The 72089-nt window shown below is 36.0% G+C and overlaps 1 protein-coding gene and 1 long non-coding RNA gene across 2 annotated transcripts; both read left to right on the forward strand.

Annotated features, from left to right (window-relative positions):
• The first annotated feature begins 12098 nt into the window (after positions 1 to 12098).
• Positions 12099 to 51857, forward strand: LOC121976141. The gene is made up of 9 exons (XM_042528154.1): positions 12099 to 12316; positions 12407 to 12469; positions 12560 to 12615; positions 27454 to 27547; positions 27714 to 27774; positions 36192 to 36273; positions 47443 to 47498; positions 51224 to 51287; positions 51451 to 51857. The coding sequence occupies exons 1-9, from the start codon at positions 12167 to 12169 to the stop codon at positions 51509 to 51511; spliced, it is 687 nt and encodes a 228-aa protein (XP_042384088.1). The 5' UTR covers positions 12099 to 12166; the 3' UTR covers positions 51512 to 51857.
• Positions 51858 to 58393: 6536 nt separating this feature from the next.
• LOC121977873 lies at positions 58394 to 59802 on the forward strand. Its single transcript, XR_006111075.1, has 4 exons — positions 58394 to 58822; positions 58937 to 59006; positions 59084 to 59148; positions 59675 to 59802. It is a non-coding gene; the product is annotated as an uncharacterized LOC121977873 (long non-coding RNA).
• The last annotated feature ends 12287 nt before the right edge of the window (positions 59803 to 72089 follow it).

Here is a 72089-nt window from a genome sequence, read left to right on the forward strand (position 1 = left end):
GTGGTGTTACACAGAAGATCATGTTATCAGTTCCTTATAAACTATAAATAGAAGCTCACAACCAAGATGGATTAGGACAAACCATTAGAATGATTGTAGTGTAATTTGTTGGATCGAGACGCGCTAGAGGGGGGTGAATAGCGCTCGTGGCTAAATCGTTCGTATCGGAAAACTATCGGAGTTAAATATGCAGCGGAATAAAAGAAATAGTCACACAGAGACAGGTCGATTTTACTTCGTTCGGAGCCCGCGATCCTTGATCGCTTCCGGTGGGCAACAACTATAAGCTCGATAATGATTACAATTTGAAGTACAATAAATGACAACAATTAATTATACCGACGACAATATCGTAATCTGAAAATTCGGAGCTCCGGGTCGTCGGTGTCTCGTAGCAGCACTTCGGAATCGTCTCGTGAGCAGCTTGTAGCAGAAAGATCGCTTGTAAGTTGTTGATTCAAGAAGCTGCTCAAGTCCCCTAAGGGCATCCAAGGCGCCTGAAAGCCATCCAAGGCGCCCACCGCTCCGATTCCATCGTGCGATAAGCGCGACCATTCTGCGCTATCACGAAGGCGCCCATCACCACTCAGGCGCCAACAGTCCAAGGCGCCCATCACCACTCAAGGCGCCTTGAACACCGTTTATAAGCCGGTTTCGAGCGCCTCCAAGCTCCATGGAAGCGCCTCCAAGCTCATCCAAGTTGTAACTTGCTCCTTTGTTCCCGCAAAATGTGTTAGTCCCAAAACACATACCCGCAAAACAAAGTTAGCACAATACATAAAATAAAGTATAGAGCCTCCTGACTGTCTGAGTCTAACCGGGTTTCCAACCGAAAACCCTAGGTCGACCTGACGCCATCCTCTACGGGAACGCCCTCACCTACTCCCTCGGGAGAGATTACGATGCCGTCCGATCCTCCGCATCGATGGACTTTCCGCCTAGGGTTACCACCCCAGGACCTAGGGTTACCGCCCCTAGGGTTTTCTCCACCTAGGGTACCCCCTCAGGACCTAAGGTTGCCGCCCTTAGGGTTTTCCTCCACCTAGGGTTACCCCCTAGGACCTAAGGTTGCCGCCCAAGATTTTCCTCCACCTAGGGTTACCGCCCCCTAGGACCTAAGGTTACCCCCCCTTAGGATTTTCCTTCACCTAGGGTTACCACCCCCTAGGACCTAAGGTTGCCGCCCCTTAGGATTTTCTTCCACCTAGGGTTACCGCCCCCTAGGACCTAAGGTTGCCGCCCCTTAGGATTTTCTTCCACCTAGGGTTACCGCCCCCTAGGACCTAAGGTTACCCCCCCTTAGGATTTTCCTTCACCTAGGGTTACCACCCCCTAGGACCTAAGGTTACCCCCCCTTAGGATTTTCCCCTGCCTAACCGCAGTTAGGACTTTCCTGAAACCTTATTTAACCATGTTAGATAACAAGGAATCTTAACTTTGAATCCCTTTGCCATTATCAAAACTGAGGTTCGATCGTCGGATGCTTACTGCACCAACATAATTTGGTACTAATTTATCTTGACTATAAAATTACACTAGTATACTATGTGTGCATAGAGTAGGACAATTTGAGGTTATTCCTTTTATACTGACTGCATAAAAGAACAGAACCTCTGGTATTATAGATGTACGTACTCTTAATCTCGATATAATAACAAGCACATGCACTTAGTATTTATTTCTTTAATTTATCAAAGGGTGAGATTTATTCGATAAAACAATAGACCCGATAAGTTGGGAAATAATATTATTTATATGGTGACTTATTGATTATAGAAGGAAATTGTGTCCTATTTATTAGGATGATGATGTCCCGTTGAGGAGCTCATAAGGATTATCATGTAAACCTTACAGGTGGACTTAGTTCCGACATGACAATGAAGTTGAGTGGTACTACTCTTAGAGCTAGATGTTAATTAAGTGAGTTGTCAGCAATTCATTAATTAATGGACATTCGATATTTTAAACACAGGGAGATTAACACACTCATGATAAGAAGAAGCCCATAATATAATATGAGATTGGTGCGGTAGTTCAATAATAACTCTTTAGTGGTATGAGTTATTATTGATGAAATTGAGTTGGGTGTTCGGGTCGAACACAGGAAGCTCAAGCTCATCAGGAGGCCAAAACCAATTCCTCCTCTAGGTCTCTATTGTAGCCTCTATTTATAAAGTCTCGCATCCACCCAAGACATCCTTATGGCCGGTCACATTCTTGCTTGGTGCCCAAGTAAGGGGCCGACCAAGATGGGTTTAAAAGTGAGTTTTTAATTTTTAATTTTTTTTTATAGTCATCTACAATGTTTTAAAAGAGAAATTTTAAATTTTAAATTTTTTCCTTTTTTGAAGCCATCCACATGGTTTTAAAAGAGAGTTTTAAATTTAAAAAATCTTTCTTTTTATAGTCATCTATAATGGTTTAAAAGAGAGATTTTATTTTTGTTAAAACTTTCCTTTTTGTAACCATGATTTAAACGAGAGGCTTTAATTTTAAAAACCTTTCCTTTTTGTTACCATCTACAATGTTTAAAAGAGGGATTTTTAATTTTAAAACTTTCCTTTTGTAGCCATCCACAATAGGAAATTTAAAAGGGAGATTTTAATTGTTTTTAAAATCTTTCCTTTTTAGCCATTACCAAGGATTATAAAAGAGGATAGATGGTGCCTTAGAGGTAATAATCATCTACACAATTTCTATTCCTCTTCTATTCTCCTTGTGGTCGGCCCCCTCATATTCTTATTCTCCCCTTGCTTTCTCACATAAGGTCGGTGACATCAAGAGGCTTCAACCATCTTGTGGTCGGCGGGTTGCAAGGAAGAAAGAAGAACAAGAGGTGGTGTTCCTAGCTTTGATCCCTTGGTGGTCGAAAGTCTTGGAAGAAAGAAGGACTTGGGTGGTTTTTGCGTCTTGGTAGATCGTCGCCCACACGACATTCAAGAGGAGGAGAGGAATACAACAGAAGATCAAGAGGTCTTTAAGCTACAAAGAAAGGTATAACTAGTTAATTGTTTACACTGTGTACTAGTTTATTTTTCCTTTGTATGGATCCTGAAGTACCAACACAAGAAGCTAGCAATCTTGTGCTTTGATTGAGGTCTCTGTAGTTTAACCTAGGGTTTACTGTAAGGAGTTTAAATATTCAATTTCTTTGAAATACTTTGACTAGGAAGTGGTGGATGATCTCATACCCAAGAAGGTCGAGTGCCTCGCCAATGACCTGGAAGTCAATCCTTGAAATAGATATTTAATCAACTTCTGTAATATGGTTTAACTTCTGATGAACACATGAGTTGAATTTGGATTAATAATGTTAAGTTTCGTTTGCAATCAAAGTTTAACTTCTGAAAAGCACATGGGTTGCTAGGAAAAGTTCTGTGCTTGTACAAATTTTTATACAAGGGAAACAGAACGGAATTCCGAGTAGTGCCAACAGGTTGTGTACATGGTTCTACCTTTGTATCCTCGGAAACAAACGTTCATAATAACCTTAAAGTATAACTAGAGGAGGATGAATATGTTTTAAGGAAACTACCTCACATAGACCTTGACAACTCTTACTTCTATCTCGGGCCTCAGTCTTAGACGAACACCACAGTCTCAGCTGGACATCTTAGTATCGACTAAACATCTCTATCTTGGTTGGACGTCTCGATCTCGATTGGACATCTCGGCCGGACATCTCGGCCAAGTCTTCCAAGCAACCTACTTTTTCTAAGCAACTTCTCCTTCATGCTTATCAGCTTGAGACTATCCGCTCAAGTCATCTCAATAGGTCTAAGGTTGTATTTTTGAGTATATATTTCAATTCAATAATTATCTCTATAATCTCTAGCTAGGAATCTTCATTGTGGAAGATTGTCCTACAGTTGAGGCAAATTTGACAATACCCTCGATCTCGTCCTCACCCTTGTCCTTGCCCTTTATTTCTTCCACCTTGATTTCATTAATTGTATTGATGATGTATAGCTTTAGCAGTTATGCTAGTCATATGTGCTAAAAGAGCAAGTGAATTTGACATCCTTTCATATTGTAATTATAAGAGTATTATATAAGAGGATAGCATGCCAGGAAGAGAATCGAGTGACACTTGATCTATATGAGTTATCACTCTAGTAATAAAGTTGTCATATTGAGGTCCCAAATGTGCAAGAATATACATTCATAAATTGGATCTAAAACTAGGTGTCAAATCGTAGCTAAATTATTGCCAATGGTCTTGATTGATGCACATATTCATTACTAGATTTGTCTCCTCATTACACCGATTTTAGTTGCATGCGAAGTTGAAAGATTCATGCTTGAGAGTGTGATGCAAAGATTTGAGCAAGAGTTTTCCATATTTGGTGAGAGCATCAAGCCTTAGAATCATATAAAGTATAGGCTCATAGAGTTTCAAAATCAGCCATGTCATAATCAATTGATTTTTCTTGCTCCAAGCAACATAATTTGCATCATCTTCTCATGTCTTAAGTGAGGTACCATCAACAACTTCAAGTAGATCATGAGCATGAAGTAAGGAAAGAAACTACATCTTCTAAGCAAATACTTATCGTTGTTAAGTTTAATGGCTATATATAAGATATGACATTTATAGGTAAGGAAGAGAGTTGTGTTGTTGGGCCTACTTCTTTCTGTGGTGAATGATGGATATGAAAATTCTAACATTATATATAAATAAAGAAGGATTAAAATGAAGAGTTAGAGGGTACCTAAGCTAGTAGATCACGTGAAACAAAGCAGGAGGTTAGCCGTCGTCGCTTGAATTACTCGGCATTGGGAAGAAAAATCAACAAGATTTTTATTGAGTAGTGTCGAGAATGATGACGAGAAGAAAATCTGTACTACAAAGGTTTAAAGTGTTGGGATTTGGTGGTGGTGCAATCTGAGCGCAGGTAGAATGATGGTATAATACCAAAGTTAAGGTTAGAGTTAGACTTTATCTCTTTAAGATGAACTTGTCCTGTACACGGTACTCATGGAATACGACAATTGTCTCTCAAGATACAACGACTTTATCTTGAGATAGCAGTACTGCAAATCGCAAGACCTCCGAACCGAAGAAGCTTCTAGAACTCTCCAAATGCAAGTAAGAAATATAATGCTTGCTTTGAATTAGAATGAATTGAGTGAGTAAAATGATAAGGAGAGGGGTCTTATTTATACTAAGTGAAAGATTATAAGAACTTCTTGGTTCAATTAGATCTCAACCATCCAACATGAATTGGATGGTTAAGATTGCATCCCTTTTTAAAAGATACAATGTCTCTTTATTTGGATGTCAATCAATGGTTGAGATTAATCCATCCAAAGGGAACTTATGCCTTATCAAATCAACGATCTAGATTTGTCAATCTTGATCCAAAGATCTAGATTTAATTTTCCATTCATATTATGTTTTCAACAATCCCCCACATGAATGAAAATTAATGCATGCATGTTATCATCTAAGAAGAGTTCAATTGAAAGATTATTGCATCAAGAAAGGTAACTCATGATTTTGAACCTTCCGTAGTAGAGTATCATTAGATTTACTAGGTTACTTAGTAAACATGATGTCTTGAACTACTCAGTCATTCATGTAAATCAAGATAATGGTACATACACAATAACTTTTCTCACTTCTTTATAGTTCTCATGTTTTGACTATTTTGGCCATAGACTACATCTTGGATTCACAAGTATTTTATTGAAGCGACCTATCTTGATACTTATATAGGTGACCTCCTATAAAGAGTATCCTACCATACTCTACCTTTTCAAGTATATGAGTCATTAAAAGTTTATAACTTAACCTCACTATATATCGTAGGTAACACTTTTCCATCCTAGAAATGAGAGGGGAACTAGTCTAAGTGCTCACGCAAACTTCTATAATTTTGTTGTCCCATTGAACCAAGATCTTGTGATCTCCAATCAACAAGGTTAGGTTACCACAATGTTCTTGTTTATAGATATTTAATCTCATTCCTTTTGATGTACAATATATTTGATCTCTAGTCAAAACTTTATAAATGGATCCGCCAAGTTATCTTTTGATTTGATATAATCGACAGAGATAACTCCGTTAGAGATCAACTGTCTAATAGCATTGTGTCGCCGATGAATATGTCATGACTTATCATTATACAAGTTATTTTGTGCCCTTATAATTGTCGATTGATTATCAAAATATATCATCACAGTACACACTGATTTTTCCTAACATGGGATATCTTCTAAGAGGTTACAAAGTCATTGAGCTTCTTTTGCGGCTTTACCTAAGGTTATAAACTTAGATTTCATAGTTGATAAGCTATGTAGGTTTGTTTCATGGATTTCTATGATATTGCTCCACCACCAATGGTAAATACATATCTACTGGTGGATTTAGAGTCTTTTATATCATATCCAATTTACATCACAATAGTCTTCTAGTATCATTGGATATCTCGTATAATATAATCCATACTCTAAGGTATATCTTAAATATTTAAGAATCCTTATTAATGCCTTCCAATGGTTATCATTTGGATTACTTATAATTTACTTAATTTATTGACCACATAGGCAATATCCGAATGTGTGTAGCTAGTGATATACATCAAACTACCAATTATCCTTGAATATTCCAATTGGGATACAAGTTTACCATGGTTCTTAGCCATGTGCAATCTTAAGTCCATCGGTGTTTTTACAAGGAAAAGATCATATATATTAAATTTCCTTAGTACTGTCTCAATAAAATGAGACCATGAAAGGATAATTTCATCTAATGTCTTATCAACCTTAATCCCGAGTATAATGTCTGTTATACCCATATCTTTCATATCAAAGGTTTTGGTCAACATCTTCTTAGTAGTCATGATTATATCATGATTACTATCCATGATGAGAATATCATCTACATATAGACAAGTAATGACAAATGAGTCATGTGTGCCTTTGATATATATATGCATTTAGCGTACTCATTTATTTTAAATCCATTTGACATCATAGTTTTGTCAAATTTCTCGTGTCACTATTTCGATGCTTATTTTAACCCATATAGTGATTTCGCAAGTCTACACACCTTATTTTCTTATCTTGGAGCCATAAACCCTTTAGGTTGTTCTATATATATTTCTTCTTCTAATTCACCATTTAGAAATACTATTTTCACATCCATTTGATGTATCTCAAAGTTATATATTGTAGCAATAGCAATGAGTACTCTAATGGATGTGATCCTTGTTATTGGTGAATAAGTATCAAAGAAGTTAAGGCCTTCATTTTATTTTAATCTCTTTGCCACTAGTCTTGCCTTATACTTTTTAATAGTTCCTTCAGCCTTATATATTTTTTTTGTGATCCATTTATATCTTAAAGGCTTGATTCCATGTGGAATATTTACCAATTCTTAAGTTTGATTTTGCATGATGAAATTTATTTCACTATTAATGACTTCTTTCTAAAAAGGAGCCTTGGAACTTGATAAAGTTTCACTTATTGTCCTTGGTTCATTTTTCAACATATAAGTCATGAAATTAGGACCAAATAAATTTGTATTCTGGCCCTCTTACTGCATCTTGGTTCTTCATTATTTCCAAGATTATCCTTACTCGTTTCATAAGTTCTTTTATTTGAACTTTCTTCTTTCCTATCTTTGCAAGGAAAGATATCTTCAAAAAATACAGCATTTCTTTATTCAATTGTTGTTCCAACATGTATATCAAGAACTATTTATTTGTGTACTAAAAATTGATATGCACTGCTATTATTGGCATGTCCAATAAAAATACAATCGATTGTCTTTGGTATTATTTTGGTTTGCTTTGGCTTAGGCACTTCCACCTTAGCCAAACACCCCCACACTTTCAGATATTTATAAGAAGACTTATGACACTTCCACAACTTATAAGGAGTTTTATTTTTCCTTTTGTGAGAGATTTTATTGAGAATACAATTTACCAATAAAATAACTCCCCCCCCCCCCCTCCATACATACACACATAATAATTCTTAGGTAAGCCCGAACTTATCAACATAACATTCATCATTTCCTTAAGAGTTTGGTTCTTACACTCAGCAATCCCATTTGATTGAGAAGAGTAAGGAGTTGTTGTTTGATGAATAATACTAAATTTTGTACAAAATTTATAAAATGGACCGTCATATTCTCCTTGATCACTTTGAATTTTTTTAATTCGTTGACCAATTTGATTCTCAACTTCATTCTTATAATTTTGAATGCTTCTAAGGCTCATCTTTGCCTTTCAATAGATACACATAACAGTATCTAGTGTAATCATCAATAAAAGAAACAAAGTACTTTTTACCTCCTCTAGTTTGCACGACTTTTAAGTCATATATGTCACTGTAAATTAATTCTAGAGGGGTCGTGCTTCTTTCAATTGAATGGAAAGACAAATTTATTAAATATTGGTAATAAATTTAAATTCACCAATCATCGCAAAGTGTTATAATTTACATGTCCAAGTCTAACATGCCATAAATTAGAACATTCGACCAAATAAGCAAAATTTATTGCCATTGAATTCATGGTGTACAATCATTTACATTCATTTTGAATACACCATTCTTCATAAACCCTCTGCCTATGAATTAACCATTTTTTAATACATATTTATTTGACTCAAACACTAGCCTGAATCCAGCTTTGACAAGAGTCAACCCTGACATTGAATTCTTCTGAATGTTGGGAACATGAAACACATTAATTAGGGTCACTTCTTTGTTTGATGCCATCTTTAGTACCATCTTGCTAAGACCAATAATGTTGAAAGTTGTAGAATTGCTCATGATTAGTTTTCTCCCATTAATAGGGGTATAAGTTAAAAAATGAGCCTTGTCAAAGCAAATGTGCCATGTGACACCAATATCGACCCACCACTGCTTTAGATTATCCACCAAGTTGGCTTCAAATACAATGACAGTCATGTCTAATTTTGACATATCTATTGGCATTGACTTATCTTCTGCATGCGCACTTCAGTGACTTTCTTTGGACATTGACAGTCTTTGGCCTTATGATTTGGTTTGCTATGGTTGTGACATATTCTTTGGAACTTCTTGGACCTTCCTTGGTTCTGTCTTTAGACAGGATACTTTCTTTTCTTGCTAGTGTTTGGTTCCAGTATATTTGCTTTTGAAAATATATACATTTTTATTGATTTTGATTGCTTGCGATTGTCTTCTCAATCCGTAGTCTTACAATTAGATCCTCAAGTCTCATCTCTTTTTGTTTATGTTTTAGATAAATTTTAAATTCCCTCCATGAAGGTGGAAGTCTCTCGATTATCCTGGTAACTTGAAATGACTCATTCATTGTCATGCCCTCAACATGCAAATTATGTAGGATCAACTGCAACTCTTGGATTTGAGTTATCATAGTTTTGGAATCAATCATTTTGAAGTCTAAGAATTTGCCGATGATGAATTTCTTTAGTCCAACATCACCTATTTTGTACTTCCTTTCGAGAGATTCTCATAACTCCTTTGTAATTGACATTGGATTATACACATTGTATAACGTGTTGTTTAAGCCATTGAGACCATAATTTTGACATTAGAAGCCATTATACCCCCAAGCATTATATGCCACCCTCTTTTCTTTATCAGTCTCACATTGAGATATAAAGGGAGTATATTCACGTAAGAACCTCGCAAGGTTCAACGTGATTAGGTAAAACAATATTTTTTACTGTCACCTCTTGAAATCGGTACTTGTAAACTTCTCTAGTTTTTCACCAAGCGCCGATGGAACAGGAGTCGTCGATGATGAATCCATCAAAATTTTATGAAAAGTTCATCTTAATATTATTGGGATTTGGTGGTAGTACAATTCGAGCGCAGACAAAATAACGGTATGACACCGTTTTGGCAAAGTCGAGGTTAGAGTTAGACTCTATCTCTTTAAGACGAATTTGCCCCGTACATGGTGCTCACAAAACACGACAATCGTCTTCCAAAATATAACGACTTTATCTTGCGATAGCTGCACTGCAAATCGCAAGACCTTCAAACTGAAGAAGCTTCTGAAACTCTTCAAATGTAAGTATGAAATACAATGCTCACTTTGAATTACAATGAATTGAGTGAGTGAAATGAGAAGGAGAGGGGTCTTATTTATACTAGTGAAAGAGTATAAGAACCTTTTGGTTCAATTAGATCTCAATCATCCAACTTGTGGATGGTTAAAATTGCATTCCTTTATAAGAGATACAATGTCTCTTTATTTGAATGTCAATCAATGGTTGAGATTGATTTATCCAAAGGATATTTATACCTTCTTAAATCGGCGATCCAAATTTATCAATCTTGATTTAAAGATCTAGATTTAATTTTTCATTTATATTATGTTTCCAATGTAAAGACCCCCTACTGTCATGCCTTGTCAGAGGTGTAGCATGACTACAATGGCGGAGCAACGATATGATTGAGCTCCTAGTTGTTAGTTTAAGCCATTGCCAAGGTTCTTGTCGAGGATGACATGACCTACGAGAGTACGACTGATGTCCACGTGAGAAAGGGAGCTCTGATTTTGTTGAGCGACAAAATTTGAAAAAGGGATTAGAGAGAGTTGATCGGAGACTATTAGGAAGATAAAGAAAGGAGAGGCTGTGTTGAAGAGAAATAAGTTGTTGGTCCTAATACCATGAAATGAAATTGAATAACAACAATCAGACAAGATGAAGAGTTTCAAGGCAATGAAAACTTTATTGATGCGGTTTGCCCATAGATAGGAATAGTTTACATGTATTACAATATCCAATCAATAATGACAGATTCTATGTAGGATAAAGCCACTAAGATGAAGAAATGGTGACAAAAGGTAAATACGTTTGCCCTCAGAGTCCTCGCTAATTCGTCTCAGGGCTAACACGGAAGAGGTAAATCACGGACGACTACTAGCCTATGGAATAGTGACTAGCAGCGCCCCCGCTAACCCGTTCCAGGACCAACACGGAAGAGGTAAATCACGGGGACTACTAGCATTTGGAATAGTGACTAGAACATAAAGGAGACATTTACCTCGGCTTTGCCGAGATTCGAACCCCAGATCTCATGATGACAACACCTCATGTACTAGCCACTAGACTGTCCCAAGAAGATTCATTAAGATGAAGAAATGAATAGACATGAAGAGATAACATGTAGAGTTCAAGGAAGGCAACGTGATATTAGTAAACTCCTATCCCAAGAATTTAAGTCTTTTGTGGAAAGTGTTCAAGGGCTTGGTAAGAAGGTATGAAACTCCCTTCTTGGTCACCGAATGCATGGGTAAGGTATCTTATCAAGTTCAACTTCTGGCAAAGCTCAAGATTGATAATGCATTTTCAAGCCTTATCACGAAGACAAGGATGACCAAAAAGAAACAAGTCGAATCATGCATCAAAAACTATTGTCAATTCCTTTGATAAAGATACAGAGTGCATTGTTATAAATACACTCAAAGGAGAGAATCCAAATTACACCAAATGCCTTGGTAAAATAGAAGAATCTACCTGACACTAAGACTAAGATAAGTTGAGAACGAGAGGATGCATTATGACAATTCATTGAGAACATCATGTGCTACAAGGAGAAGAACACATCTAGGATGCCACAAGCCTAAGTTGGGTAAAATGTCAATCCACATAATTTCAAGTTCCAGAGAGATTTTTAGGTCTAACTCTCTAAGATATTATCGTCACATAAATATGAATAACCCTTTAAATTCTATCATCATTTAGATAATATAAGAACCTTATAATTTTATATAAATCATTAGGTTAAATTAATCTCAGTTGAGAATGCCTATAAATGTGTTCTTACGAATGATTTATAATAAGTTATTTTTACTTGTTAAATTTTTAAAGTTTTTTTTAGTTGACACATGTATTTAAGTTGTGTTGATAGTTAGAATAAATCAGGAAGCGTTAATATTTTTAAATTAATAAATCACTTAGGAAAGAAAATTCAATCGATACTATTTTTTTTTTAGTTATGTAATTATCATACGAGTGAATGATGTTAGAAGCCAACCCCTGCCCTTTTTAGGCATTTTTACTTACAATAAATTAACATTATTTGTGAAAATTTTTGGGGTAAAATGATAAATAAAAATTTCGTCTAATTGTACACTTAGGGCGTTGCCGGCCCTGATCTCCATCAGTGTGCCCGAGGATTTTCGTTCTCGTCAATGGTTATGGCGCGAACTTCCGCCTACCATGGATCCGCCTTCTGCTTCTTGTTCTGCTGCTTTCTTGGGCTATGCTGTCTTCCTTCGATCACGCGAGCATACAAGCCGGGGGACATCGTCCCCATGAGTAAGGCAGGGCAATACCATGCGGTGAGCACTAACTACGCCTCAAAACCCTAACTTGGTTTATCTTGGATTTGAACAATTTTATTCTTTTTTACTATTTTGCGAAAATTACAGTCGCGAACGAGTTGGTATGATGTGATCGGCCGCCACTGTCCCATTTTTGCAGTAAACAGGGAGGTAGGACTTATGATTTTGTCCAGTCCTCTTCCTTACGGCTTTCATCTTGATGTTTGTTCAAATCAAAATTTCTCTTGTCTGATTGTCTAGGTGTTGATTCCGATACCCAAACCTACTGGTTTCACCGGTGCTGATCCATATAAGATGTAAGTGCTTAGTTCCTTCTTTATTCTGCAATTATGTTTCTGTTTATAGTGAAAATGAGGATAGTAGGATGTCATAACTGTTGGACCAAGGAAGATTAAATTTTTGTCACAAAAATGCTGTCAACGATCATTTAATCTAAGAGTTGGTTTGCTTGAAAATAATTTATTTGTGGAAAATATTTTCAAGAAGAAATCTTTGAAAGGAAAATAAATTATTTTCACTTGTTTGGATGGGGTATTAAAATAAGTTAGAAAATATTTTTATGTGTTTGACGTGCTAAGAGGAAAATTTTTTCCTGGAATCTTAGAGAACATTTTCTTGTGTTTGGTGCATGTATAAGAAAATAATTTTCTTACACCTTTTTTAAAATGTAGCTTGGAAGTATGATTTTAATTTTTTACCAGCACCAGCACGCAAAACCTTCTTGAGATGTGATGTTTCTCTAGCATAATTTATTAAATGATTCCTTCCAACTTGTTCCCAAATCAAGTGATTGCTTATAATATATTAAGTGGTCGACCTTACTACCTTCATGCCTACTTATGAGGAGCCAAGCCTACATGGGAAGCAAACAAACTTTCACAAAGGGCATTTTCTTCTTTGCTCAGGCCTCTCCCTTTCCTAAGGAAGCGACTACATCCCTCGCGAGCGATGAAGGTGAGCAACGAAGGCAATTGACAAAGAGTTCCTTCTTCCCTTTGTGAGTGGCAACTTCTTTCTTTCCTTTTTCCTTCCTCTGCGATTTCTTCATCCATGAGCAACGAAGGTGAGTGACGAAGGCAACAAACGAAGAGTTCCTTCTTCCCTCCATGAGTGACTCCTTTCGTCCCTCCATGAGTGACAACTTCACAATTGACTTTGACAAATCTGGCTGGGGTTTCAGAGGGTAAATGGTTTCAGTCTCTTCTTTGCTTTCCTCCTCTTCCCAATCTTGTTCGTTTTCTCCTCTTCGGCTCTTCCTTCTCCTCCTCGATGTCTCTGACACCGTGTTGACACACTTTGATAATACCATCCCATTTTTGCCAAGGTTTGAAACAGAATTTCAAATCTTGTTTGAAAGAGAATTGTTTCAATTTAATACATTTACCTTAACAACATATCATTATAAATTGTAATAAATATCAATATACATAATGTCCAATAAATTCTGCATTGCAAGACAAGATACCATTTATATTACAATCATAAGATTGCTTACAATTCCAAATAAGGAGACAATAAATTAATAAGCATCCATATTCAGGAATGAAGCAATCAAGCAATGAAAAGCATCCAGATTCAGTTTTTTTTCCTATAAAAATAGTATAATAGTGCTACAATATGAGGCAACCCATCTTGAATCAGAGAACAAAAGGCTTCAAGTATGCAGAATGAAACTATCCAATGAAAGTTAACTAACCCACATACACAAATAGATAACATCATCAACAGCTGGGAAACATTTTGAAAATAGCTGAGATAAATAATGGCTTATGCTGGCTCGTGCATGGCTGAAAACCTTCAAAACATCTCCGCAGACTCATAAATTGACAACCCTAATAAATTAAATTACATAATCTGATGGTTCTAATCTCAATATAGTTATAATGGGGCTTGACTTGGTTTTAGTTTTAAATTCCAGCAATCAAAGCGCCATCAGTACCATCTTCATTAACGTGCATTAGAAACTCCACTTGTTCCCTCATCTTATCAACAATCTGGGCAATTGTATACCTCCTTCCTTTCATCCATTTGAGTGACATATAGCTTCGACTTATTCAAGTAACAATTAATGGGCATTGTAGAGGTTCACCTTTAAAAATAATATCGTTCTTTTGAAGCCAATCACACCAAAGCCTTGCTTGGCACAGGGTCATCATCCATCATTGTTCACTGCAATTCCCTCTTCTATTAGCTGAATTAGTCAAGTTCCAACAACAACCACATGCCAATGATTATGAGAATGTGAATCAGCAATGCCCATACCTCCAAAATCAGTGGGCCTTTACAAATGTCCCAACCCACAAGATGAGCTGCTTTGGTTGACTCTGACTGAGTTTGGAACATCCAAATTCATTAGTTAGTAGTGGTAGTAGTTGAAAACTAATAAACATGCCAAATCACTTCTTGCAACAGATCACTACTCCAGTAGTTATGTTTAAGAGCAATGTTTATGAAAATATGCAAGTATTTTAATAATGGTCAAAAAGAAAACAAATCACTACTAGCAAAATCACAACTGTAAAACACATTCTGCTGCAAGTAGTCATCCGGTTGAGACCTAAATCATCCATGTCAATGCCAATTAGTTTGTTTTGTATAATTGCATGAATTATCAGTACTGCTCTCTGGGTTAAAGTAAAAGATGATTAGGATATTGTGAGAATAGAAATATGCCTTGCTCAATTGATAAGGAGAGGAATCAAGATCACTTATTCCATGTCAAGGATAAATTAGTAAACAAATAAGAAAATAAGATGATGAATTTTCATGTCCATGCTCAATTATGTAAATAGCAGTATTTTAAAATTCAGATCAGAAGATCACTTTCAGAGCGTTTACCAATTAGCTAGATTTTGAATTGTCTTTTCAAGACTAATTTTAAAAACACTGATTGAGGAAAGAAACAACAAAATCATTAAAAGGACAGCCCGGTGCACGAAGCTCTTGCCAATGTGGGGTTGTGGGTAAGGGTCGCACTATATTGAGTCTATTGTATGTAGCCTTACATTGCATCACAAGAGGTGGTTTTCGCGACTCAAATCCGAGGTCACACGGTAGCAACTTTACCGTTGCGCCAAGGCTCCCTTCAAACAACAAACAACAAACAACAAACAACAAACAACAAAGTCACTGTTTCATTATAATCATGGGAAGTAAATTGTCTCATCTAATTTTTCAAAAGAAGAAAGCACAAACAACATTATCTAAAAGAAACTTGATCAAATTAACAAAAGAAATAAATTATATAGATAAATACATAGGGATTTTTTTACTATGGACATTCACTTGAATTAAGCAACAAAATGACACGGAACAAAGAAAGAAATATACAGATAGTTTTCCATTATTTTATGCCATCTCAAATCTTTTGAGTTCAGAAAGCCAAATTCTTACAATTAGAGGAGCAGCTGATGTTGAAATCGTGAAAAAAATGTACAAAAACTAAGAAATGTGAGTTTGATTTTTCCTGTGCCATCTTCTACAGTTTGGCTTATGGTTCATCCCTTGCTCTACTATTGGTTTGTAGTAGTGGGGAAAGGGTGGAGTAAAGCAGGGTTTTCAATGAGGGAGGATGTGAAGGCATTTCTTTGATGTTGTTAGTCGACAAACACGCATAAGTAGGATGGTAGAGGAATATCTGGTTATGAGGCTGGAGCAGACTTGATAGTATAGGAGATCTAGTCGTGGGTTTGGAGGAAGGGGTTGAGTGACTGGAAGAAAGATTACCTTGATCCTACATTGGTAGTGTGCAAATCTCCAAAGAAACAAGCAAGATCCACAAAAAAAATATACTTCCCTTTTTTGGGAAGAAAAGGAGGATTCAGACAAATAAATTAAACGAGAGAGATTTGAGTGGAAAAAATGTGTCCTTTTGAAAAATCTCTTCTAAATTTTCTTTTCAATTATACGAGGCAGAATCATCCATCACAATATATACAAATAATCAATTTGGACGTTCTATACAAAATAAAATGCCATAATATTTTTTTCTATACAAGTGTATATGATGGAATACAAACATCTTTTACATATACACCTAGTATCTATTTTGTATCCTCATAGTTTATTGTTTGTTTCAAAAAAATGATATAACCTTTCTCCTACATACATTAGTAGTGGCGAGTCTCCAAAGAAGCGACGAGGTTTGGGACTGAGATGTGAGGGTTTCGAGTTTGGCAGAGAACCAATTTGGGAGTGACTATGAGGTTTGGGTTACAATAGAATTTTCTGAGATTTGAGTTATGTATATTTTTTTTGAGAAAATGACTTCCCCTTGTTGAGAGGGAAGACATTTTCTGGGAAATTTTTTTCCATTGATCAACTCAAAATTTGCCATTCGCCACAAATTTATCATGCACCAATCAAGAAATAGGGAAAATATTTTTGAACACCTAAAGTTGTCAGAATATGATTATCCTTTCCCCATCATTGATTGCACAAACTTTAATTTAACAACATATGCATAAGGTATGAGCTAATTAGATATTTATGACCAATTGATGGATACTTGGATCCTCTATAACTAAATTATGGTCCAACAAAGCCAAAAGTTTCAGTATGCATAGACAACTCCCAGTTTTCACCATTAATTGATCATATTTTATAGAAGCTGTGATTCAGAAGATTAAAAGCCTAAGGAATGCTAGTTCAACTATTCAAGACAACAATTAACTATTTTTTTTTTCTATTCTAGTTATATGTTATCATGTAGAATGCATGTGGGGTAGAAAAATAACATCAACATGTTATATATTAGTGGATGTTAGAGACAAAAGTAGCATGTGGTTTTGGCAAGCTGGCACGATTTTGCTTGATTCTTGTGGGCACATGTCTTTTTATCTCAAGTGAGGCAATTTTGGCGGTTATGCATGTTCTTATTGTATTCTACGTGAAACGTAGTAGAGAAATATTAGTGATACAAAGGACCATCCTTTTACAATGAATTTCATTTTATCAAATAGAAAATTTTATTAATTGAAAAGATGAATTACAAAAGGTGGAGTTAAGGTCTCTTTAAAAGCTCCAGCCCAATTAAACTTAGAAAATAAAATAAAGAAATTGGTGTGGAATACCAGCTCACCTAAAGGACTCTAACAACTTTGAAAATAAATTCTTTACAACTTAAAAAAATACAAAACTTACCAAACTAGAAAAACTATCCCAATTACCTAACACTCTCTCTTAAATTGGAGAGACTACCGACAACAACAATCAAGCCTTTATCTCATTAAGTGGTGTTGATTATAGGGATTCTCCTATATCATTCCGCTCGATCCCTACTATATTCTAATCTATATTCAAATAAAATTTATCTTGCTTTCTTTGGTCTCTCTTTCTCGATTAATGTACATATTTGTCATGACCTCACATCACCTAACTAGAATATTAATTAGCCATTTAAGTGTGTGTCCATAGCATCTTAAATGTGTCTTTCGGAGTTTTCTTTCAATAGGTGCAATTGCGACTTTTAATATTCTTATCTCTTAGCCTATCTATTCTTGTATATTCGTAAATCGACCATAACTTCCTCATCTCTACGACTCCTTGATTCGTAGCCCAACATTTAACTTTATATAACTTAATAGGTCCTATTGTCATTTTGTAAAATTTTCCTTTAAATTTTTGGAGGTACCTTACAATTACAAAGAACACCTGATCCGTTTCTTCATTTTAACCATCCTACTTATATCTTATGTAAAACATCTTTATCAATCTTTTCTCTATCCTTTTGTAAAAATGATCCTAAATTCTTAAAACTTTCAATTAATGGTAACTCATCATTTCTTTTTTTAATAATCATCTTGTTATGTCTAATACTATTAAACTTAAATTCTATATATTATTTACTCTACTAAGCCTAAAAACTTTTTTACTTTTAGTATTTTCTATCAAAATTTGATCTTAGCATTTACTATCTTATCAAGTAAAATAATGTCATCTACAAACAACATGCACTATGATAATTTATCTTGAATGTTTTGAGATCCTCTATTAAAATATAAAAAGACATGGATTTAGAGTTAATTCTTGATACAACCCTATCTCTATAGGAAAAGCTTCGATTAATCAATTTAGAGTCTTCACTCTTGTTATTACATCCTCATATATATCCTTAATTGTTTCAATATACATACAGTAACACCTTTCTTTTCTAGAATTCTCTATATAATCTTTTAGGACTATCATTTGTTTATTCTAAGTTAATGAATAGGATGTGTAAGTTAATGAATATGATATGTTAGTGTTGTTTTTTTCCCAATACTTTTCAATTAATTTTCTAAGAAGATATATAATTTCTATTATTGACATTTCAGGCATGAATCCAAATTAATTTTTGATCATCTTGATCTCCTTAATCTTTTTTTTATCATTCTTTCCTAGAGTTTTATAGCCCTTATAATTCACACAATTTTATACATTTCATTTATTTTTTTACAAGAGTTCAGAGTACTTACCCTCTACTAATTAGATATTTTTTTTGTTTTCAATATCAAGTTAAAAAACTTCGTAAGTCATTTAATATTCTACTTCCTTATGCGCTTCTATACCTTTGTTGGAATATCATCTAATCTAACCTCTTTTCCATTTTACATTCCGTTTAATGCTCTACAACCCTACTTAAATTTCCTTAGCTAGTCACTTAAACTTTCATTAAAATGGTGATAAAAATATCTCTTCTATCACTCTTTTATTTTCTCATTCTTCACTAGTATTCTATTAGATTCATTTTTAATCTATCTTATTTGGGTAAAATCCCTTGTTTCTCTCTCTCTCTCATTTTCACTATTCTATGGATGTCCCTTTACTCTTCTTTTATATTAAGCTGTCAATTCAAGCTTTCGAAAGCTTCATTTTTGACTTTACTCAGTACTTAATCTCTTTCTTGGCTATTACATACTTTTTAAAGATTTCTTTATTCTTACAAGCCTACAATAACTTATAGGCATGTCTACTTCCTCATTCCACATCTAAGATTCTTTATTTGGTGTTGTCCGTTCTCTTGACTCATTGAGTATGTTCATGACTAGTGTTTTTAATTTTAATGATTTTTTTATCCCATGTTATATTAGAGTTGTTTTGTATTACTCCTAATACTCGTGCTTCTATCCTGTCCTTAAAGATATTTCACATTCTTTAATTTCCACCACTTGATCCTTGGAGCCAACACATTTTTCTTTTAATACCATGCTTGTGGCACATATCTAACATCACTAACATATGTTGGGGATTAGGTTTTTTTTAGGGATGACCTTAAAATATTTATAAATTTTTCTATCTTTTTTCCTAATTATAAGAAAATTAATTTGTAATTTATTATTTTTAGTTTTGAATGACCAATTGTTTTTTCTCTTCTTGAAAAAACATATTAACTATTATATGTTTATATGCTATCGTGAAATCCAATATAGCTTTTCCTTATTCATTTTTTATTTCAAAATCATAATTCCCATGCACTCTATCATATTACTTATTTCTTATTCTACATGCTTATTTAAATAATTTTATATTATATTTTTTTTGTACTATATCATTTAGGTGGTGTCTTCATCTAATCCTGCATATATATTAATTATATTAATAATTTTTTTGCTATTACTATCTTGAGAATTATAATCCTATCTCCCTTCTTAACTACTACTACTCAGTCTCTTAATGAACTATAATTCTACATTTCTCTTTTTACTCTTTTCTACGTGCCATAATTTAGTTTTTCATCATCTTTGCTTTCTTCCCTATCTATTTTATTTTTTGTAAATATACAAATATTAACTCTTCTCATAACCATCATATCTATTATCTCCATTGTTTTGTTAATGAGCATTCCTATGTTCCAGATAATTGGTATTCCTATAATGTTTGTTCTAGGTGCGAGAACTTTTGCATATTAAATTGGAGAGACTATCAAATAAAAAAATTAAATACTAAATAAAATTCTAAATTTGCAATTGTCCCCCTCCAACCAAAACTCATCATAGAGTGAAGAGTTAGTGTGGGAAAGGAAAAGATGATTTTGTAAAAGTGTGTGTAGTTTTAAAAGTTTATTAGAATTTTTAGTATTTTTTTTCGGAAAAGTTTATTATGAAGAAGAAATCATCTTATTAATAACTCTCACCCCGGGCGCCCTCAGAATTGCTCCATGCGATCTGAAAAGGAGGTAAACAATGAGGGATTTCATCCAACACAGTGACCCTTTACATGGGGTCGGGTGATCCACGATGCATTCACACATGTTGGGAATCAACCCCATGACCCTTAGCAACAACACCACATGTAAGTACTAATTGTGCTAGTCCGTGGGGGCAAGAATAAGTCATCTTATTAGAGCAAAATGTGCTATCGTTCATCCCAAGCGACCCAATATCACCTGCCCCACAGCAAGATAGAGGCAGGTAAATCATGGGGGACATTTTGCCCTAGCGTAGAGGCCCTTTGCATGGGAAGAATAAGTTATCTTTTTTTAGGTTGACACTAGATATCCAACTCTTTGAACCGACTAATGCTCGGGATGACCGACCCGAACCACTAAAGTTTGATCGGAGATGACAGTGGACTTTAGAACACTGGCCTGATAAGCCTATAAAAGGATGTTAGTATATGATGATTTTAATAATAATATTTCCAATCTACAAAATCATATCCGATCAAACCCTAGCCATCTTTCAAAACCTTATTGTCTCTCTAAATCCTAAGTGTCTCGCTTATCGCAACCATTAAAGGATTGGTAACCCTAGCCTCATCTTCCCTTATTGATTATTTGTTGACACTCCTTGGTTGCTATCATTGTGAGTAAACATTCGATCTCTCTCTTCTCTCTTTTTTCACAATTCTCTTTTTTGTTTTGTTTTGTATTCTAAAGGCAAAACAAAATATTTATCGTAAATTTTTAGCTATTGATTGACCGTCATTGTCAAAATTTCCCTATTAGCATCCTTTATAGTTTGGATTTTTCCATATTGCTCAGCCTTAAAAATGTCAAAAATTATAGAAACAACTAATACAATAGAGTCAAAAGCTACTAATTGTGATAGTTTATGGTGCAACTATCATAAAATGTACATTCTATTTGTAAACAGTGTTGGAAGCTTCATGGAAAGCCTCCAACTAAGAGTGGGGACATGAAGGAGAACAAACAAGGATCAATAGTTTAAACGCAAATGACAAATACATAATAAAATGAAGCAACACCAAAGGAGTTGGGTGGATTCAATCAAGAAGAGGTTGAGAAGCTGTGATGTCTTATTCGTAACCTTGATAAACCTTCAAGTACTTATTCATTGATGTACTTAGTTATGTGATTTACCTCCCTTCACATAACATCGAGACAGGCTGTGAGAGGTGCCTGGGGTGAGCGTAATCATCATTTGCTACAATTGATGTCCTTTTCCATCCTCTACTTGAATAAATGTTTCAGATATAACTTTTTTCAACTCTTGGATCATGGATTTAGAGTTACTGATCATATGACCACTCACTGAGTGCTTTTTCCACGTAATCCCGCAATAAGAATATATCTATGGATGATTGTTCTTTGATCATTGTATCAGGTGTAGGAGATGTTAAAATACGCCCATTATTAACCTTAAGAAATGTTCATTTTCAAAGATTATCCATGCGGAGTCCCGGGGAAGGATCTATCCCCTACTATATTTAAATAAAATTTATCCTATTTTATTATTACTAATCATGTCTTCTTTGTCTTCCTCGTTTCATGTACATATTTGTTATAGTTTTACATCGCCTCGTTTAAGTATGTATTCGTACCATCTTAAATGTGTCTCAGAGTTTTCCCAAAATTGGTGCAACCCTGACTTTTTTTTTTCTTCTAATGTTCTCATTTTAATATGTCTATCCTCATATTTGCACCTTAACTTCCTTATCTTTGTGACTCTCACCTTCTCCTCATCTAACTATAAAATATGTTTGTTGCCTTTGAATATACTTGCCATCTCTGCAGTTTTTTTCATTTTCTAAACTATTGGAGCGGTACCTAATTGTTATCGCATAATAGCATTTTTTATATTGTCTAATAACCTCGCACATCCATCTTAGCATAAAGTATAATAAGTCAAACTATAATTTTTAAACTTTTCCTGTTATCTTAAAGGGCACAGAACAATCACGCGGATTGAAGAACCTCATCTACATTTCAACATTGTCTTTATTCTATGATTGATATCTCATGAATATATTCTTATTGAATAATTGATCTAAAGATGTCTAGAAGACTTATTTATAGGAATTTTATGTCCATCCGTATAATGATTATTTTGTTATTTTTTATTATTGAAATTACATTTCATAGATTCATACATTCATTTTTAGTTCTAAATTTAAAAGCTTTAGTTTCTAAAGCAATTTTTTTTTTCAAGAATTAATCTATTTATACTTTCATAAAACACGATAACATGCTTGGATTTGATTGATGGGTTTATCTTCTTAGAAGATTTACATATTGACCTATAATCCAATCCACATAATATAAGAATAGTTTGTTTATTTACTAATTCCAATTTCATTAAATCATTATTAACTTGGTCAATATTACAACTTTAACAAGCTAAATATTAGTGTACGATGCATAAAATCCTTATGCAGACATAAGATGTTGCAATTTGGTCCCTCACTACATAAACCTTTGTGATTGTATAATGCAGAGATTTTAAATTAGACTCTACATAAAACCTACTTTAATATCTCATGTGAGACCAAACTATATATTAATACTTTGCGATGATGATATTCATGAATGTTATGAGAACATCTCGATATGTTGAATCTACTTTACTCTTTTACCTTCAAGTGTTAATGATCTATCCAACTCCGCCCATGACGACCGGTCATGGCCGGTCCCAAGCCCGGATAAAGGAGGAGAGTTGCGTTTGGTTGCCAGCCAGCGTCAAATTATGGCAAATATTCAATGAATAAATCCATTAAACTATTGTGCTAATGTTAGGTTGTTCCTGGAAGGAACGCGTTGCAGGGTCCGACTCTAACGTCTCGACAAGGACCGCTACATCTTCAGAACTCGAGTGTAGTGATAAATATACAAGAGTTCGCGTTACAGGGTCCGACTGTAACGTCTCAGCAAGGACCGCTACATCTCCATGAGAACTTGGGTGTAGTGTTAAATAGGTAAGAGTTCTCACACCATAAGTTGGATAAGAATAAATATGATAGGAAAACTAATAATCTAAGATTTGAAACATGGAACATAGGAACTCTCACCGGTAAATCAATGGAGGTAGTAGATATGATGATTAGGAGAACAATTAGTATTTTGTGTGTCCAAGAGACAAAATGGACAGGCGAGAAGGCAAAGATGATAGAGAACTCGGTTTTAAGTTATGGTACACTGGAAAGAGTAAAGCAAGAAAAGGAGTGAGTATTATTGTAGATAGTTTGTTAAAGGATGAAGTTGTAGGAGTAGTTAGAAAAGAGGATAGAATTATAGCCCTTAAGATAATAGTGGCGAAAGAAACTATGAATATAATTAACGTATATGCACGACAAGTAGGATTAGATGAAGCTACCAAATCAAGGTTTTGGGAGGACTTAGATGAAATATTACAAAATATTCAATCAAATGAAATGATTTTAATCGGAGGTGATCTAAATGGGCATGTCGGAATGAAAAATGAGGAATATGAGAGAGTACATGGGAGTTATGGGTTTGGAACGACGAATGAGGAAGAGAAAACTATATTAGATTTTGCGATAGCATATGATCTTATATTAGCTAATATGTTTTTTTAAGAAAAGAGAAGAACACTTAATCACATTCAAAAGTGGGAATAATAAATCACAAATTGACTTTCTTATGGTTAGGAAGTAGGATAGAAAGATTTATAAAAATTGCAAAGTCATCCCTAGAGAAAGCTTAACTACCCAACATAGAGTAGTAGTGTTGGATATACGCCTCAAACATAGTATCAATAGAAAGAAAATATATACAATTCCTATAATTAAGTGGTGGAAGTTAAAGGATGGGAAGCAAAATATATTTAAGGAGAAGGTAGAAGTACAAGCATTAGATGAAATATACGATGACTCTAATACAACATGGGATAAGATGATATCAAAGTTGAAAATAGTAGCTAAGAGTGTACTCGGCGAGTCAAAGGGACATGCACCACTAAGTAAAGAATCTTGGTGGTGGAATGAGAAAGTACAAGAGAAAGTGAAGGAAAAACAAATAGCTTATAAGGAATTATATATTTGTAAGAACGAGGAAAACTTAAAAAAATATACAATAGCCAAGAAAGAAGCTAAGAAAGTAGTGAGTGAAGCAAAAAATGAAACTTTTGAACGGTTATATCAAAAATTGGATGCAAAATAAGGGGAAAGAGACATTTATAGAATAGCTAAACTGAGAGAAAGGAAAACAAGAGATCTTAGCCAAATAAAATGTATTAAAGATGAATGTAATAGGGTATTAGTAAACGATGGAGAAATAAAAGAGCGGTGGAAGAGGTATTTTCATCAACTTTTTAATGAAGGTTTAGGTGACCAACTTAACTTAGGTAATTTAATTAGGTTAAATGAGCATAGAAATTTTAATTTTTATCGTATAATTCAAACTTCAGAAGTAAAACAAATTTTAAATGAGATGCACAATGCAAAAGCCGTTGGATTAGATGATATTCTGATAGAGATATGGAAGTGCTTAGGGAAACAAAATATTGAATGACTTACAAAATTATTTAACATGATATTGAAAATGAAAAAAATGCCTGATCAATGGAGGATAAGTACTCTAGTTCACTTATATAAGAACAAGGAGACGTACAAAATTGTGCAAACTATAGGGGTATTAAACTAATGAGTCATACTATGAAACTTTGGGAAAAAGTAATAGAAAAAAGATTAAGGAAGGAGACCACAGTGACAGAAAATCAATTTGGGTTCATGCCTGGAAGGTCGACAATAGAAGCTATACATCTTCTTAAACAATTAATTGAAAAATATCGGGAGCAAAAATAAGGTCTACACATGATATTCATTGACTTAGAAAACGTTTATGATAGAGTCCCAAGAGAAATTATATGGAGAATTTTAGAAAAGAGAGGTGTTAGCGTAACATATATTGAACAAATTAAGAATATGTATGAGGATGTAACGACTAGAGTAAAGACTTCAGGCGGAGTAACTGAAGTATTTCCAATAAAGATAGGGTTACATCAAGGATCAGCTCTAAGCCCCTATCTTTTTATACTAATTATGGACGAACTCACTGCGCACATTCAAGACACAGTACCGTGGTGCATGTTGTTTGCAGATGATATTATTTTGGTAGATGAGACACGTGAAGGAGTAAATGCTAAACTAGAATCTTGGAGGGAAACACTAGAAGGGAAAAGTTTTAAGCTCAGTAGATTAAAGACAGAATATATGGAATTTAAGTTTAGCAATATTAGAAGTAATGAAACAATTGTTAAGATAGGAGAGGACGAGTTGTCCGGAATCGAGAGATTTAAATATTTAGGATCATTTTTACAAAATGATGGAGGGATTGAGAGAGATGTCTTACATAGAATACAAGCAAGATGAGTGAAATGGAGGGGAGCGTCGAGTGTTTTATGTGACCATAAAGCACCTCTTAAACTTAAAGATAAGTTATATAAAATCGTAGTTAGACCTTCTATGTTATATGAAGCTGAATGTTGGGCTATGACTTGAGCACATGAGCAGAAGATGAGAGTTGCAGAGATGAGGATGTTAAGGTGGATGTGTGGACATACGAAGATGGACAAAATAAGAAATGAGAGCATTAGAGAGAAAGTCGGAGTTGCATCTATTGAGGAAAAACTCCGAGAGACACGTTTAAGATGGTATGGACATGTACAACCAATAAATGCTCCAGTTAGGCGACGTGAAATTATGATAAATATGCATATCAAATGAGGAAGAGGAATATCAAAAAAGACTTGGTTAGCAACAATAAAACAAGATAAAATTTAATTAAATATAGATGATGATATAATAGGAGATAGAGCTCAATGACGTAAAAGGATTATACAACCGACCCCACCGAGTGGGAAAAGGTGGTGTTGTTGTTGTTGTTGTTGTTGTTGTTGTTGTTGTTAATGATCTATCCCATGAAATCATTAGAATACTGCTGCAGATGGGGCATTTGGTTCTACACAATTTTAGTTCCCTTCTTGAAGCAGTTCTGTCAACTGCATAAAAGGAAACTAAGGGGCTACATATTCAGAGAAACCATTCCGTGGATAATATTAAGGAGGTTGTTATAAGTTCTAGGAACTGCTACATTTGAACACAAATAAACTCACCTATTATACTGTGGAAGCATTTCTGACCCAGTATGCAATCATTATAATATTACCGTTGATGTGGCATTTGGTTTACACACGATCTTAGTTCCCTTCTCGAGGAAGTTCTGTCAACTACATAAAAGGAAACCAAGGGGCTACATTTTCACAGAAATCACTCCATAATATTAAGGAAGCTGTTATAACTTCTAGGAACTGCTATATTTGGACACATTTAAGTCACCTATTATATTGTGGAAATGATTTGGATCCTAAAATTCAATCAGTGTACTAGAAGATCACTATCTTTGTTCAACAACATTTTTTGACACATTTACTTGGACAGGTCATTATGGGTTTTACTTAAACCTCAAATTGGAAGACTTGCTAATCCCTTAAGTTTGTCTGTGATTTGCCTACTTGAAGCTGATTTCATTAGTACCCTTTGCGTATAACTTATCCAAATACCTTGTTATTGTTTTCTTGGTCCAACGTTCATGTATTATAGTTGGTAATATATATTATTGGTAATTTATACCATATACCAGGTATATGAACTTAGCAAAGTGCAAAAAGCATGAGTATAGAAATTAAAAATTGAAAGGAAATTAGGGAGATAGAAGTGCAATTATTTCTACATCAAAAGTTAAGGCAGTTAATGTAGACATCTTACTCCGGATGACACTGACTGCAGTTCTATGATCAATTATTTTCTTTAATTTGTGTACTGTTGGGCTATTTTAAATTAATGCTAATGGATTTTAGTTATGTTAATTAGTGAAGGATTGTGTTTCTATTACTATTTTATTGGTTCATCCTTTTTCTGTCACTCAATTTGCTAGATATATGGATAATTATCTGCAGATCATTTCAAGTTGGCCATGAGAAATTCCATGTTCCTTGGCTTTATGTTATAAACAGGAAAAGTTCTGAGGTTCCGCTGATAGATTTCCATTTGGTAAGTGATATTTGTTTTACATTGATAGTATAATGCATTATTCTTTTTCTGATATCTTATTGACTTACTTGGTATTCCTTACTCCATTCAGCTTATATCTTGGACAATACAGTTGATGGAAATCAACTTTTGGTAGGGTAACTAAGTTTGCTTAACTTTTGTGCAGAGATACTCTGGAAGTGATTTACATGGTGTCACAGCTAAAGTAATCGACATGCCTCATCATTGTATGGAACATAACTAACTACCTTTCTTATAGTCTTTTATTGCGAGTACATGTATTTCGTACGATTAATCTCTTTTGATAGCTAGTCTACATGTGCATTTAGTACAATTTGCTGATGACTTGCGTTTAAGTACAGTTTGTCGTTTGATATCCTATTTTATTCATAATATGCCACCTTGTATGTTTACTCATCTTGCCGTGTAGAGGAAATTCATAAAGGTTAGACTTAGATATGAAGATTTGGTTTAATTCACAAAGACTTCCTACATGTCCTTGCTAGGTCTTTATTTGGGTTTATTTAGGATAATATACGTATATGTTTGATTAACAAGAACTGTCCCATTATAATTATCATCATCATCATCAACATTGTTAAGCCATGTTTGTTGCAGCTATTTAGGGTTGGCTATATGGATGTTATTCTTCTAACTAGGCTCATGCAAGGCTACGCCACTATTCACTAGTAATATTTCAATCAACTAAATTATTTGTTTTTACATACTTCTGGTCTCACTCTACGAGTAACACTTTTCACTTAATTTAGCATTGTTACTATGAAATCTACAAGTCACCTTCCAATGTCTCCACAATGTCTCGATTTATTCTTCCCTAATTTTATCGTCTATTTGAGGTACACTTATTGCTCTCGCATAGTAGCTTTTTTTAAACTTATCATTTCTATTAACTCTGTTGGAAAGCTGATAACTATTTTAGGATAGTTTCTGATTTTGTAGGAAAAGAAAAAATAGTCATCAAAATCCCTTGATACATTATCTAATTCAGGAATACAATATTTTAATTTTATTATTTTCTATTTTTCTAGTTTCTGTACATAATGTATATGTACTCATTATTGTGCATAGTGAAAAAAGTAAAAGAATTTATTTCCTTTTTTTTCCGGCCTTCATTGCCAAGTTTCCATGTGCTCTTTCTCTGCATTCATTGCCAAGTTTCTGCGTGCTCTTTGTCGGCCTTCATTGTTGACTTTTTGTTGGTTTTCATTGTTGACATTCTTTTTTTTTTCTTCCTGTTGTGCCGACCTTCATAAATGATATTTTTTTCAGTCTGTGATGTCTAAGATCGTAAAAACAAACAACTTCCTTAATCTGACGAAGGAGCGACAAGAACCCATCTTGTTGCTGGTGAATTGCAGAATATTCAACTCTCTTACAAACTAAATGGTCAAAATTACTTGAAATGGTCTCAGGTCCATACTACCTAAAAGGCATAGGGAAAATTGAATATCTTCTTGGCAGAAGACCAAAACAGGGTGATTTGGATTTTGATGCTTGGGATGAAGAGGACTCCATGATTATGTCTAGTTATGAAGTTCAATGACACTAGAAATTAGTCATATGTGTATCTTTCTCACCTCTTCAAAAGTTATTTGGGACACCCTTCACTCAACATACTTGAGGACAAAGATGTCGCCTTATGTTTGAAGTCATAGTGAAGATCAACAAAATGACAAATATGCTGTAAAATCTGTGACAAAAACTCAACTATTTTTGGGCCCTTGACAGGAAGTGCCCTAAGGCTTACTCAGAGGCGTGAATTGAGAAATGAAAGAAATTAAAGAATGGAAAAAAAAATCCTAACGGAAAGGGAAGATACAAGAAAAAGAAAGGAAGGGAAGAGAAGAGAAAAGAATTTCTTAGGAAGGAAGAGAGAATAGAAGAGAACATAAGAAGGAAGGAGTTAATGATGTCGACGGTGGTCGCATGAGGCGATCGTGCAGGGTTGCTCATGGCTTGCAACTGCACAAGGCGGCCGTGCAGGGCCGCACGCGACAAGCGTGATGCGGCCATGCAGGATCGCCGTGCAGGGTTTTCCGTGGCACGCGACTGAGTGAGGCAGCCGTACCTACGACTCACGATTGCACGAGGCTGCCTTGCCACTTGCGACTCCACGAGGTAGCCGTGCAAGGCTTCCCGCATGGGGTAGCACAGTGTCGGCCCTGGACCGACTATGTTGAGCCACCTGTGACTTGTGTGGTTGAAGGTAGAGATGAGAGACGTGATGGGAAGAAATGTCGTTCTATTCGATTTTGGGTGGATAAAACATGTTCATAGATTAATCCGCGGTTGTATTCTTAAATTCATCCATCTATTATTTTGTAATTAGTAAACGACGGAAAATGATACATGATCCATCCTTTTTTATGAAATAAATAGCGGCGCGGAAATTTTTCCGCACAAAAAAACTCCTCAAATTTTGAATCCATCTTCCTAAGTAAAGAGGGCATAAGGATGTCGTGATGGAGAAATTTATTGAGAATGATTTGTGGTTGGGCTAAATGTAGAATTTAATATTCAAATTCTTTGCAAGGAAGATGTCCCGTGACTAGATGAGGTTATCACCTTGATTTGAGTTGAGGAGAGTCAAAAAGGCGTTATGCTAGAACTAGTGACAATTGAAGGATTTGCCATGGTTGCAAAAGAGAATACTAACCGAAATAAAACCAGGGAAACATCAATGACCCTCGAGATAATCTTTGGTGCCATACCATGGATCACCGTTGGAAAATTCATGGAAAACCCCTATTGCAAGTTTAGAACGGAGTTAGCGGGGTGCTAAAAAAAATTCAATAACAACTTCATCAAGTCTCCTCCATTAAAGCCACTCCACAAAACTCAATCCGTGGCCTCCTAGAGAGACTACTCCTGACTACTTTAATCACATTGAAATTGAGAAACTTCGAAGTTTATTGGGGTCAGTGGCTTGTGTTCAGTAGCATTCTTTGGTAAGTTCCTCCCTCATCAATTACATGCCTCGGACTAATTTATACAAGATTCTTGGATCATTCATTTAGGAGCCACAAATCACATGACACCTTCTTAGTCCATTTTACGACATATTCATCCTGTCTTGCCAATAGGAAATTTTTTGTTGCTGATGATTTTGTTACCATGGTGGATCATGTTGGTCACATTCAGTTTTGTTTGCCCTTGTTACTAGCTCATGATATGAACTATAATGTCTTGTTGTATCCCTGTCACTGTTTAAGGAAGAGAATTGACTTGCTAAGGAAAAGGGTGACCTCTACTATCTCAATGCATTAGCCACATACCTACTGTCAAACATGTTTTCTGAGAGTGTTGTTTTTCTATTTCAAATAATTATATCATTTGGTGCAACATTTTTGTCTTGGTTATCCTTCATTTACTATTTTAAAAACAATGTTCTCTTCCTTATTTAGGAGTGTGAAGGCTGAAAATTTTATTATGAGGCATGTGAATTTGCTAAACATAAAACTGTGTCCATTCCAATGAGCAATAAAAGTTCTGTCTTTTTATTTGATTCACACTGATTTATTGGGCCCCTTTAGAATTCTCAATGTTATAAGAGCTCAGTAGTTTATTTCTTTCAGTGATGATTGCACTAGTCTTTTGGATTTTCCTTCTCAAACATAAATTTGATGTGACTACAAGGTTTAAAATTTCGACCCGTGCCAAGGTTTCGGTCTTGAACTGGAACGATACGGTTTCGGTTCCGTATCGTGTTGTGCCGATATAATTTCAATATTTTTTAAATATAAAATATATTAATTTAAAAATAAATTATTTAAAAAATAAACAAAATAAACAATATAAAAAATAATCTTTAAAAAAAGAAAAAGATATGAAAATAGATAAAGAAATAAATAAAAAATTTATTATAAATTTTAAATTAAAATAAATGAAATATAAAATTAATTAGATTATTTTATTAGGGTTTAATAAAGTCTCTTTAGATTATCTCCATCATAGTTAGGAGTTGATTAAAATAATTAACCTAAGTTTAATTAAAAAAAATCCAAAATCCGACACTATTCCCGAGCTTGCGCGACTTCGGCACTGTCGCAGGGATAGCATAACTCCTCCAGCATGACCGCGGTAGTCGTGCGACTCCTCTTTAGTAGCCGTATGGTCGCACGACGCTTACACGGCGGCAGCGGAAGGGTTATGCGACCTCTCCGTTGCTGTTGTGGGGTCGAGCGATCCCTCTGCTGCGGCCACAGGGTCGCGCAACACATCGCAGCTGTCGTGGGTTTGGTGCCAAGGTCGTGCCGGTGCCGATCGCCGGGCGAAACGAGATGTTTTGCCCGTTTCAATCGTCTCGGCACGACACGACACTTTAAACCATGGTGACTACTATCCTTCGAAACTTATTGTCATAATATCAATTTTGTGTCAAAGTGAAAAAGATTCTGTCTAACTTTTTTTTTTTCCATCATATTTCTACAAGAAGGGATAGTTAATGAGTTATCTTGCATAGATACTTCTCAACATAATGAGGTTGTGAAGAGTAAAAATGGTTACTTGCTTGCCATAACTCGTGCTTTGCTCTTCCAAAATCGAGTTCCAAAATCATACTGGGAAGCTGTCCTTACATCAATCCACATTATAAATCGACTGCCCTCTAAAATCTTGGGTAATCAAACTCCTATTTTAACTCCTTTTTTAATTTTATCATAATAGTCGAACCACAAATAATCTCACTCCTTGAGTCTTTGGTTGTCTTACTTTTGTTCATGTGTCTAGCCACAATAGAGTAAATTAGATCCACAAGTAATCAAGTGTGTGTTTGTCATCTGTTCTCCAACACAGAAAGCCTACAAGCTCTATCACCCACCTACATGAAAAATTTATATCTCTGTTAATGTGATTTTGTGGAACATCAATCTTTTTTTCTCAGCCTTGAGGGTGTGTTTGGTTCTACTTAAGAAGATAAGATCAAAGATGCACTCTTAACCTATCCATCTCACAACCTTACTCATCTTGGTCGACATCATTATCATAGGAGCCATCCTTGCTGTCTAAATTGTCCCCACAAGAAGTTGATCCCGTGCAAGTCCAAAACTAACTTTTACTCCTATTTCATCTATTATGATTTACCTATTGCCTTAAAAATGTGACAAGAAATTGCACTAAACATCCAAGATATCCATTAGCCAAATCAATGTCGTCTTTTCATAGATTTTCTGTCTCATAAAAGTTTCTTAGCCAATTTAAACGTTATGCCAATTCCTAATACCTTTTTAGAGGTTTTATTCGATAAGAAGTGGAGAGAAGCTATGCGAGTAGAGATGAAGACACTTAAAAAGAACATAATGTGGGAAATCATGGAATTGCCACAAAATAAAAGAGTAGTGAAACACAAATGGGTGTTTGCTGTGAAATATCGATTAAACAGGCCTTTAGAGAGATACAAGGTGAGGTTGATTACCAAGGTTCTAAAATTCGCTAGGCGCTAGTCGGACGTCAGACCAGCGCCTAGCGCCTTGGCCGCTTAGGCGGGGACTAGGTGCTGCTAGGCAGATTCCACAATATCAACATAAATTGCATAATAAATCACATTCTATAACTTCAACACAATAATATTAAATTTAAAATGAGTATAAAATTACATAACTAATAAAAATAAAATATTACAAATTTATTCTACTTCTCCATAATTTTTAACAACTTGTTCATCATCAGACAAAAACTCAATATTATCATTATGATCCTTTTCTTCTTCGGATGCAAAATCATCCTCGTAAAGTTCGTTCACTCTAGAGCTTCTTCAGGGTTGTTTGATGAAATGACGTTTCCAAAGGATGAGGCCTTGGCCAATCTTCAATTCAATTGCGACCAAGTCACTCAATTGAGGAAAGATCAGACAACAAATTTTTCTTCAAATCGATTTCTCCCGCCTTTTAACTCTATGATTTCTCAGAAATGTGAGCTTCTTTATTCACTCTGATTTCTCTAGCTCTGGTTACTCAATACGATTAAGATGAAGTTTAGTGCTAGCCGCTAGGGCAAGCTAACAAATTGATTTTCTTGTTGGACCAAAGTTTAGGTTTTATAAAACTTAAGCCTAACACAAAAAAGAAAGGTTACATTTTAGTCTTTTTTTGTAATTGAGCTTTAAATTTAAAGGCTCAAACTAAAAAAATCATGAAAACCCACGATGCCTAGACGATTCGACCGATTAGTCGCTGCCTAGGACTGCCTAAGCCTGCCAAGGCCACTTAAGCAGGCTGCCTAGCGGCGCTGCCTAGGCTGATTTTTAGAACATTGTTGATTGCTAAGGGCTATACACAAACCTATAGAGTGGACTCTATTAAGACACATTTGCACTGATGGCTAGGATGAATATAGTGAGGGTGAGGTTCTATTGTCCTTGGCTGCAAATTTCAATGGGGATTTACAATAGTTTGATGTGAAGAATGCCTTCCTTTATTGTGATTAGAGAAAGAGATATATATAGTAATTCCATCAGGCTTTGGAGGAGAGACCAAAGGGAGCAAGGTTTGCAAATTGAAAATGGTATTATATAGACTTAAGAGCTTGGTTCAGTAGGTTTACAAAAGTGATGCTCAATACCGGGTACAAACAAAGTCAAGGTGATCATAGATTATTCATCAAATAGAGTTATTGCTCTTCGAGTGTACATTGATACATAATTATTACAAGGAACGATGAGAAATAAAAGAAGTCTTTGACAAACTGTTTGGCAAAGTAATTTGAGATCAATCACTTGGGGAGTTGAAATACTTCCTTAGGAGTAGCTCCGTCTCATCAAGGTATCTTTATTTCCCAATAGAAGTATGTGGTTGATCTATTGAAAGAAATTGTTAGCATGTAAACCCACTTCAACTTCTATTGATCTCAATCACAAACTTGAGAGGCGAATGATGATAAGGCAGTAAACAGGTTTCCAGAAATTAGTAAGAGTTCAGGGCTATGACTCAAGGTGTGTGTGAGTTATTGTGGTCGAAGATCATCCTTGAAGATCTCAAGATTATGTTGGAGGAGCCTATGAGACTATATTGCGACAACAAGTCAACCATCAATATTCCTCATAACAATATGATAGGAAACACATCGAGATCTATAGACATTTTATAAAGAAGTTAGACAACAAATTAAATTGATGTGCTTACAAAGGAGCAACCTTAAAATGTGTTTACAAAGGGACTTAATGGACATGACTTCTCGACAATTATATCCATGTTGGGAATGGATGATATCTACTCACTAGCTTGAGGGGGAGTGTTAGAAAGCCACAATTATTTTAGGATAGTTTTTGATTTTGTAGAAAAGGAAAATTAGTCATGGAAATCCATTTGGGGCTCCACTTTAGGAATAAAATATTTTAATTTTATCCTTTTCTATTTTTTTAGTTTCTATACATAATCAATACAATGTATATATATACTCATTATTATGTATAATGAAAAAAGTAAGAAAATTTCATTCCATGTTTATTGTCAAACTCCAATATCTATCTTACCATTTTGATTTTTGCTATATCAATTATGTGTTTTTTTGCTAATAATCTAACATTAATTCATAAGGTATGGCAAGTTGTACTATTATTCTCTAAATTCTTTTCATTTTACCAACGTAGAGCACAATGACCACATAAGACATAAGTCTGTATAAGTTCCTTACCACCCCTTATCTTGTTAATGATGTTTTCATTAATATCTTAGTTGAATGATAAATCCAAGACGTCCAAAACTTATTACTTCCATTCATATTAGATCTTTGCCTGAGCTTATTATTTAATCTATATCCTATGAGCTTTCTATTTTGATGGAGGTGTAGGTGCAAGAATTCATAAATATCATCATTGATTATTATTTGTGACAGCAACCAAAAAAATCTCATATGTATGTTTTACATGTAGTTCATTCATTATATTATCTCTATGGTTTATATTTCTATACAAGGCTGCATCACTAGTAATATAATTATTTGTTCTTACATTAAATCATCTTTGGTCTCACTCTAATTATTACACTTTCCACTTAATTCAACTTTCTAACTATGAAATCTATTAGTTTCCTTCCAACAGCTTCCAAGCATCTCAATCTATTTTCCTCTAGTTTTATTATCTATTTGTGATGCACATAATTGCTCTCACATAGTAGTTTTATTATCTATTTTCCTCTAGTTTACTTCCAACGGCTTCCAAGAATTCTTATTATTTAATCAATATCCTATAAGCTTTTTAATTTTAATGGAGGTGTAGGTGCATGAATTTATAAACTTCATCATTTATTGCTATTTGCGATAACAAATAGAAACAATCTCGTGTGTACATTTTACAGGTAGTGCATTGTCTTGGTGGTTTATACTTATTCTAACAGTTGCCATATGAGATGGCTGAATTTAGTATAACTTTCTGTTTAGTGCGAAGCAATGGGTTTACTTTTCATGTTCAAGATAATCTGTACAAAGATTTTTCCTCTTCTACCAATGCCACCTCATTTCAGACATGAAATTAAGCCGACAAAACCAAATGTAAAAATCAAATTTTGAATTACTCAAGGCTGTTACCTTCTTTCAGAGCTGTCATTTGATTTTTTTTTATTCATTCAACATTTTTTCTTGTAAGATTGCCCTCAGAGAAACCTAAACCTTTATCTTCTTGCCTAAACAGATATTGAGACCCATCCAGACATACGCAAGAACTTTTGGGATCCACAACATTGGCCGAAGTATGTGCTTGCGAGATATACATGGTATAATAAACTTATTAACACTGATTGTAATTATTTTTTAGTTTCTCCATGATGCTTGATAGTCCAGATGCCAACTAAATCCAAACAAAGTTCACCTCTACTGTTTGCTATGTTATCTTTTCCATCTTTTGTTTATATCTAGATAGGAACTAGAATTTTATGAGACTGGCATTTTAGAAATGTAGACACTAGTCTTCTTCTGTTGTCTACTGTCTCAGAGGTATATGTTCTGGGTGTTTCTACTAAAAATTAATTATATATAATTGGACTATCTTAGTGTATGTTTGCGATTCCTTTTCTTTATTGGAGCCATGTCTCAAGGAAGGAGATTATAAATGTTGCTTCCTTAAATCCCAAAGCTAGTCATGTAATGGTTGACATATTGGTATTTCTATTCTGGACTATAGCTTGAAATCTCGTATTGTATCGGACGGCATGGTCGAAATATATCATTTCGAGAAATTATCAAAAATTCCATGCTACTCGATAGATCAGTACAAGTAATCTATCATGTGTCATTGTGATGATGAGTATTGTGTTATACTTGCATTCAACACCCCTTGACATCCTACAGAATGTGTCAAGATGAATTGAAATGGTATTTGTTATTTTTTTAATTTGTGTCTCTACATTACAATGTCAAGATTGTACCATTCCAAAGAGGACAAAGTATAGTTTTGTTATTTTCTTTATCACCTTCCTCTTTTACCTCTAATTCTCCACCGACACTATACATTGAAAAGTCAGATCAGTACTAAAAATGCGAACTTCGGCATGGCCCAATATTTTGAACCTTTGTTTAAACTAAGTTACTGATTTGTTGTGATCACGGAACAATTCTTTTTATAGAAAATTCATCTTATTACACTTCATCAGCTTGGGACATGTCCAGTCATTTTGTTCTTTCTTTTTGCAGTTGAGACAGTAACAATGCGTATTTTCTCGACATTTTTCTTAAGTAAAACTATCTCTTCATCCTACTACTTGTCCTTGTATCTTATGCTTCCCAAACTTAATTAATTTGTTTTGTGACAACTTTTCAGTAATCCATGTTTGTATATGCACGTTTTATGGTTGGTTATATCTATGTTCCTGTAAGTGGGTATGTGGTTCTTTATCATTTTATTCTTATTTTCTCTTCTTGCTGGTCTGCAAGTGAAATATACAATAGCAATCTTCATCGTTATATAGAATTTTCTGCCTAATCTTTAGTGCATAAGATGGTTTCTTTTTTCTCCCTTAGAAAAGGATGGGATTCAAATCCTGATGAAAGAAACACCTTTGATCTGTGAAGGTACCCAAGGATTTCACATAATGTTCTTGGTTTGCTATCTACTATCAATATTTTTAGACCTGAGTCCTACTTGAGTCCCTACCGTAATCTAATCTGTGGATATGCTGTTATTTAAGTTTCCAATAGTTTCGTGTTTGAATTTTGATTGTTAGAAATTGAAAGTCAACACACTTTGGCATGCATTAAAGCATATTTGGAGGTAAGTTTAAATGAATCTTACTTCTTTAATTCTCTTTCATTAATTTGTTTACTTTTAAAAAATAAAACAATTGCAATTAGATGTTCCATATGGAACCAATGCTCGATTCTCTTTATCATGTGTTGATGCATGTCAAAATAATTCAGATGGTACATATTCATCTAATCTTCTTTCACTTAGTATATAATCCTAATAAGATGAATTACTTCAATACATGTCAAGCTGAATTCATATGCATTTTACTCCTTTAATCATCTTCCATTTAGAGAATATATGAAATTTATGTTTAACAATATTAGATGAAGGAAGATAATTGTTAGGATAGGAGATGATGAGTTACCTATAACCGAGAGCTTTATGTATTTAGGATTGTTTTTGTAAAAGGATAAAGGAATTGAGAGATGTTTTATATAGAATATAAGCAGAATGATTGAAATGGAGGAGAGCGTCTGGTATTCTTTGTGATTGCGAGGTACTCTAAAATTTAAAGGAAAGTTTTACGATGGTCAAACATGCTATATTATATGGAGTTGAATGTTAGGCTATGACATAAGCACACGAGTAAAAGATGAGAGTCGCAAAGATAAAGATGTTAAGATGGATTTGCGGAGGATGGATAAAATAAGAAATGAGAACATGAAAGAGAAAATTATGGTTTCACCTATTGAGGGGAAACTCTGAGAGATATATTTAAGATGGTACAGATACTTAGACAACTAATAAATGCTCCAATTAGGCGATGTAAAACTATAACAAATACATACATACATAGTGGAAGAGGGAGACCAAAGAAACTTGGTCAGCAAGGATACAACAACTAAACCTTATCCCATTAGGTGAGGTCGGTTATATGAATTCTTTACGCTATTGAGTTCTGTCTCCTACTATATCATTATTTTTATTTAAATAAATTTTATCTTATTTTATTGTTGCTAACCAAGTCTTCTTTCGTCTTTCTTTTCGTTGTTTGATATGCACATTTGTAATAGTTTTACATCGTCTAATTGGAGTATTTATTGGTTGTTATGTACATGTCTGTACCATCTTAAATACGTCTCCTAGAGTTTTCTCTCAATAGGTGCAACCTATACTTTCTCTTTAATATTTTCTTTGCTTATCTTGTCCATCCTTATATATTGCATATCCACCTTAACATCCGCATATCTACAAATCTCATCTTCTGCTCTTACGCTCGAGTGTCCAATATTTAGCTTGGTCTAATTGCCTTTTTGTAAAACTTTTCTTTTAGTATGGTCCTTTACAATCAAACACCTAATATTCTCCTTCATTCAACCATTCTACTTATATTCTATGTAAGATATCTTTCTTAATCTTTCCATCCTTTTGCAAAAATGATCCTAAATACATAAAACTTTCTCATCATCTCTTATCTTAATTATTATCTCATTACGTCTAATATTATTAAACTTAAATTCCATATATTTTGTCTTTACTCTACTCAGACTAAAGCCTTTACTTCTAGCATTTCCCGCTATAATTCGAGTTTAGCATTTACTCCTTCACGTGTCTCATCTATCAAAACAATATCTACAAGCAACAAGCACCACAATACTAGCACCACGATACTGTATATTGGATGTGTCAGTTCGTCCATTATTGGTGTAAAAAGATAGGAACTTAGAGCTAATCATTGATGTAATCTTATTCTTATGGGAAACAATTCGGTTAATGAACTTGAAGTTTTTACTCTTATCATTACATCCTTATACATATTCTTAATTAGTTCAATATACGCTATGCTAACACCTCTCTTTTCTAGAATTCTCCATATAATTTCCCTTAGGATACTATCGTAGTCGATGAATACAATGTGTAAGTCTCTCTTCTATTCTTAATACTTTTCAATTAGTTGTATGAGAAGATGTATAACTTCTATTGTTGACTTTCATAAATTCAAATTGATTTTCGGTCATTCTTCCTTAGTCTTTTTTCTATTATCTTTCCTAAAGTTTCATAGTATGACTCATTAGTTTAATACCCTTATAATATGTATAATTTTATGTCTCATTTGTTTGTATATAAGGGAACTAGAGTACTTACCCTTACCCTCCACTGATTTGATTTTTTTTTCATTTTCAATATTAAGTTGAATAATTTTGTAAGCCTTTCAATACCTTATTTTCCTAGACACTTCTATACCCTTATCAGAATATCATCAGGTCCACTTACTTTTCTATTTTATATCCTATTTAAAGCTTGTTCTACTTTTGAAGTTTAAATTCTACGATAAAAAATTAAATTTTTATTCTCATTTCACCTACTTAAATTATTTAAGTTAAGTTGTTCACCTAAACCTTCATTAAAAAATTGATGAAAATACCTCCTCTATCGCCCACATTCATTAGTACCCTATCGCATTTATCTTTAATACTTTTTATTTTTATTTGGATAAGATCTCTTGTCTTCCTCTTTCTTGCTTTAACTATTCTATAAAGATCCCTTTCCCCTTCTTTTGTTTCTAATTTTCGATATAAGCATTCATAGGTTTCATTATCTACTTTCTTGGTTATTGTATAATACTTTATAGTCCGTTCGTTTTTTTCCTTCACTTTCTCCAATACTTTCTCATTCCACCACCAAACTATCAAGATTTTTTACTTGGTGCATGACCGATCCTCCTAATTACTATTTTCAATTTTAATGTGATCTTATCCCATGTCATATTCGAGTCGCCGTGCATTTCTCCTAATACTTGTGCTCCTACTCTATCCGTAAATATGTTTTGTTTTCTATTCTTTAACTTCCATCATTTAATTTTAGGAGTATGCACATTTATCATATACTATATTTGAGACGTATATCCAACACTATTAATCTATATTGGGTAGTTAAGTTTTCTTCAGGAATGAGCTTATCATCTTTACAAAATTTTCTATCCTTCTTGCTAACCATAAAAAAGTCAATTTGCGACTTATTATTTCTATTTTTGAATGTGACCATGTATTCTCTTTTCTTAAAAAACGTATTTGCTAGTATAAGGTCGTATGCTATCGTCAAATCCAATATTATTTTACCGTTTTCATTCCTTGTTCCAAACCCGTAACCTCATGCACCCTATCATACTCCTTATTTTTTCACACATGCTCATTCAGATCTACTATTAAAAACATTTCGGTTGGTGGAATTGTTTTGTAATACTTCATCTATGTCGTCTATTAATAATTTCTTTCGCCATCACTATCTTGAGAGCTATAATCCTAAATCCTTTTCTAACTACTCCTACTTCATTCTTTAGCGAACTGTCTACAACAATACCTACTTCATTTTTTATTTTATTCCTTCTTGTATATCATAACTTAAAATCCGAATTCTCTATCATCTTTGTCTTCTCTCCTACCCATTTTGTCTCTCGTACTTACATCTTGTACATAATATTAATTTTTTTCCTAATAATCGTATCTACTACCTGCATAACTTTACCAATGAGCATTCCTAGATTCTATATTTTAAATCTTAGATTATTAATTTTTATACAATATTTATTCTTAGACAACATATGATTTGAGAATTTTTGCATATTTAACACTACACTCAAGTTCTTATGGAGATGTAGCGGTCCTTGGCAAGACGTTAAAACCTTGCATGGAATGCGTTCCTTCCGGGGAATAACCTAGCAACACAATGGTAGTTTGATAAATCCTTGAATATTTGCCTAATAAAGGAAGTGATCATCTCATTGCATACTAAAGTTGTGATCTTATTGGATTACACTTTCTTTGATGAATTTTTTAAATTAATCTCTATATGCTTTTGTTCTCTATGAAACATGGGATTCAAGCTATATCATCGTAGTTTAATTGTTTTAACAAAGCTTTATTGGCTTTATAGAGCCCATATCCTATTGCAATTATCAAATGTTTAACCCAAATAAGGTTGCATGCTGCTAAGGCGATGACTCTATACCTCTTTAGTCAACCATGCCATGATTATCTACTTGTTTCTCTTTCAAGAAACAACATTACATTTACATCCTAAGAGAACATAAGTAGATGTAAATTGTCAATTTGTAACTTGCTCAATGTACATCAGACTAACCCATGATTTGAAAATGATCTTGATCACACAATAATATCGAATCTTCATAATTGCTATCAAATGATCATTATGCACTTTCTGGAAGCCAACTCACACTAACACTTTAACAACAAATGAGATTTTAAGTCTGTTGACTTAGGAGATAATTTAGGATCTCCTAGGGTGGCTTATCTATCCTGGTATTGATCTAATGTTAGAATCCATGGAAATATCTAACATCCCTAACATATTTTGCTGCTCAAACATACCAAGTGCATACTTGTGTTGTGAAATGTATGAATCTTCACCTGAGTGAACAACTTTTATACCTAGAAGGTACTCGAGATCACAAAATAATATACCTTTTCCTAGAGCAGCTTACAAATAAAAAAGAATCCTCATAGCTGCTACCCAATGATCATGATATGGATTCTCTGGAAACCAACTGATCCCACTAACACAGCTAACAACAAATGAGATGTTAAGTCTGGTGACTGTGAGATATTTAGTTTTCTTATCAATCTTTTGAATTCCTAGGATTAGTCAGTGGATTATCTATTCTGGTATTGATCTAAGATTAGAATCCATAAAAGTTCTACTACTTTAGTCCCTAGCATGTTAAGCTGCTCAACCATAGCAAGTGCATACTTGTGTTATGAAACACATGCATCTTTGCCTGAGTGAACAACTTTTATACCTAGAAAATACTTGAGATTGCCTAGGCTTTTAATCTGGAAATGCTAATGGGGATAATCTTTTAACTTTACAGTGGTAAAATCATACTCACAATGATAACATCATCTACAAAGACATTAACTAGAATATGTTTTCCTGACTGAGAGATGAGATGAAAAGCTGAGTGATTTGTAACACTTCTAGTCATGCCGCACTAAAGAAGAGCTAAACTCAACCTCCCAAATCAAGTTCTTCAAGTTATTTTAGCCCATGATTTCTTCGGCATGCATACTAAACTAGTATCCCCTGAGCAGTAAATCGTGTAGGTTATGGAGTTTGTTCCATATAAACATTCGAAAGATCATCATGGATAGAAGACATTTTATGTGAAGTTGATATAGGAGTTGGTGAAAAAAAAGATAATAGTAAGGAGCAAGGGAGAGAAAAAGGCAAGATGAAGTGATCTTGACATTGGAGAAAAGGTATCAAGGTAGTCAACACCATAAATCTTGGTGTAGCACTTGGTCAATAGGCTTTGATTTGATTAACAATGTCATCTAGTGAAATTCACTGAGAAATCTCATCTGCAGTATATTGTAAACTTCCTAGAGGGAAAATAACCAGCTAGCAAGTATGCAGTATATTGTAAACTTCCTAGAGGGAAAATAACCAGCTAGCAAGTACCCTTTGAATGTAAAGGATCCCTCTCGTCCACCATAGCTTGCCTCTATCTAGAATCCCAAGTGTTGTGATACACTATAAGGAATCAACTTTGAATATGAAGAAGAAACTAAGAAAGTGTATTTGGGTGGCAACAGACATAAGATATAAAATGAGAAAGCAGATATGAGGTGGAATATTTACGAGTACTTTTGTGAAAAACAATGTGAATGCCCAAACCAAAGGTGCGACTAGGACAGTTGTCAGCTAGAGTTAATCTTGAGGATGTGTTGAAGTACCTTCACGGTATTGATATCAATTATATACCAGTAGAGGTGGCATCTCAAGAAATGGAATCTTAAAGTGCTGGAAGTTCCATAGCTAGAGTGGGGAAGGATAATTATTTAGGAACAAAAAGAATCTTCTTGATTAACTTGGATAGGGATGATGCAAAGGAATAGAAAGGAGTGGACTTGATCAAGGTCACATTAATAGAGATAGAAACACGACAAAATTGAGAGTGACAATGACTTTATTGGAGGCTTGAATAATTAAGAAAGATATACTTTAGAGATTATTGTGATAACTTATCACAACTAAGGGATACAAGATAAACAAAACAAATGCACCCAAAGACCTATGGTGAAAGAGTAGATAGTGTCAAGAGGAAAGAAAATAGTGAACTAGATATGAATTTGAAGAGTGGACAATGTCATATGATTAATAAGATAACATGCAGTGAGATTATTGTGCTTCTCAAAGTGATACATGCATATGCAAAAGTGAAGTTCTAGCAGTGTCAAAAAGGTAATAAGGTATTGATGCTTCTGTTTTGCCATACCATTTTACTGAGGTGTGTGAGGATTAGAAGACTTTAGAAAATATCATGGTAAGATAAGATAGATAGGAATGATTGGAAGGAATGAGAGGTGTTTCTTAGCATTATCATTGCATGAACTTTGATAGACATATCAATCTGATTTTTAATCTCATCTTAAAAAGGAAGAAAAGATAGAAAAAGTTTTTGAATAGTCTTTCATAAGAAAACACAATGTCATTCTGGAATAGTATTTAAAACCAAAAATAGATTTGACACAACTTGGGTCTTATCTGTTTGAATGCACCAAAATAAAAGGTGCAGAGGCACGTTTTAGACACTTTTAGGGAAGAGAACCTAATATGTTTACCAAACTTTCTAGCCTCACATCCCAGAGACTCAATACTAGCAAACCTAAAAACCATTTGCTTCAAGTGTTGAAGGGAGGGATGGTCAAGATCACTGTGTAATTGGACATGAGAGGGTGTAACCAAAAGGGCCAACAATAGTGAAAGCACTTTTAGCTGATAAAATCTACACCTTGCTCATCCTTGAATGTTAAATAGAAACAAAAAGCCACATCAAATGTGATAGAACAATTCAAAGATCTAGTAAATTGACAATTAGACAATAAAATCAATACAAATTTAGGAACATAGAGGGCACAAAAAAAAAAAAATTAGAGTGAGAATGAAAGTGAAACTTCACCAATACCCTTAACTTAAGATTTAGATTCATTGGCTATCATGAGATAGGTAGGACTTGTGAGTGGCATGCGATTAGAGGAAAAACATATTAGAAATATGCTTAGAAGCCAGAGTCTAGGATCCATGGGGAAACCTAGTGGTATGTGATAAATAGACTATTGAGGTATATTCATGGGTAAGTGAGGTAAGCAGCTCGCTCGTAAAGTCTACACCTTGCTCATCCTTGAATGCTAAATAGAAACAAAAGCCACATCAAATGTGATAGAACAATTCAAAGATCTAGTAAATTGATAAATAATAAAATTAGTGGAAACTTAGGAATATAGAAGACAAAAAAAAAAAAACGAGGGTGGAAGTGAAACATCTCTAATACCCTTGACTATAGAGAGACTCATTGGCTATCATGAGACAAGTAGGATTCGTGAGTGGCATGAGATTAGAGGAAAAAAGACAGGTTATTAGAAATATGCTCAGAAGCCTTGAGTCTAGGATCCAGGGGCAAACCTAGTGATACATGATAGATAGACAATAGAGGTAGCTGAGATGATGCACTAACAGTGGTCTAGAATTTAAGAAGCCAATATTACCCTTTGCAGGTACTGTAATGGTGGAGCCTACTAGGCAACAAAAGTGTAGGATGGATGAATCTATAAAGAGTAACGTGTATCCTTGACATGCTTAAATTTGCCACAATGAGTGCACTTGGGTATGATGACCACCTCTACCTTGCCATATTCCTCTATGGTTACCTCATTATCCTTGTGAAGGTAAATCATCTATTAAACTAGATTGGTAGACCACAGGATCAAAAGATTCGAAGTAGTCATAGTGCATAACATCCTTGTGTACACATCAGTTAAAGGAGTAATGGAAGAACCACCTTGGATCTAGGATGCTGTTGACAGTGAAAAAATATAATGGTCAGCAACCTATCGATGTGATCTCGCATCTCCTTGACATATGAAGAGACTAGAAGCATATATCTACCACAACCTCAAAGTGACCTACGTGAGTTGCCATCTTTGTATCTCCTTGGTGTCACCAGAATAGGTTGCCAATAATGTCATAAGCTTGAGAGATGTCACCCATATACAGAGCCTAGGTTTGAGTCTTGTAGTATGAAAAGAAATAGTAAACAATTTCAAGCTAGGATTAATAGATTGCCACAAAAAGCACAAAGCTAAGCACGGATCCTCTCCTATATAGCTGAATGGATTTTGGAATCTCTACGGTTTGAGGAGTGAGTCTAGCTGCCCTTGGCCTATGGGCCACACTCAGTTTGCTGCAGTACATTATGTGCAGTTATTTTCATTAAACTTTTCTATAGTCAAGGGCAAGAAATAGTAGGATTGGTAACAGTAGGATGCATTGAAGAGGTTAAGAGTCTGCATCTCCAGAATATAAATTGCTCACTGGAAGGTTAGAGCTGGGTTGAAAATGGGTACAGGCCCGCTGAATTTGAATGATTGGTCTACTGACTAATCTTGAGCTCCACTAGCCCAGGGAATTGGGTTGGAACTGTTCTGAGTAGGTGACAAAATCTAGCCCAAGTTTGTGAAGTGGCCCTCTTTGGTGTTGGTAGGAACTGTTCTGTGTCTGAACTTCTTTATGCTTTCACAGTGTAGGAGCACAACCCTCCTTGAGGAAGTATCTTATATGACCTATGGGAATTGGAGGTCGGCCTTGATGGACTGATCAATGTGGAGACAGGCTTGTATGCCATGATTGGAGGGTTTAGGAAGTGGTGCGGCTTCTTCAACAGAAGCAGCGGTGAAGGTTGATGATAGCCACTTGATGAAGCAGAAAGAACCAAGTCGATTAGTGACAATGAATGTCTGCAATCGAAAGGGGAGAGGAGGCAGGCAAAAATTGGAGATGAGAAGGATGACAAAATGGGTGGTTCTGATGAGTCTTAGCTGTCAACGCTCACGGAAGGAAGCACACATGAAAGGAACAATTGAAGAGCTATCACTGCACGTGGAGGGATACACGTGTGAAAGACTCATTGCTGGAAAGGATGGTGATGCAATGGATATGAAGAAATGAGAGGCTGGAATAGGAAGCTTGCTGTTGGGAGCTCAGTCAACGACAAGGGTTTTAACCTAGAGAAGACATGAAGGGAGATGACATAGATAACCATGCTGTCATTTGTGTAACCCCATTTCTCTAGTGCAAAATGGTATAAAAAGCATCAGCTAGGTTTTTTGTAGAAGGGGTTTTAACCCTAGTTCTACGTTATCTTTCCACTGTAAACCTTTGTGATTCATGTTGCACTTTAACTCAGTTACTAATAAAATTATCTTGTACCTGAGCTGGCTTCTCTTGTTGCGTGTAAATGTTTTTTCTGGAACCTACGAGTGTTGTTTCCAAGTTCAATTTGCCAGCGGCATCCGAGCATCATTTGGAATGAGCATTTGTCACTGTGATTTGCTTGTTTGTTGAATACATGTTTCAATCAGAATTTAAATTTTCTCTAGAGAATTGTATGATTGAAATTTACTCGGCTAGGGACCAGGGCGTGGATAACACAATTATGGACATTCTGTGGTGATCAGTGATATTTTTAATGGCCTTTTGATTATTTTATCATCAATATGGTTTGATCAGTGATTTATAGTACATGGTCTACTAAGCTGATAGATCAGTGACATCGGATTGGTATTACACTTCTTTCAGTGCTTTCTACTTGTAATTCTATTTGGTATTTTTACACTTGTTCAGTGCTTTCTACCTTTTAATTTTTTTAGATCTGTCATTGTGGATGGGTATATTTTCATGACAGGGAGGAACACTCAGATATTGATGTTGCTGGAGGATTCTATGTATTGTTCGGATCAGGTAAAATAATTCTTGACTTTGTTTTTTTGGCAATTGAGTGGTGCTACTTACCTCCCATATTCAATTTCTTAATTTTTTATTCGCCTTGGCATTTTTGGTTTATACAATGGCAGTTTGCCATGTTCGTATCTTGGTTTGTGGACTACCACTAAGCAATAAAAAAATTGCCTGTCTGAAACAAAAAAAGGATAATTATAAAGAATTAAATCATCAAACATTTTTATAAATTATAACGTATAAATACTTAAATTTATATTAAATTGAATGTTATTCAATACTTCTCTTTCCCTTTTTATTAGGTATTTCCTTCTCTATATTAAAACACTTTAGACATCTATCCATAAAACTTCTGGAAGACAAGTTTCTTTACTTCAGTATCCCATTCATCATCAGATTCTATATGAGACAAAAAATTGGATTATGTAAATCTCTTTTCTGTTAAGGTACTTTCTGCTCAACTAATCTTTAAGATTATATTTTATAAACACCAGTTGCATTTAGTCATTCTTGCTCTAAATGTTTTTTTTTATACTTTTAGAATGAACATGCTCAAAGGCCCAGTTCCTTTTGCACTATGTAGCAACATGTTGAACTCATAACATGGCAAACCTTTGAGGTTCATGACATTCCTCTTCATAACTTTCCTACTATAAAACTATAGAAAATAAACTAAATCATGAAGAATTTATTTTTTGTAATAAAATAATTTACATGGTTGTTTTCTATCTCTTGTTCTAACATCATACTTATTTGACTTTTATTTTCAGTTTTAAATATTTAAGTTTATCCAACTTTATTCTTGTTTCTATATCTTGATACACTGTCTCTATTGTCTTGTAGAGACCCTCGGAGAAAAAACCTCTCCCGCCCCTTAGCCAACTTGGCAGTTGGCTATAAGCTGACGCCATGATTTACCTCCCTTCATTTAATCTAGGGACAGGTGTGAGGGGTGCCTTGGGTGAGCGTAATCACCTTTTGCTACAATTGTAGAGACTGATTTTAACTTTCACATACAACAACAACAACAACAACAACCAAACCTTTTCCCACTAGGTGGGGTCGGTAAAACAACAACCACCAAGAGTAAAATTTTGATTATAATGAAAGCTGAAATTTAAGTTTGAAATCATGTTATGTGCATATACAACAACAACCACCAAGTCTTATTCCATTAAGTGGGATCGGCTATATGAATTCTTTTACGCCATTGAGCTATATCTCCTACTACAGCATGAATAAAAAATTATAAAGGTGTTATAAGACTAAGGATTCAAATTTACAAAGGATTGAGATAGTACGCTATTACATGTAAAGGTCTATGATGTTGTAACTTGCATCAAGTGTCAATATCTACTTTTAATGTTATTAAAGTTCTTTGAAATTTGTTCCTTGGCTTTATCCATACTTCATAAATATATCCCATAGTTGTCCATGCATCACCATCCACAAAGACCAAGTACTTTCACAAGTTAAGTCACGTTTTAAACAAAACTATTTTGATTTTCAAAATCTATGATCACATAATACAACATCATGTACTTTTACCTTTTAATTGGACTTGCAAAAGAACTGCCCATAATTTGTAAGAGTTTTTTTCTCCAACATTGTTTTCAGTAAGTATAATTCATTAGCAAACATGGAAATAATTGTAGTTTTTTTCTCCAACATTGTTTTCAGTAAGTATAATTCATTAGCAAACATGGAAATAATTGTAGTTTTTTTCTCCAACATTGTTTTCAGTGTCAAGTATGCAGAAACAAATTTGGTTACTGCTTTGTCAATTCACCACAGCAAATCTCCTATATAAATTAATTGGGAACTAGAGTGTGCGATAAGTAAAGATTTTTATTTGTTTCGCATGTGCTATTACAATATATAATAATATAAATAAAGGACTCTTTGCCTAATTGAATGACTATGCAGTACCATAAATACATCTTCATATATCCTGAACTATTGTTGCCCTTTTCTTTGACAGTTGATCAATTATTATTGCTTCATTTTCCCAATCCCTTCAGCATGAAAATAATCCATGCTTCCCTGTCCTTTCTTTACTAGTAATTTCTTGTTCAGCAAAGCATTAAAGCAATCATGATGCTCTCCACCATTTTTTTTTCATGTTACAAACGTTAGAATAAGGTGCAACCTCGTTCTTGCTAAATGATTTGCCATTTCTAATGTTACCAGGCCAAAACTATCCCCACAGTTTATATTCCAATCTCATCCTGTTTCCTTTGTTGACCTTTTTTTTCTGTGTTCCCAAATGACATCAACATTCTTAAATTTCTTCTTTGTAGGCATTTTCCAGAAGTAGCAAACGGCCAAGGCTGACTGCATATTTGATCAAATGAAAATATACAAAGTTACAACAGTGGAAAATTATACTTCAAGTTAATTTAAAATTGAAACAGAAATAAAACAATTAAGCTAAAATTAAGTTGTTTTTGAACAAGGTGCAACCTTTTGTCTTGTTCTTGTTAAATGAATTTTTATTCTAATAATACCACCCCAATACTTGTTTACACGGATTATATTCCAGTGTCATTCATTTTCCTTTGTCAACTTTTTTTGCAGTGATTCCAAGTGACATTAGCATTCTTAAATTTCTTCTTTGTAGGTATTTTGTGAAGTGTGGTCAGTAGCTAAAATAGAGTAGAGAACAGCCAAAACTAACTGCATATCCAATCAAATGAAAATATACTTGCAAACAATGAGCAATTATTCTTCAAATTAATTTAAAGTTAAAACAGAAATAAAACAATTAAGCTCAAATTAAGTTACTTTTGAACAAGGTGCAACCTTTTGTCTTGTTCTTGCTAAATGATTTTTCATTCTAATAATATGACCCCAATACTTATTCGCACAGATTAAGTACCAATGACATTCAGTTTTCTTGGTCAACTTTTTTTTTGCAGTGATCCCAAGTGACAGCAACATTCTTAAGTTTCTTTCTACTCACATCATCCTAAGACTCTTAAATGAGCACACTAAAGAGCATGAAATGTTTTACAATTATTGAAATAGAAAAGATGCTTATTAAAAAACTCATAACTCGGAAAAGTGATTGGCCATTCATGTATTATCAACTATGGACCAATTTTTTTATAAAAGAAACCTAAAGACTCAGACAGAAATCATTTAGGAAAATCATGGGAATTGGAATTACATTGAAGGGGAGCCTTGGCACAACGGTAAAGTTGTTGTTTTGTGACTTAAAGGTCACGGGTTTGAATCCTGGAAACAACCTCTTTCAAAAAGCAGGTAAGGCTGCGTACGATGGATCCTTCCCCGGGATCCATCATGGCGGGAGCTTCGTGCATCGGGCTGCCCTTTATGGGAATTGGAATACATTAAAATTAGATTAAATACAACAGATTGTGCATGGGCAGGATTCTGTTGTATCATAGGCACACTAGGAACTCTTATTGAGAAAGAAAAATAGATCTAGATATTCTTTCTACTTGAATTAATTTAGATTGTTTTAACTATATGATCAGTTTAAAAATAGTATGAATTACAAGTGAGCTCTACTACTAATCATCTCATCAATGTGAAACTACACATAAATGACATTACAAATTGATTGTTTGAGATATAAATCTTAGATGTAAAATGCCAATCAGATTTTTCTGTGAATTAGATTTTGTAAGTACCAGAAGTGCCACCTACATTTTGTAGGGCATCTCTGACTTCTAATTTACCATGGCTGTGAATATCTGGTGCAGGTCTATTTCTGTCTTTGATCCTGTCAATCTACATCTTGCAATCATCGAAAGAGAAGCTAACAAGGTCATACTTCTAATTTCTTTTAGTATAGTATAATTTATCACATGAAGAACTAATCCCGCTTCCAATGTATCTAGGGACAAGTATGGATATAGCACCATTATTTTTATAGAAGGTTTCGCATAGAAAATTGTGGGAATTAGCTGAAGTAATTGTTCTCTTCCAGGTTTGTGAAGGAGAATGTCGCAGAAAACAGTATTCATGGAGGAATAGCCAAGGTTGAATGATATGTTTTTGCAAGCTGTTGGGGTTCCCCCTGCTGCTCCCGAAACCATCATCTACTGGATAGGAACATGTTTTTCGCTTTTGAAGGCTGTTAATGTTTCTTAGAGGCACAATCATGTTGGAGAATGCATATTGTTTTTTTTCCCGTATGACTTTCTTTAGTAGCATTGATAGGGAGGGTGTTAAAATCATGATGGAAGAAGTTGGTGGTTCTATTTACTAAAAGTAAACTAAAACTTTCAAGTTTTTTTTCCGATAGATTCTAAAGGTATTAGACATTGTGGTAAAATTTTAACGAATTTGTATTTGTTCCCTTGCTAGATCAATTAAAGAAAACTTTTGACCCAACTATTTTTATTGTCATCAAGATAATCTTTACTAATATCTTCTCTGATCATTATACTGTGATAAACAATGTTTCTAAACCTCACTTCTTCTTTCAATTTTTATTGTAATGATAAATATTGATTTATGCAAGAGGTTCATCATGTTAGAGAGCAGATTGATTGTATTAAAGGTAAAACAGTCAAGTAACAGAGTTCGATGCTGTAGAACAAAGGTGAATATGATTTGGTCAAATTTGAGCTGGGTCAAGTTGTCATTTTTGAACTGCTAAGAGTAGTAGGATGATGCTAGGGTGAACTGGATTAGAAGAGTGGGAATTTGGCCTCCAACAATTCAGGTGTTTAGATTTTGCCTGATTAATTATGGAGGTGGATGGTTTTTCCTCCTAACTTATTATCAGATAAATTTAGAATACAATGTATATTTTGAGGTTGACCTCCTGATTTTTTTAATTATTTTATATGGTTTAAGGAGAATAATATTTTGAAAAATAAATGTGCTCTTTAGTAAATACAAAAAAGTTAAAAGTGCGCTTTAGGTATTTTAAAAAGTTGAGTACATCCTTTTGTAAATTGTTCTTATGTAAAAATGGGTGAAATTGCCCTCTAAAATAGGGTGATCTCTGTTATGTAAAAATTGTTCTTATGGAAAGATATTAGAGAATTAGCTCTCAAGAAAATCAAGGGAATGGTAGGATGGGTAAAAGCCGTTTTGTAGGATGGTTGATTAGGAGGAGATGAGTGAGGGTGACTTGGGAAAGAACTAAGGTGTGGGGAGGAGTGATAAATTGTCATCTTCGAATCACCCTAACTTATTGCCCTCTAGAGACCCCTAGCATTGGATATTCATTCAATGATAGACCTCTATATGGCCCAGGCATGGATAACTTGCCTGCCCAAGCACTTGTTGGATTTTTTACACTCAGTAAGTTCTATGAATATTCAGTACCTTTCTCTACTTTTGGTCATGTTATATGCATGTAGATATCTTTGATACTTTATTTTGTCATTTTGGTTAAGTTTCATTGTTAACTTAATTTATCTCCACTTTGCATTTATGTAGTATCGGAAAACACATAATAGAGAGAAATTGGATAATTGGCCGTGCCCCATAACACGAGCGTGATCCTCTAGCTGAAGTTAGATGAGAAACGAGACAGTTGTGGAGGTTCTAGGACTTGACATGGGCTGGCCATGCCCCTAGGCATGGTCGTGCCGTATCCGTCGTGGAGCTAGATTTACTCATAGCTCGACACACCAGGTCGTGTCACCTGGCACGGTCGTGTTCAGATACCTAGATCCTAACACGATTTGGTCATGGCCACTATTAGGTCTGTGTCTAGCCCTCGACCTTTGTCACTTGAGTAGCACGACCCGATTGTGCCTCCCAGCATGACTGTGGTGCGATGGCGGTGCCCCATTATTTTTGGAATTCTATGTATATTTTGGTCAGTTCCAAGAATTATAAAAAGGTCTAGGAGGCTCTTGTTGGAAGGTTAAGGGTTTTTCCTATGACAGAAAACCCTCGAAGAGTCGTTCCAAGGAGTCGTCAAAATTTTTGTCCATCTGAGAGCTTAGAGATTCTTCTAAAGACGCTGACAACAACACGACTAAGCTCCTCTTCTCTTTTCTCTTTGATTTGAGCTGTAGAATGCCTTATTCTTTTTCTTTCAGTTGGAACTCTATCGCTATGGAGTAATACTCATAATTTTAGGATGAGGAAGAAATCAGATCGACTTGTTGACACTTGTTTATGTACTTATTTGTCTTTTCTTTATCTCATAATGTGTTTATCCATGATCTAGCTTTATTATGCATATATGATTTTGACACTAACTGTACATCTATATATCTCATGGGATGCAGGGAAGGACAAAAGATAAATCTAAATCTCTAACCCATAAAGATCGAGATGTGAGGAGTTGTTCATGAAAGTAATTTAAAACCTCACGAGGACACCATTGGCTATCATAGAGCCTCATGAATTTATCCTAATTTGATGTCACGAAGTAGGGAATAACATCTTGAAAACTATGGGGGCATCGTGATAGGAGTCTCCATGAGAAAATAAGTAAGGCTACCTTGAAAGTAGGTGGTGTATTTGGATAGGTATGGTGGTATAATTTCAAAATTCTATACCGATTACCTCGATAGACCACCTGCATATGAATAAACATTAAGGTAGGAAAGTGAGTAGTATTTAGGATATCAACAATCATCATGATGAAACTGAAATCCTAGAGTTGCTCCCCAAGATCGAATTTCTCCTATGACTTATTGTGGTTTCTCAATTTGTTTTCTTTCTTTCTCAACTCTTGTGATTCTCGATTATCTAGATTACTTGCTTCACAATTCTTACTAGTACTTGGTTTTACAGTCCCTATGAGATCGATATCTTTTATTACTTGATGACAGTTATGCACTTGAGGTTTTCTCCTATTAAAGATCGATAGGGGGTGAATATTGATTGTCTCACTTTTCTACATGTTTGTTCTTTCTGTTAAAGTTAGTATTTGCAACAGAATATAAATAAATAAAAGATAAGAACGAAAGAAATAGAGGTTTACTTGGTTACCAACCTCCCTCAGGGTAGTACTCCAAGACTTATGTAGAGGAGGCGCTTGCACACTAGCTTATCTCCTTTATGAAACTTTTTCACAGGTGAAGAAGTCTCTTACAAGAGTTGTATCACAATAATAAATAAGACAATATCACATGCATATATAAAGTAATACTATGTTTTTCTTCTGTAGTCAAAATGTAGCGAGAGGTCACCTAGGAAGTAAAAGTACTAATCTAATTCTATGAATCATAACTATTCTTAGATGCATATCAACCCTTAAGATCAAGCATAACGTGAAAAGAGATCCTAAACAAGTATGTCAACATCAAAACTCTTACGACTAAACAATGCTCAAGTTATATTACTATCGATATAAGAAAATAGATCGCTAAGTATACTATCACAAGAACACAAAATCTATCATGCTAGAGTCATGCTATAAGACCAACAAACAATCACATGATGGCATGGACGACATGATTATATGAAAAGCAAAAAACTAAACACATGACAAAATTGAGCAAAAACTAAACTAAAAACTAATTCTATTTGTTGTGTGTGTGTGTGTGGGGTTCTCATCCGTCTGGCTAAAATGATCATCGGCGCATTGGTAGTACTGCTCCACCTTGTCATTACCTTCATTTGATATGCATCTTTGCTTAGCCTACTCATCTGTCCTTGTTCGTCGTGTTTCACTTTCCCTTCGCTGTGTCATCATTTGAGCATCTCTATCCTAAAAATGTACTGGTGAGCTTTGTAAATCTTTGAAAGAGATTCAATTTGACTAGTTGTTCACCCCATGGTTCATCTCGGATCAAAAGTTAAGGCTATTTGAAATTTGGTCTACCGATGTCCAACAAGTGACAAATAACCGTGCCTGTGGGAACGCCCAACTCGTGTCAGTTGTTGTTTTTGATGTTTTTGTAGCCAGAATGTGGCATGACCTTGTTTCTCAACATGGCTTACCCGTGCTTATCTCTAGAATGCTCTCCATTCTCATGGCGATTGCTACGACCAGATCATAGTCGCTGTTGGCCTTGTAATAGATTAGAACAAAAAAAAATCTATGACACAAAAATAAAAGAAAAAGTCAAACACAAAATTAAAAAGAACTTAGGTTGCTTTCTAAGAAACACTTGTTTTAAGTTATTTGCTCGACCCTTATTAGTTCTAACTTGGAGCTTCTAGTTCGAAGGGTGCATGTGCCCCTCCCTTGTGGAAATCTCCATATGGAAGCCGATGTTTTATTCTTGCTCGTGATGGAATGATATACTTGTTCATCTTTCTCATGTCATCATCTGATTTTTCCATATGGTCGCTCAACTTCAAAAGATCATTTAGCGGCCGTCCATGGGTTTCTTCTTTGTCCACCTCTTGCAAGCTATCCACCTTATAATATATATTCTCAACACGCAATCGATTAGTAGCTTAGATAGATCAAACTCAATTTTATCGTTTCCAACCATCAAGGAGAGTTTATGATTTTTGATATTGATTATAGCTCCAGCGGTGACTAAAAAAAGGTCTTCCTAAGATGATTAGTATTTAAAGGTCCTCATCCATATTAAGTACTGCAAAAATAATAGTAGGAATCATCAAGTTTCCTACTTTCATTGAAACATCCTCTAGAATATTTAATGGGTACCTATTAGATTGATCTGCAAGCTTCAACGTTAATGTCGTTAGTTTCAACTTACCTACCCCTAGTTTCTTGCAAATCAACAAGGGCATGAGGTTTACATTAGCATCAAGATCACAAAAACTCTTTTTAAAGTTAGATCCATTAATCATGCAAGGAATTGAAAAACTACATGAGTCCTTGAATTTTGGAGGTAATTTCTACATTAATGCACTGTACTCGTCCTTTAAAGTGACCACGTTGAAGTCTTCTACCTTTCTTTGGTACGAGAGAATGTCCTTCATGAACTTTGCAAATGTTAGCATTTGTTACAAAGTATCAAGGAAGGGTACTTTCATGCAAATCATCTTGAGCATCTTAATTTTTTTTTTTTTTCAAATTTCTCGTTGTTCTTTGCTTTGACCAATCTCTGAGGGAAGGGTACCAGTGGTGTGTAGGTACTCACTAGATCTTTGGAGCTAGGTTCTTCAATCTTCTTCTCAGAATTTTTAGGGGTATCATCTTCATTAAGTGAAATCTAAGTAACTCCATCTTTTTGGTTCAACGTAATGTCTTCTTCCTCCTAGTTTTCTTTAAGCTCTGCCAAAGCTCTACTGCTCCTTAAAGAGATAGCATTGCAATGTTTGATGGAGTTTGTTTTGGATTGTCTTGGATATCCACCTGCAGCTCTCAAAGAGGAGCTGCTTCCCTTCACATATTGAGTTTCAAGAACTTAATATAGTTAGCAAGGTATTCGAGCTTATATGTCAATTGTTGGATTTCATCATTCTACTTGGTTTAGGTAGCAATAAAGGTTTCCAATAATGTCTCTATATTGGATTTCTATAATTGTTGAGATCTCGATGGTGGTTCTTGATTTCCCTGCTCAACTTGTTCTTGATTATTCCCATAAGATGACTTTGGGTGATTCCTCCAACCGGAGTGATAGTTGTAAATGACATTTACTTGCTCTATTTGAATTTCTTAAGAAGGTGTAGCTCCTATCTGGCAAGCCCTAACTATAGAACCTCCTTTGTCTTTTCATTGATGATGATTTCATGCCACAGTCTTGATGATATCGTAGGCTTTATCTAATGTTCCTTCAATCTGTCCCATGCATCATACAATGACTCCTCATCTTTTTTACGTAAAGATGGTGATTTGATTTCTAAGATGTGTTGTCTTGGTAGGAGTAAAATATTTATCAAGAAAATGTCTCTCCAGCTAATCCCATTTGATAATACCATCTAGCGGACGAGAATGCAGCCAAACTCTAGCCTTGTCCCTTATAGAGAAAGGAAATGACCGTAACCTAATAACATTTACAGAAACACCATCAGATTTTATCATTTCAAAATATTCTAAGAATACCTCTAGTTGAAGATAAGGATTATCCATGGGTGCACCTCTAAATTGGTTTTGTTGTATCATGGCGATCAACACTGGGTTAAGTTCAAAGTTATCAGCGTCAATCGGAGATTTTACGATGCTAGATCTTCGTCCCCTTGCACTCGGTGTGGTATAGTCATTCAGAGGTCTATTCTTATCGTTGTCCATGATTGAGGTTGATTGCTCTCGCTTTGCTTTATCAGACTTATGCATAAAAGGAAACTTGTTCACTTGAAAAAAAGAAAAGTCAAAAAAGACAGTAAAGGAGAGTGAAAGGAAAGACAAGAAAAGAAAAAGAAGAAACACTAACAACTAAGGAAATAATCTAGATTAACTAAATCACAGTCAAAGTAATATTGATTTGACATAGTCCTTGGCAATGACACCGAAAACATGATGGGTGAAAACTACAAGTGCACGACTATCATTAAGTAATAAAATATCGAACTCATAGGGACTGTAAACTGAGTACTAGTCAAAATAGTGAAACATGCTAGATAAAACAATTGAGATCGCAAGAATCGTGAGAGGAAGAAAACAAATTAAGAAATGCAAGAGGAGTCTTAGTAGAAAATCAATTTTGAAGAGCCATTATAGGATTATGGTTTCACAACGATGACTATTTACACCCTAAATACTATTTACTTTCTTATCTCATTGTTGACATGCATGAAAGTGGTCTATCCTATGGTAATCAATATAGACTTTTGAAATTATACCGGTGTACTTGCCCAAACACGACGCCTACTTTCAAGGTTGTAAAATACCGAAAAATGGCGAATAATAATAAGGGAATTTTCCGGAATTTCTGAGAATTTTTTCAAAATTTTTAGGAGCTCGTATGCACGAGTTTACGGGGATAAAAATGGGGTCCGGAAAAGTCTGTTTAGGCTACCCATTTAAGCGAGGAAAAAATTGAATATGTTTATTCATTTTCTTTTTCTTTGCTTTTTCTTTTGTTTTCGTCGAATTCCTTTCCTCTCCCTCACGCACTCGAGCCGCATCCCCTCCTCACCCGACGCCATCTTCCCCGTGCCCTAACTACGGCGGTTTCACTGCTCCTCGCGATTTAAGCGTGGCCGAGCATATCCCTCTTCTTCTTCCCTATTTCGCCGCTCCTCACCGTGCCCTAATTCCCGATCTCACGTTTCCTCTTTTTCGTGAAGCCGAGCCACTCTCTAGCGCCGAGTAGCATCACCGCCGACCACTGTCACCCTTGTGCGCCGACCACCGCCTTGTTCTTTGCTTGAAGCCGACGGCTACGGTTTGATCTCTCCGGCAACCATTTTTGGTTGCTGTCCTTGCTATTTCCTAGCGCCGGCAGCCGGCGCACCAGGTGCCCTAGCACCCTCTGTGTATCACAGCGACGCCACCTTTTGCTCTAGCAGTGATACTTAAGGTAGGCGATCTAACTTGCTGTGGAATTAGGAATCGTGTAATTGATTTCCTTGTGATCTTCTTGCTGTTCTGGACCAGGAGGAGAATCTCATATCAGTTCTTATTGTGTTTCCAGATCAGAGTTTGGATATTCTTCTCTGTTCTTGATCATCCCTTCCTTGAGGTGCATTTAAGTCACGGTTGAGGTAAATTGAAATTCGGATAATAGTGCATTTCAGGGATAATTTGGCTAATTATGGATGTTGGTGTTGAGATGATGAAGGAACAGTGAACTCTTTCTTCACATATCACAGGGGAGTGTTTTGCTGTCCTGCTGCTATATTAGAGGTAAACACTAACTTTAGCAACTGCTTTTGGTACTTTGGCTGTTGGATTATTGATGTGGGCGAGTTGGGTTTAATTCGATTAATGAAGGTATTGGAATTTGTGTTAGAATATGTTGGTATGTAGTACTTTGGTTATAGAAAGGATGATGGTGATATGATTAGGGTTTTACCCTAATTTAGGGTTAGAGATTTTATTTGGCTATTTATGAGAATTTTGGCTAAATAAAAAAAAATATATATTGGTGACACAGGATTTTGACACGAGATGAGTATCTCGATGTCGGATTTGGACATTCCTATTGGAGGCGGGTACTTTTGACTTTATGTCGTTTGATATGCATAGTAGTGAATTTAACAAATTGCAATAATTATGTTTCTTATCTGTTTCGGTTAGTCACTACCCGATACTTGTTACATGCTTGGTTGATACTTGTTTTGCATATCATGTGATTTCTTACCTGCTTATACATGCTTATAGGGGGTAGTGATATGTTATTTCTCACCCAGTGGATATTTACTATTTTCAGGTTGATGCTGTCAGGAGAGAGTTCCAGTTGCTAGTCCCCTGCAATCCACGAGGATGCGTTAATCTTATGGTTTTCTTTATTAAACTGTATTTAGACTTGTTACGTTTTGATACTTGGTTCTTGTGTATATCGACGGATTTGAGCTTTATGGGTGTAGTTGAGTAGGGTGGATTTTGAGTCTTATTATCATTGCTTATTAAACCGCATGGATGTCTATATGTTGTGGTTGTTTATTATTGTTATTATTCCAGCCGCATGTGGCTGAGGTATATGGTGATGTAGAAAGATTGCTTTCTTAGGGAGGTTCCTATCATGATGCATGCCCATGGTCCTCTAGGTGTCATCGCCTACTTTATGACGATGAATCGAGGCAAACACATTAAGCTTTGTGATAGCTAATGGTGTTCTCGTAAGGTTTTGGACTACTTTTGTGAACAACTCCTCAAGTTTCAGTCCTTATGAGCCGGAGAGTTGGATTCATGATAAGTGTGAAATATATAGGATTTCATTGTTATTTCACACTACATTCTATCCACTTTTGCATGTATAATTTGAGATAATTTGATTCTATGCTTCATTTTCATAATTTGATTGAATGACAAGAGCGAAGATTGGAGTGTAACAGAGAGTGAAAAGACCAAGCCAAGAAGCTCCACCCTGCCACAGGCTACCGTGCCCAGTGGCATGGCCCGTGGTAGGTTCAGCTGTCTCACCACTATTGGTGTAGGTTACACTAATAATCTGGTTTTGATGTATGACAAATATATTAAAGTTAGATGTGTTGTTTATCTAACTACTTTACCAAGTGTGCAGGAGTTGACTGGTGACACCAGACTGAAATCCAATTAGGTCTACTGGGCTGATAGCTAGTGGGAAGTCTAGATAGGCTCGCGGGACCTGATAACCGATTGAAGTCCAATTAGGTCAGCAGACCTGACAATTAACAGAAAGACCTGGTGGGTTAGAGGCAAGTCAAGTGACTGCAAGTGGTAAGTGAAGGTAAACAACTGGAGGAGAGATCAAGTGAGGACGCATTCCCCGTTGAGGGAACTATAGGCGTCGATCCAACTTAGGTCAATTTGGGAAGCCTAAGTTGAAATCAAGACTAGATCTAGTCTTGAGGAGACAGGATCTAATTACTACCCTATTTGCTATGTTGTGCTAACCTTATTTTGTAGGGGAGATATAATCTTTGATTGCCCGGACTAACCTTTTCTTGCAGGGAGAAGGTTGTTGAAGAAAATGGTCGGGGCGCCCGAACTTCGGGCGTTTGGAGTAGGCTCGCCCAGTGGGTGTCGGAGGCGCCTAGGCAATCCGGGTGCCCGGACTTGGTCCAGGTGCTTAGACCCGAAAAATTATCCACAAGCTAACGTGGATCACGTTGATTGGTTGAGCCGCGTAGTCCAGGTGCCCGGAGGGGTTCCAGGCACCCAAAGTGGACCTATTTAAAGGTTTTCGACCCGAGCTTTAGAACAACAATCGTGACATGTTTTCTTCTTGCTCGGTGCTCCAAAAAAGCTCCTGGGACACTGTGAAGCTCCTCCGATAACTTACGACTCAGATTTTCATATTTTTCTTGTTGTCGGTAACCTTATTTTTAGTTCTTGTACTTATCTTGTAACACATTTTTGTGAACTATTAGTGGATTGCCCAATGAAAACACCCGACGAGTGCAGACCTTGGAGTAGGAGTTGTCAAAGACTCTGAACCAAATAAAATCAACTTGTGTTAGCGTTGTTTGTTTCTTTCGTTTTCCGTTGCGTAACTTAGTACTAATTCAAATTTTTTGACGATCACTATTCACCCCCCTCTAGTGTTCTTTTTGATCCTACAACCACTAGCGGTCGTGCCCAGTGGCAAGGCCCGTGGTGAGCTCTGCTGCCCTACCACGGGTGACCGTGTTCAGTGGCACGACCCATGGAAGGTTCGATTTCCATGCCATGGGTGCCCGTGCCCAGTGGCACGGGTCGCGCCTAGCGGCATGGGTCATGCCAAGCGACATGGGTCGTGCCTAGCGGCATGGGTCATGCCTAGCGGCACGGGTCGTGCCCAGTGAATCTACTCCTTAGCGCTCAGAACGGGCGGTCATGCCCAATGGCATGACCCATGTTGGGCACTGTCTTCAACGCCTATAAAAGGGGAATTCGCTTGATTTGCAATGGGATCACAATTTGGGGTCGTCGAAGGATCCCAAGTAGGCAGAGAAGGCATCTTGAAGGCGAGGAGAAGCCATCCACTTATAAAGGAGGAATCAGGAGTGGCTAGGAGGAAGATTCATCGAGTGATTTGAGCATTTCTTCCTCTTCTATGTTTTCTCTGCATTTGTACTATTTGATTGAGATTGTTAATCATATTTGCTGGTTGTAACTATTAAAACAATCGGTGAACCCTTAGGTTTTGATATTTGGGCAAAGAGTTTAAGTTAGGATTTGTATCTGTATTTGATATGCGCTATTGAGTGTGAAGGTGATAGGTACAATGAAAATTCCAAGTATGATCTCGGTAAAGGTGAAGTCCAAGCATCTTGGCGGTGTCAGTCCTAGCTTGAGGCTTAGCTATGTAAGTCCAATTGTGACATGACAAGAGAAGACCCAATAATAAGGATAATGTCGAAGGAAACTCTTGAAGGTAAGACATTAAGGATGGAGAAGTATCCGAGGGATGCAAGGCTGATAGAGAAGGCTAAAAGGTAAGGTCAAGGTTGTGCGGGTGAGGATAAGTGCATTAGTAATTGTTGTAGGACCGTTGGGCCGGCTAGAAGGGTTGGTAAGAAACCTGTCAATTAAAAACAAACAACCCTTCCTCGAACGATTAAGCTAACACTTATAAAAAGAATTAAGCAGATAAATAAGAGCATAAAAGAAAAGACGAGGCACCAGACGTTTACTTGGTTACAACCGATGTGGTTGTTAATCCAAGGAAGATTAAGCTCAAAAACTCCTTCAGGCGGAGAAGCCTCTTACAGCGTTTAGGCACAGAAAACAGAAGCTTAACTACAACTAAAGCATACAAGTGTTTGGAAATAGAATGATCGTGATTGTTGAAAAGCTTCTGGACCAAGGCTATATTTATAGCCTTGGTCGGGGCGCCTGGATGGGTTCCGGGCGCCCTGGGGGAAATTTATCCCCAACGGTTGGATCGAGTCAAAGCTCGATCCCGTGAAAGTCCCTTCCGGATGGTTCCGGCCGCGGCCGCCCGCACCGATCGCCGGATGAGCCAAAAGTCAACCCAGTTGACTTTTGGTCCATGCTCTTTTCTCGGTTCCGCCTCGGTCCGGGTCTTTTGCTCCGGCCCGCTTGCTTGGGTGATCTCGACATCCGAATAAGGGCTCACCCAACCCATCTTCCGGTCTTCTCGAGCGTGCTTCCTCCCGGCTTCTCGTCCACCGTCGCGTGTCCTTCTCGCCCACCAACGTACTCATCCGCAGACTTCGTCCCTCGGCCGCATCCCGTGCCGACCTTCGCGCTGTGCCTCTTGCTCCCCGAGCAATCTTCCGCCCCGGCCGTTCTCGGAACCACCGCACCTTCCTTCTCGTCCACCGGTACTCTTCCGCAGCACCTCGTCCCTCGGACGCACAGCGTCGTCCTTCTCGCTAGCTGCATCTTCCGCTCGAGTACTTGTGCTCCTAAGCTCCTGCACACTTAGACACAAGGTTAGAAACACGCAAGACCTAACTTAACTTGTTGATCACACCAAAACAACCTTGGGGTTCCAACAATCTCCCCTTTTTGGTGGATCAACCCAAGTTAAGCTAGGGTCAACAATAGATATGAAATTAAATAGTTTATTGCAATAACATGCAACATGATAGAAAAATTAAATTTCAAAAATTTCCAATTTTCAATTTTCTACCTCCCTAGACTTATACTTTCCTTCTCCCTTTGATCACATAAAAAATGGGCAACCAAAATCTAAGGGTTTGACACTTAGAAAGATTATAGAAATCTATTTCAATGATTTTCCGAGAAAGCATATTTCCAAGTTAAGGAAAAAGATTTCTAAGTCAAAGAATAACTTAAAAAATTTCTAAGTTTTCACCAAATAAAAAACTTTCTAAGCTAAAAAAATTTATGCAAGAAAATTTAGGAAGATTGATAACATTGAAAGAATTTTCTATGCATTTATTTATTTTAATACTAATATCAAAAAGTTTTAAATTTCCATTTCAATTTATTAGAACTTCTTAAATCACACTTTTTCAAATTTAAAGCCACAAATATTAAACGTGCAAAAAATTGTATCATGTTAATTTTTATAATTTTTTGAATTTCTACTTCACAAAAATATTTCAATGGCATAAACTTGATAAAATTTTTCGACAATCTAATTTGTAAAAATTCTTTCGGCAATGTGCAAAATTCGTTTGAAAGAATATTTTGTGATAAAAATTTTAATTTGCAGGAATTTATAAATAAAAGATTTCTTAATCCGAAACACTTTTTCGATGACTCAATTTCTAAATCGCAAAACTCTTTCGAGAAAGTAATTTGTAATTCGAAAAAATATTCGAAGAAAGTCTTCGACAACACTTCTAATTTGCATAATTCTTTCGAATAAATGTTTTGCAATTTACAAAAGTTTTTCGATAAAATTTCTAACTTGCAAAATTCTTTAAATAATATTTTTGATTTGCAAGACAGGTTTGACAATTGATTTTCTAATTCGAAAAATTCTTTCGATGATTCAATTTCTGATTTGAAAGACTCCTTAAGCAATTTTTCGATTGGTTTAACCAATTGATTAGAAGATGGAGATCATACCTGACTTACCTTTTTGGTCGTTGGTTCTCCCTCTGTTGAATTAATTTCTTCCGAAGATTCTCCCCCTTCATCGATCTCAGGATGTACTTCTGATGACGGTTCGATGTCTATTGAGGAGACGACTTCAACCGGTTCTTCGAAGAGCATTAAGAACTTTTCCCAAAGTTCTTTCGCGCTTTTGTACTCTCCGACTCTGTCGAAATCTTTAGTTGGTATTGCGCTTAGAATGTGAAACTCTGCCCGAGCATTCGCCATGGACTCTTCACGTTGCTTCTCGTTCCAGAGGCGTATGCCGATTTTCTCTCCGTTCGTGTCTTTCGGTGCTTCATAACCTGTTTTCATTATTAGAGAAATACCAATATCAGAGTTAAGAAATACCTTCATTTGTTGCTTCCATGAAGACAGCTTCCCCTCGAATGTTGGTGGGTAGTCGCTAGCTCCGCCATTGTTGCTTCGCATTTACTGTTAGTCCTTCCGAGCCGCCCTGCCTCGATACCACTTGTAGGACCGTTGGGGCTAGAAGGGTTGGTAAGTAACCGTCAATTAAAAACAACCCTTCCTCGAACGATTAAGCTAACACTTGTAAAAGAATTAAGCAGATAAATAAGAGCATAAAAGAAAAGACGAGGCACTAGACGCTTACTTGGTTACAATCGATGTGGTTGTTAATCCAAGGAAGATTAAGCTCAAAACTCCTTCAAGGGAGAAGCCTTTTAGGCGCAGAAAACGAAGTTTAACTACAACTAAAGCATACAAGTGTTTGGAAATAGAATGATCGTGATTGTTGAAAGCTCGACCAAGGCTATATTTATAGCTTGGTGGGCGCCGGATGGGTTCCGGCCTGGGGATAAAATTTATCCCAACGGTTGGATCGTGTCAAAGCTCGATCCTGTGAAAGTCCTTGGGCGCCGAGGTCAACCGCTTGACTTTTGGTCCGTCTCTCTTCTCTGGTTCAGCTCGCCGCGGTCCGGCTCCGGCCCGCTTGCTTGGGTGATCTATGACATCCAAATAGGGCTCACCGAACCCATCTTCCGGTCTTCTCGAGCGTGCTTCCTCCCGCTTCGTCCCTCGACTATTATGGTCCCTTCTCGCCCACCAACAGACTTCATCCGCAGATTGCCCCTGGCGCACCGGCCGACCTTCGCGCTAGCTGCGTCTCTTGCTCCCCGAGCAATCTTCCGCTCCGGCTTTCGTACCTCGGAACCACAGCGCGCACTTCCTTCTCGTCCGCCGGTGTACTCTTCCGCAGCACCTCATCCCTCGGACGCACAGCGTGTCGTCCTTCTCGCTAGCTGCGTCTTCCGCTCGAGTACCTGTGCTCCTAAGCTCCTGCACACTTAGACACAAGGTTAGAAACAACGCAGGACGTAACTTAACTTGTTGATCACACCAAAACAACCTTGGGGTTCCAACAATTGTACTCAGGGGTAAAACCCTAAGTTAGGGTTTACCAGTCTAGTGGTATATGTCTCAGTCAACAAATCAGATCCTCTATCCCAAGATTCTCGTGTCCCCGTATCCCTTTGCCTATCGGATAGTCATGACATCCTCGTGATGTGCATTGTATCCTTGAGATGTGATTTAGCTAGTCTGATTTACGAGGGGACACGAGGATACGGGAATCTTGGGACAGAGGATCTGATCTCCTCAGTCAAATGGTGGTTGACAACCAACAAACCTAGAATAGAATTCTAGGATTTGTGGTTCTATGGTTACTAGTCGACTGGGTAATTGACTGAGAGCGAATATAATGCTTATGTTTTCTCAGCCCATGAAGACCAGTCGAATGATCCATGTTTGGGAAGTCGACTAGATTAGAGCTGTTAGGTTGTAACTGTCGAATTCCACAGAGCCAGTCGATTGGTAAGTATCAACTGGTGGTGGAAACACAGTTTCTGTGTTTTCTCTGGAGCTCTATATAATATAGCTCAGGGTGGCTGGCTTAGGTGACAAAAATAGACTTGGCTAAAGTCTATTAGAGTCTCCAAATCTCTCAGTGTGATCCTTGTGTGTGATCAAGAGATTATGACGAGGTTTCTCCATCGAGGAGGATTGAGTTAGCTGGAATTCTGAGAACTAATCTACCAACGGATTAAGGGATTGTCCATCTCACGGGCATATCTTGGAGTAGGAGCATCATCTCTGAACCATACTAAATCAACGTGTTAGTGGTTTGATTATTTTCTTTCTTATTTTTAGTATTATCATTTATATTCCGTTGTGTACTAATGAATACTCAGGAAGTGAATGATTTGGGTGACCGTTTATTCATCCCTCCTCTAGCTGGTGATTAAGGTCCCAACAATTGGTATCAGAACGATGAGCGCTTTTGAAGGATTAACCGTCGAAGGGAGCAAGCACTAGAGGAAAAAGGCGATGATTTTTAGAAATTGTCCGATACCAACAAGTGGTATCGCAATAGAATCAGAAAGAGCATTAGGATGGGACATCTTAATTCCAACTCCATATGAGCGGGAAGACTTCAAGTATTAGAGGAAGCGCTTAGAGGCATGGTTCCAAATGGATTGGAACCATTGTATAGCATTGGAGGAACCTTTTAAAGCTTCGACGAACAAGAAAGGAAAGTGTCTCTGACCATGGTATTGGACTAAGGAGCAAATGGAACAATCAGAAGCAAACATGGAGGTAACAAAATTTTTGATAAATTTATTACCTCCTAATGTGTTATCTTGTGTAGGTGAGTACAAGTGTGCTCATGAGCTATGGAGCAAAGTGATTGCTCTTTATGAAAATCCTACACAAATTCAACAGTAGAGGAGCTCAAGGAGAAGAGCTCATTGGTCTAAGAGGAGGAGAAGGACCAATCGGATGTTCAAACATGCTCAACATCCGAAGAGGAGGAAGAAGTGGAATTGTCTACATCTTTGAGGGAAGAAGAAGAAAAGCAATCTGAGATAGTGGAGATCTTGGAAGCTCAACCCTCAATCACCTCTACCAAGAAGGGTGGGAAGGCCCATAATGCTTTGAATGTGGAGAGATGTGACACTACAAGAGTAGGTGCTCATTGCTCAAAAAGATAAAGGAGGTAAACCGTAAACTCAATAAGGTTGATTTAGAAACTAATGTGAATTGTAGCAATGGAGCCAAGAAGAAGTAACACTTCATATGCTTCATGTGCGGTGAGCGGAGACACTGCCACTCCAAATGTCCAAGGGAGGGAGAAATTAAGAAGCTCACCCAATTGAATAAATGGAGGGGAAAATGGAGACTCAAGTCTAAGGGGAGCTCCAAAGGTAAAGGGGAAGGGAAACCCCAATTTAAAATTTAATTTAAATTCAAATTTTTGCATGCATGTTAGAAATAATGTTGTTTATTTATCTATGCATAATTATAATTTTAGATATAACGATAGGAATATGGTCAACATCGTTGATAACCCTAGGAAATCAAATTCAAAGGTTAAATCTAACAAAAAACAACCAACTTTGCCTAAGGAGAGGAAGGTGATGGAAAACCTAAGTGTGAATCCCAAGAAGGGGATACATATGCTTAGGAAGGATAGGTCTAGGAGTGTCCATGGTGGACAAATCAATTCTAGGATTAGAAACCTAGAATTGGGAAATCAAGTCTTGAGGGAAAAGCTTGATAGGGTAGAAAAAATCCTAGATAGATTCATTATTGGATCTAAAGGACTTGATAAAATTTTAGGTAGTCAAATACCCAATGGCGATAGATCAGGTTTGGGATACCGATCATCATCGCCTAAGGCCAAAGAAAGGACATATGCAATGATTGCACATGCTAATGACAAGGGAGAAATCTCGAAGGTCAAAGAAAAGATATATGTAAGGGTTGCATATAACTATGATAAGAAGAAATTAACCAAAGACAATATGCCTAAGGTTAAGAGAGTAAAGTGGTTAGGTCAATTGTCACCCGAGGTGCATCATTGTAGTTTATCTATAATAGATGAGTGATCTAGGAAGGTGGCTAGAGTTAAGAGCACTAGGGTGAGCTCAAAGAGTTAATTTGGGACTCATAGTTAATGGATCTCAAGTAGAGCTTGCTTGGAATTTTAGATAGGTCATAAAATGTGCCAAGGGATTTAGAGATGGACTTGAGTCTCTAAACTAGTTGGTTAGCACAATTGAGATGAGATTCATGCATAAAAATATGAAATGATTTTGATATTGCATGAAAATTGATTTTAGATGTATAGATGTCATATAAATCAATGCTAGGGATGCATTATGGTTTAGTATAGGTAAATACATCAAGAGGAAGTTAAAACTAGAGCTTTAAGTCAAGGTTTAACTGAACGATTTAGATAGTTTTTGAATTTTATATCTATATTGGGATTCATGATGTATTAATTTTTAATTCTATTTTCCTCAAGTAAATAATGATAAAATAAACTTCTCTATACAATTTTAGAATTTTTGGAGGTCTATGGAATTTCTGATGTATTTCTGAAATTAAATTCAGAAATGAGTTTAGGCTGAAATATTAGTGCTAGTTGATTGCTATCAGAAATCAGTCGACTGGTAATACTGTTCATCAAAGATGGAATGACTCTGTGAGGTTGATTTGATGAGGGCAGTCGACTGGGGACTATGTCAGTTGACTGAGACAGTTTGAAACTATTTTCAACAATAGAAAATGACCAAAGGGATGATATACATGTATGTAATCATATGAGGGATTAATACAAAATGATTATCATCATTAGAGATATTAGAGTCCAATAATTGAGATATTGTTGGAGCACTTTTTGATATATGGCAAAGGGGGAGAAGTTTAGATTTAAGTGAGAAATCTAAATACCTTTGTAAGGAATCCTAGCTTAAGGGGGAGCTTAGGTGAAGGGAGAGCCAAGGATTAGGTTCCATTATATATGCATGAGTAGATTGCATATTTATTTATATATGTATTGTTTCTATATTGGTTTCCTAACTTAAATGATTGTCAAACATCAAAAAGGTGAAGATTGTCGGAGCAATCGATGTACCCTTAGGTTTTGATGATTGGACAAAGGGTTTAAGTTAGGGTTTGCATCTGTATTTGATATGCACTATTGAGTGTGCATGTGACAAGTGTGAAGGAAAGTCCAAGTATGATCTTGACAAAGGTGAAGTCCAAGTATGAGAGTCTTGACAGTGTAAGTCCAAGCTTGAGGCTTGGTCATGTAAGTCCAAGTATGACTTGGCAAATGAAGACCCGACAATAAGGATAAGCCCAAATAAAGCTCTTGAAGGCAAAACATGAAGGATAAGGAATTATTTGAGGGATGCAAGGCTGATGGAGGGGCTTAGAAGGCAAGGTCAAGGTTGTGCTAGCAAAGGAATATCTGACAGTGTGAAGTATATAGGATTTTTATCTTGATTTCTCACTACATTCGACCCACTTTTGCATGTATAATTTGAGATAATTTGATTTTATACTATATTTTTCATATGTTATTATTCCTAGATACTGTTTTTATGTATTTTGGATGATAGGAGCGAAGAATGGAGCGTAAAGGAGGGCAAAAAGACCAAGCCAAGGAGCTCTGCCCAGCCACGGGTGACCATGCCCAGTGGCACGGCTCATGGTAGGTTCGGCTGCCTCACCACGGGCGACCGTGCCTAATGGCACAGTCTGTGGTGGGCTTTGCTGCCATGTCACCGGTGGTCGTGTTTAGTGGCATCACCCATGGCAGGTTTGGTTTCCACGCCACGAGTGGCCATGCCCAACAGCATGAGTCGTGCCCAACAGCATGGATCATGCCCAATGGATCTGCGCCTCAGCATCCGACATGAGCGATCGTGCCCAGCATCACGGCCCATGTCGGGCATCGTCTTTTGTGCATATAAAAGGGGAATTTGCCCGATTTGTAAGGGGATCGTGATCTAGGGTAGTCGAAGGACCTCAAGAAGGCAAAGAAGGCGTCTTGAAGACGAGGAGAAGCCATCCATGCACAAAGGAGCAATCAGGAGTGGATAGGAGGCAGATTCATTGAGCGATCTAAGCATTTCTTCCTCTTCTCTATTTTCTGTACATTCGTACTATTTGATTGAGATTGTTAATCATGTTGGCTCATATGGGGTAACTTCAATTTGATTGAGATTGTTAATCATGTTGGCTCATATGGGGTAACTTCTATGAAGTTGTTAATCATCTTCTCTATTTTGGATTCTAGGGTTAGGGAGTAACTTCTATGTGATGTAAACACTTTTCTTTGATCTATGCATGCTTCTTATCTTATTTCTATGAAGTTTTGTGATTGTGGTCTAGATCTACTATTTTAACATAATCTCTATGCCAAAAGCATAAGATTCGAATCCTACGAGGGTTTGGGGATGAAATGAAAGGAAAACTCAACTCTCCAACCTATAAAAAACTGAGACATGAAGAATCAGATAGGATAGTGCAATCCGGTTTGCCGCAAGGAACCCTAGGCAATCGTAGAGCTTAATGGATCAATCCTAATTCGTTATAGATAATGGTTAGGATTGATATGCAGTTGTAGAAGTAAAAGTTTATATCGAATATCATAGGATTGCCTACCTACACAAGCTAATATTGCGGATGAGAATTGTGACATAGGTTAAGTGTTTGTTAGCATGGAGGTGAAACCAAAATCCTATGATCATTCTCTCTGTCTGTCTTTCCTCTGTCTTCTTGCCCTAATTATGTTCTATCTTCTTGTCTAGATCACATTCTATCTTCTTATTATGCTCTATCTGAATTCTCTCTCTTTCACCCTCTTTGTTTTCCTCTCATCTTTAGATTCTGATTTGCATTCGTGACAACTCACACTTTTGATTTGGTCTAGACTGTTAAGTTGATTTGTAGACTAGTAGTCGATCACTAGTCCTTGTGGATTCGATCTTATTATTACTTGACAACATCTCCGTGCATTTACGGATTTTCCCACACATCAGTTCGCCTTTTGATTCTTCCCTGCATCTCGTGGGATATGAAGATGCACAGTTAGTGTCATAATCATATATGCTTGATAAGGTTGGATTATGGATCAACATATCATGCAATAAAGACACACGATTAGATATATAAAAATAGCATAAATAATACATCAGACTACTCCCTCATCCTAGAATTAAGACTACTACTCCATGGAGATGAATTTACAGCCAAAAGATTAGAAGAAGACATTCCACAACTCAAAATCAAAGAGAAAAAAAAAGAAGAGAATGCTTAGGCATGTGTGTCATTATCTTCGGAAGATCTCCAAACTCTATGGTGGATGGAAACTCCGATAACTCCTTGGAAATGATTCTCCTAGGGTTTCCTATCACAAAGAAACACCTCCTCCCCTAAACAAGAGCCTTTGGGCCTTTTGCAGCCTTCCAAACGTGACCAAATATGTTAGACCCTTCCAAAAATACTGAGGTGCTGGCTATGAGCCATAGTCATGCTGGGAGATAGGGGGGGCACGACCATGCTGGTTTTAAAGATATTGCCATGACCAGATCGTGTGTCTTTGGAATTTCTTCTCGGTGATTGCAAGGTGGCACAGTCGTGCTAGGGAGCACGACTTGCCTATGAGAGTTGCTGGAGGCTAAGTCGTTGCTCCATTTCACTTCAAATTACACTTGAAAGAATTTGCCAGTGTCATGGGAGATGACCAAAGCATTTTCCTTGCTATGAACTCTCTTTCCAAGGTTTTTACTCCAATTTTGCATCTTGTCATT

This window comes from Zingiber officinale, chromosome 4B, assembly GCF_018446385.1.
Source record: "Zingiber officinale cultivar Zhangliang chromosome 4B, Zo_v1.1, whole genome shotgun sequence".
NCBI lineage: Eukaryota > Viridiplantae > Streptophyta > Magnoliopsida > Zingiberales > Zingiberaceae > Zingiber > Zingiber officinale.

Bases quoted from the DNA above. Each gene is read 5' to 3' on its own strand.
- LOC121976141 (XM_042528154.1), top strand. From the start codon at position 12,167: ATGGTTATGGCGCGAACTTCCGCCTACCATGGATCCGCCTTCTGCTTC. The intron at 12,470-12,559 runs GTAGGACTTATG...CTGATTGTCTAG, and splicing joins TTTTTGCAGTAAACAGGGAG to GTGTTGATTCCGATACCCAA. The intron at 36,274-47,442 runs GTATAATAAACT...TTTTCATGACAG, and splicing joins GTGCTTGCGAGATATACATG to GGAGGAACACTCAGATATTG.